The sequence below is a fragment of the Henckelia pumila genome, chromosome 3, assembly GCF_033568475.1.
Source record: "Henckelia pumila isolate YLH828 chromosome 3, ASM3356847v2, whole genome shotgun sequence".
Taxonomy (NCBI): domain Eukaryota; kingdom Viridiplantae; phylum Streptophyta; class Magnoliopsida; order Lamiales; family Gesneriaceae; genus Henckelia; species Henckelia pumila.
The window spans coordinates 15,558,265-15,630,353 of NC_133122.1; the positions used below are offsets into that span (position 1 = coordinate 15,558,265).

At 34.5% G+C, this 72,089-nt stretch overlaps 1 long non-coding RNA gene and 1 pseudogene across 2 annotated transcripts; both read right to left on the bottom strand.

The window, feature by feature from the left end:
* Positions 1-11,215: 11,215 nt before the first annotated feature.
* On the bottom strand, positions 11,216-13,986 carry LOC140893038 (uncharacterized). Of its 2 annotated transcripts, none has more exons than XR_012152985.1 (4): positions 13,726-13,986; positions 13,586-13,635; positions 13,202-13,291; positions 11,216-11,670 (listed from the first exon to the last, which is right to left on the bottom strand). It is a non-coding gene; the product is annotated as an uncharacterized lncRNA (long non-coding RNA). The 2 variants fall into 2 exon arrangements; XR_012152986.1 differs by lacking the exon at positions 11,216-11,670 and adding an exon at positions 12,641-12,776.
* Positions 13,987-47,178: 33,192 nt separating this feature from the next.
* LOC140888132 (uncharacterized) lies at positions 47,179-57,441 on the bottom strand (annotated as a pseudogene).
* Between the last annotated feature and the right edge of the window lie 14,648 nt (positions 57,442-72,089).

Sequence of the window (72,089 nt, forward strand, 5' to 3'; positions counted from 1 at the left end):
GTTAAGTCGATTATTCGACAAATCTTTGATTGAAGAAAGAAACAGCTCAGATTCAATGACTTAAAGTACAACTGAATAGATACTGATTACAAGAAAATAAAAGCAGATTCGAAGTAATAATCTGACAAGAGATTGAAAGATGAAGTGAGATACGTAATGCAGAGTTGGATGATTGAAGTGAGAATCACTTCAGATACTCATTCAGTCTATTAGATTTGATATTCTGGATGAATACGATTTCGAGGACGAAATCATTTCTTAGAGGGGAGGAATTGTAAGGCCCGAAAATATTAAATTATTAATTATGGGATTTGAGAATTAAATTCCATATTATGGGCTAATATTGATTTGAGAAATGAAAGAAATTATAGATTTAATTTTCGAGCCAAAAATATTTAATTTGAGAATTTACGGATTTTGAGAATTAAATTCCGATAATTCTTAAATTAAAAGAATAAATATTAGATTTGAATATTTATGGAATTTGAGATTAAATTCCATATTTCGGAAATTAAAGAAGATGTATTTTGAAGATGAAACCCGATCAGGGGTTGATTTGAAAAGATCGAAGTTTGAAGGGCTAAAGTGCAAAAGGTCGGGATTATTGATTTAATCCGAATTTAATTTATTTTAATCTGAGTATATTTAATTTGAGAATATTTAGAGTTTCGATTTTAATTCTAATATTCTTAAATTATTTTGGATTGAAAATGAATTAAAGCGAAGGTTGAGGACTGAATTGCAATTAAGGAAGACTTGAGGGACTAAATTGCAATTTATGCAATACATATCTGATGTGATTAAGATGAATTAGACTTCATACGTGTATTATGGATATTGAAGTCAGAATTGTGATAGAGGAGCCGAACCCTCTTATTCCTTTTTCGTTTTCGATTTTCAAACGGCCGTAACTTTTGATCCGCTCGTTCGATTTCAATTCCGAAAGATGTTCTGGAATCCTTGCGACGAGGGATTCGATTTGATGTAAGTATTTTGTTATCTTGGCATGTTTTGAAGAACGAAATTTGGCAGAAATCAGATTATGACTTGATGTTTGTATTATTGAATATGTATGCCGTTATATATCGAAGCTGGATTGAAAATGAACTAAGGAATGAACTTGTTGTGATGTTCAGCTTACATTTGATATATTTAGCTGCTGATATGATGAATTGAATGATGAATTCAGCTGATATAAGTGATACGAATGACTGAATTGATTAGAAATGAATTCGATACCGCGTCGGTTCCCGATTTTCAATCGCTATGCCGCCGGTTGATGTTTTGACTTCGTTTTGATAGCCTATAACTGAGTTGAGATAGTTGTTTAGATGTTATGAATGTTATAGCATTTTTATTTCTCGATTTCAGTTGAGTTTCGAAGGCTAACGATTCAAGACTCCGAGTTATATCAAATAAGAAGAAGTTGAAGTTTGAAATGATGTTGATTGAATATGTATTGATGATTTTGATTCAATTCTGAAATGATTGAATAGAATGAGGTTGATATACATGTTTTGATGATATGTTTCAGAGTTTAATAGGAGACTATTGACTCAAGAACCTCAACTTGAAACCAAAGAAGAAGTGATCAAGATTGAAGTGAATGTGATTGAAGATTGATTATGATTGAATGATCAGATTCATATAGGAGTTGTGGTACTTCCTATCCAGATGTGGAACATCGTCAACTCGAGAATGAAGGTATAGTGACTACATCGCGAGTCAGGGACTGTGAAACTCAAGAACGACTATTCTTGAGTTATCCCGAACAAACCACATACTTGTTTAAGTATTTGTTCTTGAGGTAGAACTTATGTATTGTCGATCCATCACAGGTAATGGATCTTTATTGCTTTCGATATGATTGTATATTGAATTAATTCTATGCCAAGGTTGCAGTTAACCTTATTTTCTAGCCCGGAATAGCTACGATAGATGAATATCCATGTCAAGATCGGATACGAATCTTGATGTAAACGAAGTGATAAGAATCAATTCTTGAGATAAACGCGCTATATAAATTGATTCTTGATTTGAAGTTGAGTCGATATATGCGTTATTTTTACTCTATTCTTGAGTTGATATGTTTAGAGTTGATATGAATTTATTTAACGCATTTATATGTCGATTATACTGAGAATGATTTCTCACCGGAGTTTATCCGGCTGTTACTTTGTTTTGTATGTGTGCATTGCAACAGGAGGGGCAGGAGCTTTGTTGAGACAACATTGATAGCTCCGGAGAGAGATGTAGCAAGTGTGGACTCGGGTTTATAAGTTAAAGCTTGATATAGTGATAGCATCAAACATATCAAGAACTTAAGACTTGAAGTTATTTATGCTATGTTGAATAGCTTGTAGTTTTATATCTTTTAGGCTATTTAATTGATGTATTAAATGCATGATTTGATACTTGAAACTTTATACATGTTGATATGCATGTTTTAGAATGTATAAATCATGAATTGAGTTGATATTAAATGCATTTGGATTGATAATCCAAGTTTTGACAGCAAAAGAATGTTCTGATGTTTTTCCGGAAAGGGTGCCCGCTCGATCGGGTGAATGTTACCGATCGAGCGAGGCCTGTTTTTCATGAGCAGGGAATTTGATTTTATTGCTCGCTCGATCGGTAGCTTTTGCCCGATCGAGCGAGGCCAATATATGTGCAGACCCGAGAATTTGATATTTTGCTCGCTCGATCGGCTGACTTTGCCCGATCGAGCGAGACTCTGAGATTTAAAAAAAAAAAAATTCTGCTCTTGATTTATTACTCTTTAATTATTTGATTAATTGTTTAATTAATCATTAGTTGCCCTAATACGAGATTAGCAACCCGAGGTCCCCACAATAGATCTCTTCCTTAATGTTTCCATTAAGAAATGCAGTCTTCACATCCATTTGTCATATCTCATAGTCATACCATGCTACTATGGCAATTAAGATTCTTATGGACTTGAACATTGCAACTGGTGAAAAAGTTTCATCATAGTCAACACATTGTCTTTGTGTATAACCTTTTGCAACCAATCGTGCCTTGTAGGTCAGCACCTTACCATCATGCCCAAGTTTTTTCTTGTAGATCCATTTACACCCTATAGGAACAATTCCATCGGGAGGATCTACTAAAGACCAAACTTGGTTTGCATGCATGGAGTCTATTTCAGACTGCATGGCTTCAAGCCATAAATTCGAATCTTCATCAGAAATTGCCTCCTTGAAGTTTCTTGGATCACATCCAACGATGGTCTCACTTTGATCCCCTTCAAGTAGGAGATTAAGTCGATCAGGAGGTCTAGAAGTCCTTTCGGATCTTCTAAGAGGCGGTGTGTCAATTATTGGTTCCTGAGGTGTGGGGTTGCTATTTTGTATCTCGGGTTCTTCTCGAACTTCTTCGAGTTCCATCATTTTGCCTTTTCTATCAAGTAAGAATTCCTTCTCAAGGAAGGTGGCATTCCTAGAAACAAACACTTTTGTTTCAGTAGGATGATAGAAATAATATCCGATCGAATTCTTCGGATACCCTACAAAATAACATAAAGTGAAACGATTATCCAACTTATCTCCCACTGTCTGCTTCACGTAAGCAGGACATCCCCAAATCCTCAAGTACAAATACTTAGGAGTTTTGCCAGTCCATAATTCATATGGTGTTTTGTTCACTGCTTTAGTGTGGACATTGTTCAACAACAATACCGCCGTTTCAAGTTCATAGCCCCAAAACGAGGGTGGGAGCTCAGTAAAGCTCATCATAGATCGAACCATGTCCAACAGAGTTCGATTACGACGCTCTGCTACACCATTAAGCTGAGGTGTGGCAGGAGGAGTCCACTGAGAAAGAATTCCATTTTCTTTCAGATAGTCCAAAAACTCGGTACTTAAGTATTCACCGCCTCGATCAGATCGAAGTGCTTTAATACTTTTACCTAGCTGGTTTTCTACTTCATTCTTGAATTCTTTGAACCTTTCAAACGATTCAGATTTATATTTTATTAAATATAAATACACATACCTAGAATAATCATTAGTAAAGGTAATGAAGTAGGTGTGACCATATTTAGTACCAATACTAAATGGGCCACAAACATCTGTATGGATCAAATCCAATAGATTTTGACTACGCTCAGGTTTTCCCTTAAAACGTGTTTTAGTCATTTTTCCTTTCAGACAAGACTCACAAGTTGGTAGAGAGTTTATATCTGACGAATCAAACATTCCCTCTTCCACTAGCTTGTTCATCCTTCGTGAGAAAATATGACCTAGCCTAGCATGCCAAAGGTTTGCCGAGTTTTGACTATCGTTTTTCCTTTTAATTGTTGTTGCCGGTTTATCAACATAATTAACTGGTACGTCTTTCAATTTTAAGTTATATAGATCGTTTTCTAGTTGTCCACATCCAATTAAACATTCATTCTTGTAAATATTGCAAATCTCATTCACAAAATTGCGAGAAAAACCATCTCTATCAAACATAGAAACAGAAATAATGTTTTTAACCAAATCTGGCACAAATAAAACATCTCTCAAAATTAACTTAAAATTGTTCTGCAGAATTAAATAAACGTCTCCCACAGCTTTGGCTTCAACTCTAGAATCATTTCCGAGCCTCAACTGGGTCTCACCCATCCTAAGCTTACGACTTCTTGTCATCACCTGCAAGTCATTGCAAATGTGAGATCCACATCCGGTATCCAATATCAAAGAAGTAGTATTAAGTGAAACATTTATTTCAATATAAAACATACCCTTTGCAGTTCGCAACTGCTCGAGATATTCTTTGCAGTTACGTTTCCAATGACCGAGTTTCTTGCAGTGATGGCAAACATCTTCATATTTGTTCACGTTTGAAGCCTTTGTCTTGTTCTTCTTATTTGGTCCAGTTTTCTTGGGTGGGACAGAACGTTTCTTACCCTTTGCACTTGGTCCCTTCTTAGAGTTAGAAGAGGAGCCTACCAAGAGTACCAGTTTATCCTTCTTTAATGTGGCCTCATAAGTGACAAGCATATTGACCATCTCTTCAAGCGTGGCCTCTATCTTGTTCATATTGAAGTTCATCACAAAACCGTAAAACGACGAAGGAAGAGAGAGAAGTAATAAGTCCGCATTCAGTTCGTGCTCCAATGTCAAATCGAGTGTTATCAACTTTTCAATGAGCCCAATCATGTGTACCCCATCCTCACAGACCGAAGTCCCATCTCGCATGCGGCATGTCATGAGCTCTTTGACAGTGGCATACCTCTCGGATCTTGACTGAGCTCCAAAAAGTTCCTTGAGGGTCTTGTGAATGTCAACAGCATTCACTGCATCCTCAAATCGCCTCTGAAGTTCATCAGACATCGAATCCTGCATGTAGCATTTGGCCTTGATATCATGGTCCCACCATTTATCAAGTTTGGCCAACTCTTCCGGACTCACATTAGCCGGGGCTTCCTTCGGAGGAGACTTTTCTAACACGTAGAAAACCTTTTCCGAACTTAGAACAATCTTTAACTTACGGAACCATTCCGTATATTTAGCGCCAGACAGTTTGTTTTGTTCGAGAATAGAGAATAGTGGATTGCGCGAATTCATCATAATGAAATACTGAAAAGAAACATACAATAATCAGTGATTGTTTAATTAATTTACTAAGACATAAAATAAGGCGAGAATAATTTTATGAATTACACTCCCACTATTTTAACGATTTCACCACCCTCTAGTGAAAACGAAAAACTGGTTTCCTTAGTGGGAATCATGGAGTCTATTTGACAAATCATAGTCCCGAATAATATCAGCCAACCATATTTTTCAAAAGGTAGAGCCCAATTGCTTCCAAAACAACCCCCATGTTTTTACCTCATGTCCAATAAGAGCCCAATAATATGACACCGTTTATTGTGACATGTCAAGATGACCCACCAATATTAAGTTGTGATGGACGGTCGTCGTATGGATCCCCCAATAATATGAGCCAATCCCACGGGAGTTCCACCCAACTTACAACATGTGTCAATCCAATGTACAGTTTTCCGACGAACGGGCCCCCCAATAATATGAGACGGACCATGCCCGCGGGTAGCATCTCATACATTGATCGTTGATGGAAGGTAGAAACATTTAAACAATATTTAAATTCTCTTTTGTTAATCTTGATATCAATTTTAAATCATATTTAAAATGAGGGTTTTTTAATTTTGAAAAATTTGTCTCATCATTTAAAAATTTGTATGCTTGCGGGATTCATGCAATTTAGTCTAAACATGCATACAATAATAATATCAAATATTATATAAAGGATGATCGATGCCTAGATCTACTCGACCCGTGGTTGCCAATCACGAGTCTAAGTCCAATCCTAGGTGATATGCAAGTATGCAATGCAATCATATTCCATTGAGCTTTCAATTTACATTTCTTCGGTCTTTATTGTCTGCTGGGCCCATCATTGTCTTCAAATCTTTATCTCCCACTAAGTCTAATAAATTTACAATAAATTTCGATGACAAGTAGGGGATACATATTTAAGGGTGGGAAAACGGGTCATTAACCAGGCCCACTTTTATTACAAATGACAAATCAAATTGGGCCATAAACCAAGCCCATTAATAAAACCCAACATTAATAATAAAAACTAAATGTAAACAACCTAACATACACCTAAAAACTTGGTCATGGCAATCGATCATCCTTTTATTCAATTATTTAATTCAATTAAATGATTGGATAACATGCAGTTCAAAGTGGCAATAATTGTAAATAGATAAAATCATATTTCATACATAAAATCTTATTTTATATATAAAATCATATTTTATCTAGTTTATCCATAAAATCATATATTATATATATAATCTAATTTCATATATAAAATCATATTTTATAATCATTTGTACCAAAATAATTAATTTTAAAAATTTTAATTTATTGGATTAAATTTATAAATTTCCAAAATTCAAAATTTATCCAAAAATTAATTTTCTTAAAATTTTGGTCTCAAACAATTTTGACCCATTGCCTCGTGGACCAACTAAAACAATTTTCAATCGGGCCAAAAAACTGGGCCCGATAACAATTAACGGGCCGAAATTCAAAATTTTAAAAATAAAATTTTTTAATTTTTCTGGGCTGCCCAGGACGATCCCGGGCAGCCCCCCCGACTGTCGAGCTGGGAGCCTAGCCCCGTCGCTGGGCCGCCGAGCGCGGCCCAGCTGAGCGCAGCCTCCCGAATTTTTTTTTTGTTTTATTTTTCTGAAAAATCGAGGCTTTGTACAATCGATAAATTTTAATCGTTTGATCTGAGAGCAACCTGGCTCTGATACCACTGTTGGAACACGTTCTCGGATCAGTCAAATGTGATACTCGTAGCAGCGGAAGTTTAAAAATTTTTATTTTCTGATCTGGAACGATTCCAGATCATGGGTATCAAATCCTAACGATTAAAACAAACAATTAAAATAAAACATAATTAAATTTTACTTCTCAAGTCTCAACTTGAGGTTATGAACTCCAACAGATTACTCTACTCTTCTTGTATATCCCAGGAACTCATTACTCTATCGATCAACTCCTGAATCAGGTCCACAAACAGAATTCTTAATCCCTCTGACAGACTGAACTAGAAAGTCTATCAGATGTTTCTACGAAGAGAATTAACAGATTTGATCTGTTAAATCAGACTGCAAATTTCGAAAACTGCAGTCTGAATTTTCGAACACTGTGGAGGGAGGGGGCGGCCAAACCCTAGAGAGAAAACTCTAGGATTTTCGAAAATTATGAATTGTTATGTCTAATTTTTATACTGCAATAACTTATTTATAACATGGGCTGCTAATAGCTTAGGGCCTATTAGTCATAAGTTCAAGTCTGACAAGCAAAGCCCGCATGTTCAGAAATTAATATAAAATTCATCGTGACTCAAATTGATAAACCAATTTTACCAATGTGTGCAGAAACCTTTTCTGCATATTTTAAAGTCAAGATAAATTTTCTGAATCCGAATTCAGTGATTTCCAAAAATGACATCCCTATGTCATTTTAGGAAATCTCACTCCCTCTACTCTTTAATAAAAAGTCCTACTTCTCATACACTAAATTTAACTCATTAAATTTAATTATCTCAACGGGGATTAGAAAACTATTACTTGTGTAACCCTCAATGGTTCAGGGATACAGTTAGTCGTGGGCACACAACTTCTTGTGACTCGGAACAACAATTTCCGAATTGCCCATCGAATCATGGTAAGAGCGCCTAGCAACATCGCCCCATGATTCCCTAGGTATCACTGATAGTGCCTGCAAGAACCAGTAGGTTTTGGTTTGCATACAGTACGGTCCCTTCATCCATATATCCCGATCAAATCAACAACCATTGGTATATTGAGAGTCGTTCGAGATTCGATAACTATGCAATACATCTTAAAGATCAAATAGTGACATCGCATGTGCAACTAGAAAACCAAGTAACCTAAAGCACATCATGTACTCTGTCCAGAGATTTGTCATACTAATATCTCCTCAGATCGCATAGGATATCCACACTCGCAAGTGTGTGGTGAATCCTTGATAACAAAGCATTGACTCTTATATGTGTCATAACTATACCCAATCTCGACACCTGATGACCCTCATAAAGTCGTTAAACGAGTCAAAGTACAGTACTAGCATATAGAGTCTCCATGATGTTTCAAGTAATAAGGACTAATGATGTACAACAAAAAACCGCGGACTTATCCACTCAATTAGTGAAAACCACTTGGAAAGTTCGAATAGGGTAGTTCGATCATCCATCAAATGAATATCCATTTATATGCTTCGAACATCTGTATGTTTCATACCAATGAAACGTGGTACTTGACATCGCAAATGCTAGTCTCAATCTCGAGCGATCCTTATCCTTATTTGCGGACGGCTTAATTGACTAGGAACTGTTTAGAATATACAGTGATTATATATAAGATGTGTTTCATGACAGTCAATCAAATTTACTATCACATCTTACATGCACTCTAATATACTCAAGGTCTTTATCTAAACATCGTATAGTACATCACAACATAATAATATGATAAAAGATAAAGCAAAAGCCAATATAAAAGTGTAAATTATATTAAACAAAGATTGTTTAATAAAGGCCCTTAGCCACAAGTTGGCTAACAGGGCACCCACTCTTTCAGGTGAATGGTTAAGAATGTACACTGCTGTATGAACTGCCTCGCCTAGAATTTCTTAGGCAAACCTTTTTCTTCAAGCATGCTCCGAGCCATTTGTGAAATGGTTCGATTTTTCCTCTCTGTGGTACCGTTCTGTTGTGGAGTATATTTCAATGTAAGCTACCTTTGAATTTCATTTTCCTTACAATTATTCATGAAAGCATTGTATATAAATTCTCCACCGCGGTCTGTCCTTAGAGTCTTTATCAAAAAACCACTCTGTCGTTCAACAAGAGATTTAAATCGAATGAAAATTGAGAAAGCCTCTGATTTTTCACTCAAAAAATATATCCACATCATCCGAGCAAAATCATCGACAAACAATAAAAAATACCTCTTGTTGCTTACTGAACAAGTCCGAGTAGGACCAAAAGTATATGCATGAACCAAGTCTAATGGAGTTTTGGCACGCCAAGAAGATTTGGGAAATGGGAACCTGTGCACCCTTCACAGATTTTATTTTCTTTCTCAACACTTGGAATTCCAACAACCATATTATTTGACTTTAGCAAATGCAATCCCTTATAACTCAAGTGCCCGTATCTCAAATTCCACAAATAAGAATTATGAGATGTTTCAAGTTTAAGTGCAAAACTTTTATCAGAAGGCATGATAAGACGAAAAAATGTGTTTCTAGCCATGTCAATCTTAGCAATAGTCAAATTTTGATTCTTATCGATAATGGTGCATGCATCGTCACCAAAATGAACCAAATAACCCTTTTGAATGAGTTGACCAACACTTGGCAGATTTTGTGCTAGATTAGGCACGTAAAAAACATCCGAAATATGTTTTTTGTTACCTTGGTTGGTGTGAACCTCGATGGTGCCTTTCCCTTCCACTTTTTGTATTTTGCTATCTCCAAACTTTACCTCGGAGGAAAATTTTCTGTCAAGTTCTACAAATCTGTCAAGCTTACTCGTCATGTGGTTACTACAACCACCGTCAATATACCAAACATCTTGATCTTCATTTTCAGCACTCATGCAAGTGTAGAACATGAGATCTTCGTTTTCTTCCTTTGAAATATTGGCTTGCTCTTTTCCTTGTTTATTTTATGCCAACAATCTCTTTGAGAATGATTATGAATCCGGCATTTGGTACACTTGAAATGACAATCTTTCGAATTGTGATTATCCTTCTTGCATATGATGCAATAAGGACTAGCATAAGAAAATTTATGATCCCCTCTTCTCTGTTCATCTTTTCCTTTATCATTTCTCTCCCACTTTTCTTTGTCGCTTTGATTTTTCGTCTGCCAAGAATTTTTCGGAGATCCAAATTTATTGGGTTTCTTATCATAAAATCCAACTTTGGATTGAAATGCCTGCTCCAAAGCCTGTTTTCAAGATCAATTAATTCTTTCTTCATGTGCTTGAAGAGATCTCATTAATTCAAACATCGACAATTTGGAAAGATCCTTCGATTCTTCGATTGCTGCGACACAGTGATCGAACTTTCGTGGTAAACATCGCAAATTTTTTCGACTACTCGCTTGTCTTGAATCACTACAAAAATTTTTTGGATTTAGCCACGGCCAAAACCGTGGGTAAAACCGTGGTTAAAAATTTTAACCACGGTTTTACCCACGGTTTTTGAAAGCGTGGCTAAATCCACCGTGGTTAACCTCAGCCACGGTTTTAAAAAACCGTGGCTAATTTAACCACGGTTTTAAAAAAAACCGTGGTTAATATAGCCACGGTTTTTTAATAAACCGTGGTTAAGATTACCACGGTTATAAAAAAACCGTGGTTAAAAATAGCCACGGTTTTTTTTAAAACCGTGGTTAAAATTACCACGGTTTTTTAAAAACCGAGGTTAATATAGCCACGGTTTTAAAAAAATCGTGGTTAAAATAGCCACGGTTTTTAAAAAAACCGTCGTTAAAATAACCACGGTTTAAAAAAAAACCGTGGCTAAATTAACCATGGTATAATTTATTTAAAATACCAATATTTTTTACACTAAATAAGTTATCATGCACATTTGAAAACATACATGATACATCACATTTGTCAAATATATTCCATGATAAAAAAAATTGTGGCTAAATTAGCCACGGTATAATTTATTTAAAATACCAATATTTTTTACACCAAATAAATTATCATGCACATTTGAAAACATCATACATGATACATCACATTTGTCAAATATATTCCATGATATTAGTCACGTAAAACAAATCCAAACATAATCCAAAAATTCTATATGTTAAAAAAAGCACATTGATTCACCGTACCTTTATGACTGCAAATCTTTCAGGTTTCACTTCAAAGTTAGCAATAACGAAGTCTAATCATTAGTTACTCCACAACTAAAATCACCTATGACATTAATATATGTTAAAAAAAGAGCATCAAATATTTATAAGTATAGGATCAAACACAAGTGGATGCATTAGACCTTGAGTTGCATAACCAGTATTGTCATCAGATGTTAGCGTCCCAGTCTTTGTCAAAACATAACATATCAACCTGCAGAAGGGAAACATCAAAACATGCTAAAGACTAACACTCTTGAAAAGCAAATGGAACAATTAAAACATCAAGAGAGTTCCTAACTAAAAGACCAGCTTTCAGTTTATTAGTTCAATTAGACAATTAAAACAATCATTTCAAAATACACATCTTCGTCAAAGAGGAGTGTTAACAACTCATCATACAATATCAAACATTAAACTCTCACATTTCCAGCAAATGGGATGCTAAACGGTTCTGTGCTATTCCAAGTCGTGCTAGTGATATTAACAAAGTATTAACAACAATTGAAAGCTCCAAAGGCAATTCAGGTGGGATCACAGAAGTAATAATTAAGGAACAGCTCAGAAGAAAGCTCGTATCTACTCCTTGTTGGATCCTCAAGCCCCTATACAAGAGTTTCATTTGATCATCCAACCTGTGTAATTATCTCAGTTATAATATGTACACACATTATATCCTTGTCAAACAGAATCTGTTTTACCTTCTTAAGTACATATCCAACAGTTATCAAAGCAAATACACTAAGAACAAGATAAGGAGCCCACTTTCACAGCTATTCGTTATAAACACAAGGGCAGTACAAATAATAGATCAGCTCACAACATCCATAATATATCGACAAAAACAAATTAAACTCAAGCGGCTAAAATCTCAATTTTGGGCAGCCTGTTATAGCTCGACTGAACCAGTTGGAAATTGAGTTTAAAAGCTTCAATACTCGAAGCTAACTGATCTGGAACCGAACAGCAACCTAATCGCAGCGACAACTAGCAGGAAAAACCCAAAACGCAACTTAAACGAACTGAAATGAAGAGCTTGAGTTTGAACATGAACTAGATTCCGATTCCTACACTTACTAGCCTTAGAAAGGACTGAAACTTACCAGAAATTAGTCCAAGAAAGCAACCACGAAGGGCTGTTCACAAACCAAGCTCAACAATGCAGGACCAGGTTCTGAACGTGGCTTGATTCGGGCATAAACGAGCATCAAATTCAGCGATTCATGGATTAAATTGAAGTCACGGATGTAAGGAAGAAAACCCAACAAACGGATCGAAATTTGGACTCCGAACGAAGAAGTTACGAGCGAATTACCGGAACTGCTCCAAGGGTGACGGGAATGAGAACTATATAAGATTCATTGTATTGGGAAAAAAAACACGATTCTAGTGCATAACAATAAAATATATTTAGAAAATGAGATTTTATAAGTTAAGCTTCATTAGTTATATAAAGTGGAAAGTAGATAGCAGGTGCTCTAGCAAGCAAAAAAAATCAGCAACAAAGATAGGAACTTTAGAGGGTCTTGAAATAAACAACTTCATTCCTTTTAGCTTCATCCTAAGTTAGCTTCTTTAATCATCCTAGTTAGTAGTTTTGCTCATTACTTTGAAGGCGTCAGTGATGATAAATTGCATCAAAGCATCTTTAACCAATCAGAAAATAGGAGGGAACAGAAGGTACACAAGCAACGGTAGCTGAATCATTCAGGGACGATTTAACCTGTTCAAGTCTCAAAACTTACCTTTTGGAAATGATTGGAAATGCCCAATTTGGTTAGTAGAATCGTCAAGGTGAGCAGCTTTTCCCAAAAAGTGTGAACCCCAGTGGCAGACTGTATAATCAAACATTATTATATTAAATAAACTATGCTGGAAAATTGCATGCAAACCAGCCATAAGCACGCATACACACACACCTGATCAATTTTCAGTTGGTCGCCATCAAGCAAACGAGAATCAGCAGGAATTTTAACTCCTAATTTAATATTTATAATGTCACCAAGCTCAACAGGTTTCTTTTATAATTAACTAAACATATTTAAATACCCAATTCTCAATTAACTCAATCAAAAGATTCAGAAAATCCTAGATAAATAAATACGCTAATTAAATTCAAAATAAATTACCGAAAATTTGAAAATTCGATCGACACTTCCAATCGGCTCAAATATGGCACCTACAACCAACAAATAATCTCATATGAATTATATAAATTCGAATGAACCAAAAATCCCCATATTTCCAAACCCTAATTTAATAATTATACCTTCTACGCTATGAAAACATGCTGCAAACGACTAAAAAACCTCGACCCAAGGCTGAACGACGGTCGGCGACGGTAGGAGCGGCGGAACGGCGGCGGCTGGGGAAAATGGGTTCCATGGAGCGAGCTCAAAACTTAGGAAAATATGTAGTGACAGATAGCCCTCGACAAGAGGATTCCAGATAGGCTCTCGGTTTCGAAAATGGGCGCCGTACGGCGGAGCTAGCGTCGGCAAAAAAGGCGAAGAAAAGAAAAGAAAGAAAAGGAAGGGAGTGTTTGGTAGAGCTTCTATAAAATGCTTCTTAGCTTCTAATTGCATAAAAGTGCTTTTGAGTGTTTGTAAATGTTAAATTCTGTTTTAGCTTCTACAACTTTTACCCAAAAACAAGAAGCAAAAATTTGATTTTTTTTTTCTTCTGTTTTTTTGTTTTAGGTATAAAATTACAAGTTGACATTTATACACTTAAGAAAATATCGCACAAAATCCATTGACATTCGACGTCACTTTATTCGAGATTTGGTAGAAAAATGTGTGATCCGAATGAAATTTGTTGAAACTAATAACCAACTGGAAGTTATATTCACAAAAATTTTAGATTTCGAGAGATTCTTTAATCATAGGAAGTCTCTCAGCATGTGTGCATTAAAACCATTTACTGATGTTGTCCTCGGTGTTACAACATCATAGACAACACTGTTGTTTTTTTTTCATGCATATTTAGGATTTTAGGAATTTTTCATGCACTTTGTAATGTGTAGTGTTTTAATCTGTGTTACAATGATTCGACTAATGTCAAGTTTTTCAGTAAAATTTTTATTGAAACACACTGGCCATTGCAAATCGAACTCTGACTAAACAACTAAGTAGATGAGGGATGTCCGTGTATTACATGTTCTTGTCCCATGTGAAAGGTGGTTTCGCAAATTCAATGTTCAAATTTTTACTAATACTGTAATTGAATGCGTGCAATTAAGCTGTAATACTGCCATCGATTATAATTTCATTATTATTATTATTATTATTATTAGTATTATTATTATTATTATTATATATAGAGTTTCTTTCAAGTGCCCACCTACCATGCCCACCAATGATGTGGTACTATTCTATTGGATGTGATAAAGATGTGATAAATTGTAGGTCCAATAGAATAGTGCCACATCATTGATGGGCATGGTAAGTGGGCACTTGAAAGAAACTCTATATATATATATATATATGCTTTAGGAATATTTAAGAAATATTTCTTTGCTTCATTATTTGGAAAAATAAGTTAATGTGAAAACTATAATTTATTATACGTACACGGAAAAACAAAGTAGTCATGTTTAATAATTTTAATTGGATTTGCATTTCAACATAATCGGTTAAATTCCTTTTAAAAAATATTCTTATACACTATGTATTAAGTTTGGTATGACAGTTACAAACTTACAGAGATAATTTAGTGTCATAGTGAATGTTTTCAGTCCCCAAAATACCTATTGTTCGGCTCGATAAATACGCACTTTATGTCAAAAAAAATTTAAAAAAAGTAATTAGTAAAAATCAGGAAATTTTAAATTTTAATTTTACAAATTTAATTTCTAATTCTTTTTTTTAGTTGAATTTCTAATTCTTTGGCAATAGAACTTTATAAAAGCATGCGATATGTGCGTAAATACACCAGTAATATAATAATGAAGTGGAGTTTTTTTTTTTTTTTTTTGAAACAATAATGAAGTGGAGTTAACCAAATTTATTTGATTTTAATCTTTAATCATTCACGAAAATAGAGTCGAACCTGAAGCCTGAAGATCAAGATGAAGTTAACATTCAGTCCAAGAGGAGTTTAGAGGAGTAAAGTGGATTGGGCTTTTTCAAGTAGTGGGCTTCGATGGTTTTCGAATTAGTAGATCATTTAAACATTAACTGGGCCCAAGCATGCAATTTCAGCCTCCGATAATAATAGTTAATTAATCCAGATTGTGAAACATAATTTGATGAGTTGGTATCTCGAAAATAATACAAATTCTCACGAATTTATTGAATGAGAACTTTCAAATTTATGAGGTATAATACATACTTCTCAAATAAAATTATATATGTAATCCGAACGATTTTATTAAGATCGCGAGTATGTTTTCGAGTCTTGAAACTCATATAAATTTCGTTAAAAAAAAATCTATGATTTCGACTAAACACTAAGAATTTTTTTAAAAAAAAATTGATTTGAGTGGTGAATTTATTTGATTATTTGAATTTAATCGTTTATATGTTAGCCAAAAGGCTAAAAAACTTTATTGGATCTTTAATTTGTCTATCCTTTCTGAAGCACAAAACGTTCAAAAACCCTAAAAGCATGAATTCCACAAAGGAGGAGCAACCGACGAATCATGCTGAATAATATAATATAATAATCAATGAAAAAGCAAGAATATCATAAAATTACAAATTACATGCATGATCATCGTGTCCTCAAATAATTGGATTAGTGTTGAATTTTTAATCAATGCTTTACTTTTTGGGTTAAATTTAATATGTACTTTCACTTTAAAAGGATAGGTAAAAGCGATCTTAATGTTGGCATTCTATGAATCACACAATTGTCACCTAATTTCATATATATCAAAATCCATAATATATGACTGAAAAACTACGTACTTAATTTCACTCGAACAGTTTTACTAATAACTAAAATATATCGAAATTTTATCTTTTATTTTTGGGAAAAAAAAGGAGAAAGAATTACTCTTTTCCTAGCAATCACAGTCAAAATTATGCAAATGTGTTCAAAGTTCATGCATGTCAATTTTATTTATTTTTTAATTTTTGTGAGAATCCATGCACAATATTTTAATGTGTATCTCCTTTGTAAATGAAAACAAAGTTAGTGCTTGTGTTGTTTTTTGGTATCTTTTTTATGAGATAAAATTATGTAATGAGTAGGCAACATGTAGGATAACATCTTTAAGGTCACCATCCATTTCTTTTAGGGATGGAATTGATAGTGCCCTCTTCTTTAATTATTAGATGTCATACCATTTCCTCGTCCTTCTCTAAGAAAATATAATATATCTGATATCTTGAATATATATATATATATATATATATATATATATATATATATAGTGCTTTTATGATGTACAACAACTATGCCCAACTCCGTGCCCACCATGTACAATAGTTGAGTTGACTTATACATGGTGGGCACGGAGTTGGGCATAGTTGTTGTACACCATAAAAGAACTATATATATATATATATATATATAAATTCGCCCAAAAGGATTATTAATTATTTACAATCAAGTAGTGTAAATTTTTTTTTTTAGTACAAGTACATCGGATATCAAATTACATCACTAAATAAAGTAAAATTACCCGCACAACCGGCGGGACGGGACTTAAGCATGGACTCGAGACGTGCTTGTTTCAAGCAAGGAAAGTAACTAAATCAACCTAAATAAATTAGGAAACTAACCCGCAGTCAGCGGAAATCAAACCTGAGACATCATGGTCTCAGGGCCTCAGTCTTGGCATATTTGTTAAGGTAATGCATTAAGGTAATGCAGATTTGCATTTATTCATGACAATAAATGATTGAGTAGGTTTAATGTGAAATGATTTCACGAAATTATATTCGTGAGACAGGTCAATTCAACTCATAATTACAATGAAAAGTAACAGTACTATAAAAAAAATAGTATTTTTTCATGGACTATATCAAATAACATATTTGTGTCACAACATTGACCCATAAAACCATCTCACAAAAATTTATGTTCTTATATTATTACTAATGTCTAATGTCTAATGACTAATGAATGGTATACACTAAAAGTATCTAAATACATAGTTAATTAATTCAAATTAGAAGGTATAGAAAGTGGCATCAACGAGGTTTCCTATAACATATCATACAAATATTTATCATATATATAAATTTTTTAGGTATTTTTATTCTATTCGAGCAACAGTTCTCTATTATTTTATGCTATGATTTTTTAACTCATTTAACATCAAAATTTTTAATTTGATACCATAGATTCTGAGCTCAAAATTCAAATCATACAGCCCTCCTCTCTCGATTAAAAGGGGGAAAAATCTCCATTATTTATAGGAGAAGGAGGCTCTTTTTGCCTACTTATCGTGCCAAACTTTGGCATTTCTAGGATGGAGAGAGGCCACGTTTCTACTATGTAGAAAGAGCGCCCGATTTCAACACTATCCCCCACGACTTTACCAATCAATTTTCTTACCTTTCTTTTGCTTGACCACAATAATATCTCGAGCAAAGATAAATATTTACGATTGTGGATTTTAAGTTAATTAAATTTATGAATTTTTTTTTCTTTTTCACCTGTACATATATACACATATATATATATATATATATATATTTAAAGTAGTGTTTGAGAGAATTTCTAAGGACTTCTTAACTTTTCTTTCTAACAAATACTCCAATTCTCAGTTTTTCGTAAACAAATTTTGAAATTTTGTGAAATTTAATTAAAAAAAAACTAAGAAGTATTTCTTGAAAGCTCTTTCAAATACTGCTTAAGTATGCGGAGGTAAAGAGCTGAATCATTTATTAGCCTTCAATAGTATCACAAGCATTAAAAAATAAAAACCTTTAATGACAGATCCGACTTGAGTTTGTCATGTTCATGGACATTCCAGAATTCACTGCGAATTCAATATAATCTACCTTCAAGTATTTAGACTAGCTTGTCTATTAATAAATCCATGTATGTTTAATTATTTGACAAATTCAATAATATATATATGTAATTACAATTTTGTCAATGATTGGAAATGTGATATATATCCTATATTCCTATGCATTAACTTCTGATCACATCATGGAAAAATTAACTTCAAACGTTTGAAATTAGGAGTCGTTTGTAGGTCCAATGTTACGTTCACCGGTCAAATATATATTATCTAAAAGATGAGTGCGAAGTAATTAAAAATAATTTAGAGCTTATAAGTTATCGAGTCTTATTTTTTTTAAAAAAAAGTTGTTCAAATATTCGGATAAATTTATTTTAAATAATTTAAATATATTGATGTGCTGGTATTATAAGAATAAAATATTTGTATTGTCAAAATCATCAAAAATAATATAATGCTATGAAGGTAATTTATATGTATGTGTGTGTGTATATATATATATATATATATATATATACATATATATATATATGTGTGTGTGTATGTGTGTGTGTGGAAATAATTTTAGACTTTATCATAAATATTAAATCTATTTTGAAAAAAATAATATTATTGACATGGTGGGAGATTTAAGTTTGTTTGGTTAAATCTTGTCAAAAATGGGTGGATCGGAGGATATGGTAAGGATTTATATATAGAAATATACAAAAATATTTTAGAGAATTAAAACGTTTAAATAAGAATTTTGTTAGAAAAAGTAGAATCACCTCAAATTTTTTAATAACTACTTATTTTAACATGCTATAATTTGGAAAAAAAATTTCACACAAATTTTAAGAGCTTATAGCCAAACACCCTCGCATACATGAGCATCTTATACTAACTACATAGAATCATGGTATAATTTAGATTTGCCATAAACATACTTCATCTTATCAAAATAACTACATTTTTTATTATATTATAATAGATTTTTTCTTTGTATTTCATTTTTTTTCCTAATACCATTTCATTTAAAAAATTATTAACATTTATTTTAATTTTTTTAAAAAAACACTTCATCGTTCACTACAAAAAATACCAAGAATAATGACGGCATTTTCCGTCGTTATTCTGTCGCTAAATCAAATTAACGACAGAATAAGGACGGAATTATTGGTGTCCCAAAAAACCTTGTCGCCAAGGTGTATACTGACACCAATCTATTTCTGTCGAAAATTAACGACAGAATTTAGAATTTTGTCGCTAAGAGGGTGCGACGAAAAGCAGTAGTCTGTCGCTAATATTTAGCGACGGAATATTAAATCTGTCATTAAACTTTAGGGACGGATCGGATTGGTTTTTGTCATTAAATGTTAACGACGGAATTTTTAGTGTTGTCCCTAATTTAAGGACAAATTTTATTTTTTGTCCTAAAAAATAACGACAAACTTTAGAATTTTGTCCTAATATATAACGACGAAATTTATATTTCTGTACTTATAGTTAACGACATAATAGATAATTCCGTCGCTATTTCGAATACCTACCCTACCCCATTTCCCAATAATATCGCCCCCATTCAAAAAAAAAATCTAAATCCAAATTCATACGCTCCTCATCACATCAATTAAACAATCCATAAATACAAACAATAGTCAAGGTATTCATTCAATCACTAAACATATTAAAACTCTGCATTCATTCTCTAATATATCCACAAAAGTTTCATTCTAGATATTGATTCGGTCATGACAATATAAATCGTCAATTTCAATTTCGCAAAAAACACACAAAAAATAACTTGATATATATATCAAACCGACCATTTTTGGTGATTACGTGGACAACGCATCATTTCACCACTCATAACTTCCGGGTGCATTTTAGCAAAATTAACGAACTCTTCAACACCATTAAAGAATTCGTTACGCACGTACCCATTGTCTAGCCTATTGTACATCCAATCTCTTGAATCGTTCATAGTTTATTTAAAATTCCTAGCACAACTGCAAAACAATATCGACTTTATATAGATAATTTAGATATTTGTAAAATATCAACATTATAAAATCAAAAGTTATTAATTCAAAATTTAATGTTAAAAAAAATTCAAAATTTCAAATTTATATTAAACTAAACATCTATACTCAATATGTTCCATAAATTGCAAAACGAGTAATGCATAATATCAATTTAGAAAAATTAAATATATCACAAGATATTTACATCTGATAATTTGCATCAAGGGAATTGAGTTTTTTTAAGCATTAAATATTAATATATTTGATGATATTCTCGTCCTTAATTAGGAGACAAATGGTCGGCACCCCCAAATTAAATAAAAATATTTGTTCCAATCAAAACAAAAAAACTTCGATTTAATTAAGACTCACTCAAGAATATTATATATTTTTAAATTAATTGTGTACTTTTTTGATATTTTAGATGAAAACTCTGGCCTCATCATATTATTGTCTTTGTAAGTTGATTATTTTAAGGAACCCGATGAATTTTGAGCTTCTGAAAGATATAAAATACATAGTATATTGTATGACATAAATAAAAATAGTTTTTTTTTCCCCAAAAAGCAAACAATATGCAAGATTTGAACAGCAAAATTTTTTGATAAATTAAGACAGGATCCAAAAGAGCTGCAGTACCTTGCTTCCATTAAATTATTGTAGTTTGTTTATAAAATGAAAAATTACCCATGCATCAGTGTATTTCATATGCCATAAAAAGGCCAAAACAGAGGAAAAAAATGCTGGAGATGTTATTCTATGTAGTTCTCCTAAGTAATCATTTCATTATAACACTTACATGAAACATGAAATAAAAAGCATGAGATATAAGATTTAAGTCTTTAAAAAAATAAAAAAGCAAAAACAGAACAACTGAGAAAAAACTAAGGCCCTTTGATTTCAACTTGCAAAAAAATATCAAGTTTGAACATTGAAAGACTGAGTCTTATTCATTCCCCAATTTCATGTCCTTAAATACAGTATAGTTGCTCTAAATTCTGCCTAAAATGACACAACTTTTTAGTATAGTCCACTATTTCGGGTTATCTGTGATAATCCCACCTGGCCCTCCCCTCCCTCAAGTATCACAATTCACAATACTACTGCTCAAATCCATAACTATCACGTTATGACGTTAACTCAAAAGCGGTTGTAAACAACGGTAAAAACAGCCATTAAACAACGGATTTCAATAACGTACAATTTCAAATTCCAAAATTAAATGATGTCTATCGACCCAACTAGTAACTACGAACGTTGCAAAAAATCCAGAAACATATAGAATAATAAAAAAACAATCAAAAGGTTACAAACCTCGTGTACTGAATGAGTCACAAAGGCAACCTCTCGTACTGCCTTTGATAGGAAGCGAAAGCTGCAGCAATAACCTATTGAGGAAACCGTAGAAAAATCAAGTTTTAGAATCAAGGAACAAAAGGATTAATTGTAGGGAAAAAAGGGATCTCGAAGATTTAGGCACAAAATCATAGAATTGTACAAGACAAAATGACAAAAATTAAAGCAATTAAACGAATTTACCTGAAAATCGAAAAGGGGCAAAAGAACACAAGCGAGAAAGGAGAGAAGCTAGATCGGCCAGGAGTGAAATTATCGGCGCCAAGTATTTAGAGGGAGGTTTTAATTAGGGGAATAGTAAAATCTAATTACGACATATATATATAATTCTGTCACTAAACAACGAAAAAATATTATATTTGTCAGTAATTAACGACAAATGTCTTCTTCTGTTACTAAAATTAAAGATTTGCGACAAATATTTTATTTTTGTCCGTAATTAACGACGATATTTAATAAATCTGTTGTTAAAATAAAGATCAGAATATAAAATTTCAAAAGTTTATAAATTTAACGACTAATTTTATATTTGTCTCTGATTAACGATAAATTTAAATATTCTGTCCTTAATTCGCGACAACATTTTATAAATCTGTCGTTACAATAAATATTAGAATATAAATTTTAAAATATTATAAATTTAACGACAAATGCAATATTTGTCATTGTTTAACGACAGATTTAACATATCTGTCATTAAGTAACGACAATTGTAAAAATTTCGTCACTAAAATTATCTAACGACAAAATAGTATATATCGTCGCTAAATTGCGACAGAAATTTTATTTCCGTCTTTATTTGTAATTGTTTTTGTAGTGGTTTTTTTTTTCCACAAAACATATATCTACATCTCATGTACCACGATCATCGATCTGCTAATATATAATTATAATTCATGCTCTTTTAACGCCTTGATATGATATGTAACAATGAGCAATAACAATATGAGTGCTACATGTACACGAAATGATACACGTTCCATTTAAAATTACATAACTATCATTAATGTATTTTTAATAGAATTTGTTTTTAAAATAAAATAAAATGAAGGAATAATTTTGTAATTTCAAATGCAATTTGTAAGTTGTAACATTTTCGTGTACATATAGAATTTCCTAACAATATATTATAGTATATATATATATATATATATATATATATATATATATACATATTACTATTTAATTTGTTAATGGTGATTTTTTTACCATTTTTTCTTTTTATACCCTCAAATTCCATCAGACTGAACAAACTCTTTCAAATTCTATTTCTTTTTTTTTTTCTTCCAATTTTTCTCTCTCAACTGCTCAAGTTCATAACAACAAATTTTTTTTAAAAAAATAGATTTGGAAAAAAATAAAATAATTAAATTCAGACCATCTGAAAACCTGCAAATCTTCTGAGTTATTTTTTTATTATGTAACACAAACAAGACGTTTGCATCGTCCATGCATTAGTATTATATTACTGAAATATCAATTTTTTTCTCAAAATACGTCTTTCTTGTTGAAAAATATATTATTATTAATATTATGTTGAATATTGAATGTTGAATGTTGAATATTAAATTGTAAAATATGAAAAATTAGTGTGTGATGATGTAGATGATGATGTATTTATTTTTGGACTAATCTCAAATGTGGATCTATAAATAGGTCTTCATTTGTGATGAAAAATACAATTGAGTTGAGAGAAAAATATTATAAAGTGTGAGTTTGATATATTTTGAGTTTTGGAGTTTTTACTTTTTACCATAAATTTTTACTTTTTCACAACACGTTATCAGCACGATCGCTCGAAGGTTCTCTATAATTTTCGACGCTCCAAAATACAAGAAGAAGTCAAAAATATTCAACAAGTAAGAATTTTTATTTTACTGTTTATATATTTTTATTGTGTATATATTAATATATAATATCATGTTATGAAAAAAAAAATAAGTTTTTTTTCAAAACTTGTTATAAATCCTGGGAGGATGTTAAGACGACATCCCACACTCCCGGTAAGGGATACGAAAAGTATAAAAGACTTTAAGGTTCTTAAACAATATAATTATATTTGTATAATTTTATGTTATTATATAAAAGGTTGTCTATGACATCGATCTTATAATAATGTGATATGATATACTATATCTGACTTTATACTAACTATATTGGTATAATTTCACAATATTATATAAAAGGCTGTCTACGACACTGACCTTATAATAATGTGATATGATATACATAATTATTTAATTATGATTATCATTATATGCATTGCATCATTATCACGAATTTTTATTCAACATATACTCGATTTTTTTTTTTACCCTCAACGGTCACAAACGGCTAGTTTTTTGCCTATAAATATGTTCACTCAAACTTATTTTCAATCACACCAAAATTCACTATTTCTCTCAAAATATTTTTACTCGATTTTTCGAAGATAGAGATGATGGCATTTATAAGGCTATTTTTCATAACGATTATGATCATCATGCTCACGAGTGTTGTACTCACCAGCGATTTTCCACCACATACTTTTTATCTATTTGTATACGCACTTGTAATTTTTATTTTTTCATTATTTTGTATTGTCATATTAATGGAAATTAACTAATAAAATGCATTTTTATTTTTCTAGTACCACCATGTCAAACTTGGCAAAGCTTGAATTCGTTGCACTCGATATCACTGGAAAAAATTATATGTCATGGACTCTTGATGTTGAGATGCATCTTGAGTCATTGGGTCTAATTGATACCATCAAAGAAATAAATATATCAACCTCACAAGATAAAGCAAAGGCAATGATTTTCTTACGCCGACATCTTGATGAAGGGTTGAAATGTGAGTATCTCACAGAAAAAGACCCAATGATTTTATGAAAAGGGTTGAAAGAAAGATTTGAGCATATAAGGGAAGTGATAATCCTGACCGCCCGTGATGAATAGAATACGTTGAGATTCCAAGACTTTAAAAAAGTCAGTGATTATAATTCTGCGATGTATCGAATAGTTTCGTAATTAAAATTCTGTGGACTTGAAGTCACAGAGATGAAAATGCTTGAGAAAACATTTTTCACTTTTCACGCATCAAATATAACTCTACAACAATAGTATAGAGTGCGTGGTTTTACGAGATATTCTGAACTCATTACATGTCTTCTTGTGGCGGAAAAGAACAACGAATTGTTAATAAAAAATCATCAATCCCGACCCACTGGATCAACGGCATTTCCTGAAGCAAATGTCGTAATGAAAAATGAAAATCAAAATCAAAGGCATAGACCAGATTTTGGTCGTGGATGAGATCGAGGACGTGGGCGTGGACGTGAACATGGACGTAAAAATGATCGCGATCGTGGTCGCGGCCGTGGATATGAAAATAATCGAGATAGTTACTTCAATAAATCATCTCAAAAGAACGTCACGAACCACCCACCAAAAAGGCAGCATGAAAATAAGAGTGAAAATGAAAATCACTCAAAAAGAACTGAGAGTGTTTGTTATAGATGTGGCACTCCAGGACATTGGTAACATATTTGTCGAACCCTTGAGCACCTATGTAAGCTCTATAAAGAATCGACAAAGGAAAAAGGAAAAAGAGACCAATTTTGTTGAAAATAGTGACCATTTAATTGGTTCAACTAGTTTCAATGCTGCAGATTTTTTGAATGATTTCGAAGACATTGATTAAATATTGGTGGAACTAGATTGTAACAAATTTGTATTTTTCATGCATTCTTGTATTATAAAGCATGTTATATTTTGCATTTGTATTGTACTTAATTTTTCTTTATTGCATTTTTGTGAAGTTTGATATGAAAAATGCTATGAGCAAACATGGAAATAATATCATGGAAATTTGCATACCGGATAGTGGTACAACGCACACTATTCTGCGAGATGAAAGATATTTCTTGGAAATAAAACCAACAAAAACAATTGTGAATACAATATCAGGTCCTGTAGACTTGATTGAAGGTTGTGGTAAAGCACAATTTTTGTTACCAAATGGTACAAAATTTCTGATAAATGATGTTTTATATTCACCACAATCGAAAAGAAATTTGTTGAGTTTTAATGACATATATTCTCATGGATATGATACTGAGACGATAACTGATGGAAATCAGAAATATATGTGTCTTACCACATATAAATCAGAAATAAATATGTGGTTGAAAAATTATCAATGCTCCCTACTGGATTGCATTATACACATATAAGGCGGATCGAATCAAATATGGTGGTTAATAGTTCTTCAATATTAATCAATTGGCATGATCGATTGGGACATCCTGGTTCAATAATGATGCGAAAAATTATTGAAAATACGCATGATCATCCATTGAAAAACCAGAAGATCTTTCAGAATAATAAGTTTCAATGTAAATCATGTTCTCTTGGAAAACTTATTATAAGACCATCGCCAACTAAAATCAAAACAAAATCAACCATATTTCTTGAACGTATTCAGGGTGATATTTGTGGGCCAATTCATCGACCATGTGGACTATTTCGATATTTTATGGTATTGATTGATGCCTCCAGCAGATGGCCACATGTATGCTTATTGTCAACTCGGAATGTGGCATTTGCAAAACTAATGGCTCAAATAATAAAATTGCGGAATCAATTTCCCGATTATACAATCTAGAAAATAAGACTTGATAATGCTGGAGAATTTACTTTCCAAACTTTCAATGAATATTGTATGTCAATGAAAATTACTGTTGAACATCATGTTTGTAGCACCAAGAACTTCTAAAATTTGAAAATCATGCCTAAAATTATTTTTAGTATTTATATTTTAATTTCTTGAAGTTAATTGTTTAAGTTTTAGTTAAAGATAGAATTGTTCGATTTATTTGGATTAAATGCCTTGAATTGTTTGGTCTAGTAAGTTTCTGTCCCGGCAGGCGACGACGGTGGGCTTCGGTGGTTTATTTTCAAGATTTTTAATTTTAAGATTTTAAGTTAGAGGTAAAAGGGGGGTTTTGGCCAAAAATGCAAATTTTGAATTTTTAGGGGTCAAAAAGCAATTTTATCATTTTCTTGGGTTATTTCCTAAATTTTTCATAAAATAGGATTTTATTAAATCCGGGTTAGTGGAATTTCAATCAAAATGTTGTGAGTTGAAATTTTAAATTTAGAAGTTTGAAAATAGCAAAAAGTTTGAGGTAAAATGTTTTAATAGTACAAGTAGTACTTTTGCTAGTACAAGTAAAATTTTAAAACACTACACACAATACACTACACTTTTAATTTACACTATCATTAAAACATTTCAATTAAAAAATCAAGACACAAACCCTAGCCCCTTCTAAACCCTAGTAGCCGCCCACCCCCCTTCTCCCTTGAAGCTCCCTCTCGGCCAAGTGCCTTCCGCCGCCCCAAGCCGCCGCTGCCACCGTCCACCGCCGTCCCCACTGCCGGAGGAGCTCCACAAGGAGCTTAGCTTGGAGTTTGACCTAGAGTTCTTCCCTCCATCTCCCCTTATTTTCGAAATTTTTGGGTAAAAGGTTGAAAGGCAAGTGTAACTATTTCTTTGGGCTAACATTCAAGCAATATCTACCCCCACCCTTAAGGCTTCTTGCAATAATTTCGAAAATGCATGATGTTGTGATGTTAGGGTTTCGAATTTGGGCATTTAAGGGGCTGATTTTTGCTAAATGTGTTATGGGGTTGAGTTTATGTGATTTAATGTTGAGTATATGTGTAATGACATGGATTTATATGGATGTTCTTGCCAAAATTCGAATTTTCAGAATGTATAAGGACCTAAATTTCAAAATTTTGCATGTGTAGGGGCTGAAATTTAATTGATGTTGAAGTATTTAATGGTCTTGCATTGGTCTTGATTGATTGTTCAACATTTTGGAGTTTTGATGGTTAATTCTTGATGTTCTTGATATGTGTTGTGAAAGTGTGGATTGAGTGTAGCCCAAGTGTTTGGGAAAAGTCCTAAGAGAGGTTATTTGAGGTGTTTGGGTGTTTGGTGTGGAGATAAGTTGAGGAAAGTGGGCTAAGTGTTTGAATTGTTGGAATTGGAGGTGTGTGAGTGTGCAGGGCAGCACTGTTCACGGGGCAGGGCAGGGTCGTGCTGAGGTCTGGGCAGGGTTAGGCTATTCCATGGTAAAGTTCATGACGTTGTGGTCGCGTCGATATAAAATGGGCTCGATTCGGATAAGAATTGAGTGAGTTATGGATTTTTCAAAATTGGGTGCAAGTGCAGATTTTTCCTTTGAATAGGGGCTGTCCGATTTTTGTGTTTTGTAAATTTGCTCTTTTGATCTTTTGATGATACCACCTATTCCTTGGGATGATTTGGAGTGTTTGTTGAGTGTCGGTTCAAGTGGGACGGGTTTTGGATAAGGCATGACAAAGTTAAGGGCTTTTCGGTTTACTTGCTCGAGTTAAGTCAAGTTTGAGGATTTTGTTGGGTAAGTTGTCTTCTTTGGACTTAGGGGCAGCCACTCATCCACCTTAAACTCACATTTTCGAGTCGAGTCTCATGTCTTAAAGATTGCTTATTCGTGTGTATTTGACGTGTTCTTGAGTTTAATAAAGAAAAAGGAAGTTTACTTGTTTGCATGCCATTTAATGTATGAGTTGAGTCTTTATAAATGAAAAGGGAAAAGAAAGCAAATATTTTTTAATGAAGTGATCTGTTTGTGACAAGAGGGGTGTTGCTAGGCCGGGGGATGCCTCGGTCTACTCACCAAGAGGTTATAGAGGTTAGGCAAGGAGCAAGAGACATCTTGTTTACCCTTGCCACAGAGGGGCAATGTGGGATCGGGAGGCATCTCGGTCTCCTTGCCATAGAGGGGTTAAGTTCGCCGGGAGAAATCTCGTCGTCTTGCCGGCATAGTGCACTGCAGCCATGATCATGATCGAAACAGAGGGTCACAAATCAGGGATCGGATTTCTAAGAGGAAAAAGTAAAGAAAAGTTTAAAAGTTAAAGTTTCACAATTTTAGTTGACTCGTTTTGCATTGATGTCAGTCTTTCAGTTATGCATGAGTCTAAGTTGAATGTTATGAAAGTTAAAGTTTATCATAGTGTGAGTTCATTAATGCATGATTTCTATATCTTTCTAGTTTCATGCATATTACAGTTTAAGTTGAGTTTTTGCATCACGTATTTTAAACCCTTGTTATTATCCTAGTTATGCTTGTTGAGTCTTTAGACTCACTATGCTTGAATGTTTGCAGGTGAGGATTTTGTGGAGGAGACGGAGGGGCGTGATCTACTGGGATGAGGCCATCGGTAGTGCAAGGCCCAGTGACCGTTGCTTCCTTTTAGTTTATGTTTTTCCGCACAGTTATCGAATTTGTAATAATGAAGTATTATTTGAGATCTTGTAGTATTTATGGCCAGGATGTGCATTCCCTGTGCTACAGCTTATGTTTTGAAGTACGTTTTCCGCTTTTGCTAGTTTATGATTATCGTTGGAATTAATTTTAAATGCTTTAGTTTACTTTATGCTGTAACCGGGAGGTGGTTACTAGGATTGCATGTTTATGTTTAACGCACTTAAGTTTTGAAGTCAATTTTCTTTCCTTATTTAAATTGCTATTTGAGTCTTGATGGCTTATTTGTTTTACAAATAGGTCATGGCAAAATTTTTAAAAATCCGTAATTTTCCTTTATTTTTTTAATTATAGTCTAGTAGCGAGTAGTTAGGGTCGTTTCAATGTTGCTCATGTTCATACACAGAATGGATTAGCTGAATCATTGATTAAACGTCTACAACTGATTGCTAGACCAATGATTATGAGAACAAAACTCCCTATTTCTATATGGGGACATGCAATTTTACATGCAGCGGCATTAATTCGCATCAGACCAAGTGCATATCATAAATTCTCCCCATTGCAGCTTGCATTTGGTAAAGAACCAAATATTTCTCATCTGAGAATTTTTGGATGTATGGTGTATGTGCCTATTGCACCATCTCAACGATCAAAAATGGGTCCTAAAAGAAAAATCGATATTTATATCGGTTATGATAGCCCATCAATCATTCGATATCTTGATCCTCAGACAGGCGATGTGTTTACAGCACGTTTTGCTGATTGTCATTTTAATGAAGAAATCTTCCCAATGTTAGGGGGAGAAAAGAAACACATCGAAAAAGAAATCACATGGTATGTACCATCATTGTTACATTTGGATCCAAGGACCAAACAATGTGAGAAAGATGTACAACAAATTGTGCACTTGCAAAGAATTGCAAATCAAATGCCAGATGCATTTGCAGACACAAAAGGGGTAAAAAAATCATATATACATGTTGTAAATGCCCCTGCTCGAATTGAAATTCCAAAGAAACAAATTGAAGACACTAATGATGTCATAAAACGCTTGAAGCGTAGAAGGCCAGTCGGTTTCAAGGATAAAAATCCTCGAAAAAAAAAAGGCATAGAGAAACACGATGATCATAAAATAGAAAATGGTGTTCCAGAAAAAACACCTGATGATGAAAATGTTCTGTCAGAACCACAAACTGATGAGAATCGTGAAATCTCTATTAATTATATTAATACTGGAAAAATATGGAACCGAAGAGATATAGAAGATATTGATGAGATATTTTCTTATAATGTGGCATGTGACATCATAAATGAAAATGAGGATCATGAACCAAAATCCTTTGGTGAATGTAAAACTCGTCATGATTGGGCAAAATGGAAATATGTCATCCAGGTTGAATTAGATTCGCTAAATAAACGCAATGTTTTTGGACCTATAGTCCTCACACCTGAAGGTGTAAAACCTGTTGGATACAAATGGGTTTTTATTCGAAAGCGAAATGAGAAAAATGAAATATAAGATATAAAGCTAGACTTGTTGCACAAGGTTTTTCTCAAAGTCCTGGAATTGATTATGAAGAAACGTATTGTAACGCCCCACTGTATCAAAACGGATCTTTTTAGCGTGCTTATGTCCTCACTCACACGCATCCTGAAAAACTTCCCAAGAGGTCACCCATCCTATAATTGCCCAAAGTCAAGCACGCTTAACTTTGGAGTTCTTATGTGATGAGCTTCCGAAAAGAAGATGCACCTTCTTGATATGAATAGTACATATAAAATCTTTTAAGCCCTCCTCAACCATGTAGTCCCATACCTATACAGTCTCAGAATCCCTCTCATTTCGGCACGGGATCGGTTCATTCATGTCTCCCTCCGCCTAGAAGCCTACCAGGAGCCGCTCATTGTCCGTGCAACCTCTTGGCACCGGCGATCACTCCCTGCCTCTTCAGCCCCGGGCGTCACATGCCCACCAGCTTCCGCTTGGTTCGTACCCGAACCATACCGTACTAAGAGAGGTCGGATTTGATACCATTTGTAACGCCCCACTGTATCAAGACGGGTCTTTTCAGCGTGCTTATGTCCTCACTCACACGCACCCTGGAAAACATCCCAGGGGGTCACCCATCCTATAATTGCCCCAAGTCAAGCACGCTTAACTTTGGAGTTCTTATGTGATGAGCTTCCGAAAAGAAGATGCACCTTCTTGATATGAATAGTACATATGAAATCTTTTAAGCCCTCCTTAACCATGTAGTCCCATACCTACACAGTCTCAGAATCCCTCTCATTCCGGCACGGGATCGGTTCATTCATGTCTCCCTCCGCCTAGAAGCCTACCAGGAGCCGCTCATTGTCCGTGCAACCTCTTGGCACCGGCGATCACTCCCTGTCTCTTCAGCCCCGGACGTCACACGTATTCTCCTGTTATGGATGCAATTACGTTTCGATATTTGATTAGTTTGGCAGTGTCTGAAAATTTGGAAATGTGTCTGATGGATGTTGTTACGGCTTACTTATACGGATCAATTGATAGTGATATATACATGAAAATCCCAGAAAGATTTAAGATGCCTGAGGCACAAAGTTCAAAACCCAGAGAATTTTATTCTGTAAAATTGCAAAGATCATTATATGGGTTGAAGCAATCCGGCCGAATGTGGTATAATCGGCTAAGTGAGCACTTGATGAAAAAGGGATATGTAAATGATCTAATATGCCCTTGTGTTTTCATCAAGAAAACAACATTCAGATGTGTAATTATTGTTGTATATGTTGATGATTTAAACATCATTGGAACGAATAAAGAAATTCAAGATGTTATGATGTACTTGAAGGAAGAATTCGAAATGAAGGATCTTGGAAAAACCAAGTACTGTCTGGGTTTGCAAATAGAACAAAAAAAATGTGGAATTTTTGTTCACCAGACAAATTATACAGAAAAGATTCTTAAACGTTTTAATATGGATAAATCAAATCCATTAAGTACTCCAATGGTTGTAAGATCATTAAACATAGAAAAGGATCCATTCCGTCCATGTGAAGATGATGAAGTTATTCTTGGTCCAGAAGTACCATATCTAAGTGCCATTGGTGCCCTTATGTATCTTGCAAATTGCACTAGACCAGATATATCTTTTGCTGTAAATTTATTGGCAAGATTCAGTTCATATCCAACAAAGAGGCACTGGAATGGAATTAAACATATATTTCGTTATCTACGAGGAACGACAGATTTGGGACTTTTGTACTCAAAAGACACCAATCAAAGTATCATTGGTTATGCCGATGCTGGATATTTATCTGATCCACATAAGGCACGTTCCCAAACCGGATATGTATTTACTCGTGGAGGCACCTCAATTTCTTGGCGTTCACAGAAACAAACACTCGTAACAACTTCATCAAATCACGCTGAGATTATTGCGCTACATGAAGCAAGACGTGAATGTGTTTGGCTAAAATCAATGACACAACATATCCAAACTTCTTGTGGATTATCAGTAGACAAGAAGCCTGTGACGTTGTATGAAGACAATGTTGCATGTATTGCTCAAATGAAAGAAGGATACATCAAAAGTGACAGAACAAAACATATACCCCCAAAGTACCAAGAATAATGACGGCATTTTCCGTCGTTATTCTGTCGCTAAATCAAATTAACGACAGAATAAGGACGGAATTATTGGTGTCCCAAAAAACCTTGTCGCCAAGGTGTATACTGACACCAATCTATTTCTGTCGAAAATTAACGACAGAATTTAGAATTTTGTCGCTAAGAGGGTGCGACGGAAAGCAGTAGTCTGTCGCTAATATTTAGCGACGGAATATTAAATCTGTCATTAAACTTTAGGGACGGATCGGATTGGTTTTTGTCATTAAATGTTAACGACGGAATTTTTAGTGTTGTCCCTAATTTAAGGACAGATTTTATTTTTTGTCCTAAAAAATAACGACAAACTTTAGAATTTTGTCCTAATATATAACGACGAAATTTATATTTCTGTACTTATAGTTAACGACATAATAGATAATTCCGTCGCTATTTCGAATACCTACCCTACCCCATTTCCCAATAATATCGCCCCCATTCAAAAAAAAAATCTAAATCCAAATTCATACGCTCCTCATCACATCAATTAAACAATCCATAAATACAAACAATAGTCAAGGTATTCATTCAATCACTAAACATATTAAAACTCTGCATTCATTCTCTAATATATCCACAAAAGTTTCATTCTAGATATTGATTCGGTCATGACAATATAAATCGTCAATTTCAATTTCGCAAAAAACACACAAAAAATAACTTGATATATATATCAAACCGACCATTTTTGGTGATTACGTGGACAACGCATCATTTCACCACTCATAACTTCCGGGTGCATTTTAGCAAAATTAACGAACTCTTCAACACCATTAAAGAATTCGTTACGCACGTACCCATTGTCTAGCCTATTGTACATCCAATCTCTTGAATCGTTCATAGTTTATTTAAAATTCCTAGCACAACTGCAAAACAATATCGACTTTATATAGATAATTTAGATATTTGTAAAATATCAACATTATAAAATCAAAAGTTATTAATTCAAAATTTAATGTTAAAAAAAATTCAAAATTTCAAATTTATATTAAACTAAACATCTATACTCAATATGTTCCATAAATTGCAAAACGAGTAATGCATAATATCAATTTAGAAAAATTAAATATATCACAAGATATTTACATCTGATAATTTGCATCAAGGGAATTGAGTTTTTTTAAGCATTAAATATTAATATATTTGATGATATTCTCGTCCTTAATTAGGAGACACATGGTCGGCACCCCCAAATTAAATAAAAATATTTGTTCCAATCAAAACAAAAAAACTTCGATTTAATTAAGACTCACTCAAGAATATTATATATTTTTAAATTAATTGTGTACTTTTTTGATATTTTAGATGAAAACTCTGGCCTCATCATATTATTGTCTTTGTAAGTTGATTATTTTAAGGAACCCGATGAATTTTGAGCTTCTGAAAGATATAAAATACATAGTATATTGTATGACATAAATAAAAATAGTTTTTTTTTCCCCAAAAAGCAAACAATATGCAAGATTTGAACAGCAAAATTTTTTGATAAATTAAGACAGGATCCAAAAGAGCTGCAGTACCTTGCTTCCATTAAATTATTGTAGTTTGTTTATAAAATGAAAAATTACCCATGCATCAGTGTATTTCATATGCCATAAAAAGGCCAAAACAGAGGAAAAAAATGCTGGAGATGTTATTCTATGTAGTTCTCCTAAGTAATCATTTCATTATAACACTTACATGAAACATGAAATAAAAAGCATGAGATATAAGATTTAAGTCTTTAAAAAAATAAAAAAGCAAAAACAGAACAACTGAGAAAAAACTAAGGCCCTTTGATTTCAACTTGCAAAAAAATATCAAGTTTGAACATTGAAAGACTGAGTCTTATTCATTCCCCAATTTCATGTCCTTAAATACAGTATAGTTGCTCTAAATTCTGCCTAAAATGACACAACTTTTTAGTATAGTCCACTATTTCGGGTTATCTGTGATAATCCCACCTGGCCCTCCCCTCCCTCAAGTATCACAATTCACAATACTACTGCTCAAATCCATAACTATCACGTTATGACGTTAACTCAAAAGCGGTTGTAAACAACGGTAAAAACAGCCATTAAACAACGGATTTCAATAACGTACAATTTCAAATTCCAAAATTAAATGATGTCTATCGACCCAACTAGTAACTACGAACGTTGCAAAAAATCCAGAAACATATAGAATAATAAAAAAACAATCAAAAGGTTACAAACCTCGTGTACTGAATGAGTCACAAAGGCAACCTCTCGTACTGCCTTTGATAGGAAGCGAAAGCTGCAGCAATAACCTATTGAGGAAACCGTAGAAAAATCAAGTTTTAGAATCAAGGAACAAAAGGATTAATTGTAGGGAAAAAAGGGATCTCGAAGATTTAGGCACAAAATCATAGAATTGTACAAGACAAAATGACAAAAATTAAAGCAATTAAACGAATTTACCTGAAAATCGAAAAGGGGCAAAAGAACACAAGCGAGAAAGGAGAGAAGCTAGATCGGCCAGGAGTGAAATTATCGGCGCCAAGTATTTAGAGGGAGGTTTTAATTAGGGGAATAGTAAAATCTAATTACGACATATATATATAATTCTGTCACTAAACACCGAAAAAATATTATATTTGTCAGTAATTAACGACAAATGTCTTCTTCTGTTACTAAAATTAAAGATTTGCGACAAATATTTTATTTTTGTCCGTAATTAACGACGATATTTAATAAATCTGTTGTTAAAATAAAGATCAGAATATAAAATTTCAAAAGTTTATAAATTTAACGACTAATTTTATATTTGTCTCTGATTAACGATAAATTTAAATATTCTGTCCTTAATTCGCGACAACATTTTATAAATCTGTCGTTACAATAAATATTAGAATATAAATTTTAAAATATTATAAATTTAACGACAAATGCAATATTTGTCATTGTTTAACGACAGATTTAACATATCTGTCATTAAGTAACGACAATTGTAAAAATTTCGTCACTAAAATTATCTAACGACAAAATAGTATATATCGTCGCTAAATTGCGACAGAAATTTTATTTCCGTCTTTATTTGTAATTGTTTTTGTAGTGGTTTTTTTTTTCCACAAAACATATATCTACATCTCATGTACCACGATCATCGATCTGCTAATATATAATTATAATTCATGCTCTTTTAACGCCTTGATATGATATGTAACAATGAGCAATAACAATATGAGTGCTACATGTACACGAAATGATACACGTTCCATTTAAAATTACATAACTATCATTAATGTATTTTTAATAGAATTTGTTTTTAAAATAAAATAAAATGAAGGAATAATTTTGTAATTTCAAATGCAATTTGTAAGTTGTAACATTTTCGTGTACATATAGAATTTCCTAACAATATATTATAGTATATATATATATATATATATATATATATATATATACATATTACTATTTAATTTGTTAATGGTGATTTTTTTACCATTTTTTCTTTTTATACCCTCAAATTCCATCAGACTGAACAAACTCTTTCAAATTCTATTTCTTTTTTTTTTTCTTCCAATTTTTCTCTCTCAACTGCTCAAGTTCATAACAACAAATTTTTTTTAAAAAAATAGATTTGGAAAAAAATAAAATAATTAAATTCAGACCATCTGAGAACCTGCAAATCTTCTGAGTTATTTTTTTATTATGTAACACAAACAAGACGTTTGCATCGTCCATGCATTAGTATTATATTACTGAAATATCAATTTTTTTCTCAAAATACGTCTTTCTTGTTGAAAAATATATTATTATTATTAATATTATGTTGAATATTGAATGTTGAATGTTGAATATTAAATTGTAAAATATGAAAAATTAGTGTGTGATGATGTAGATGATGATGTATTTATTTTTGGACTAATCTCAAATGTGGATCTATAAATAGGTCTTCATTTGTGATGAAAAATACAATTGAGTTGAGAGAAAAATATTATAAAGTGTGAGTTTGATATATTTTGAGTTTTGGAGTTTTTACTTTTTACCATAAATTTTTACTTTTTCACAACACGTTATCAGCACGATCGCTCGAAGGTTCTCTATAATTTTCGACGCTCCAAAATACAAGAAGAAGTCAAAAATATTCAACAAGTAAGAATTTTTATTTTACTGTTTATATATTTTTATTGTGTATATATTAATATATAATATCATGTTATGAAAAAAAAAATAAGTTTTTTTTCAAAACTTGTTATAAATCCTGGGAGGATGTTAAGACGACATCCCACACTCCCGGTAAGGGATACGAAAAGTATAAAAGACTTTAAGGTTCTTAAACAATATAATTATATTTGTATAATTTTATGTTATTATATAAAAGGTTGTCTATGACATCGATCTTATAATAATGTGATATGATATACTATATCTGACTTTATACTAACTATATTGGTATAATTTCACAATATTATATAAAAGGCTGTCTACGACACTGACCTTATAATAATGTGATATGATATACATAATTATTTAATTATGATTATCATTATATGCATTGCATCATTATCACGAATTTTTATTCAACATATACTCGATTTTTTTTTTACCCTCAACGGTCACAAACGGCTAGTTTTTTGCCTATAAATATGTTCACTCAAACTTATTTTCAATCACACCAAAATTCACTATTTCTCTCAAAATATTTTTACTCGATTTTTCGAAGATAGAGATGATGGCATTTATAAGGCTATTTTTCATAACGATTATGATCATCATGCTCACGAGTGTTGTACTCACCAGCGATTTTCCACCACATACTTTTTATCTATTTGTATACGCACTTGTAATTTTTATTTTTTCATTATTTTGTATTGTCATATTAATGGAAATTAACTAATAAAATGCATTTTTATTTTTCTAGTACCACCATGTCAAACTTGGCAAAGCTTGAATTCGTTGCACTCGATATCACTGGAAAAAATTATATGTCATGGACTCTTGATGTTGAGATGCATCTTGAGTCATTGGGTCTAATTGATACCATCAAAGAAATAAATATATCAACCTCACAAGATAAAGCAAAGGCAATGATTTTCTTACGCCGACATCTTGATGAAGGGTTGAAATGTGAGTATCTCACAGAAAAAGACCCAATGATTTTATGAAAAGGGTTGAAAGAAAGATTTGAGCATATAAGGGAAGTGATAATCCTGACCGCCCGTGATGAATAGAATACGTTGAGATTCCAAGACTTTAAAAAAGTCAGTGATTATAATTCTGCGATGTATCGAATAGTTTCGTAATTAAAATTCTGTGGACTTGAAGTCACAGAGATGAAAATGCTTGAGAAAACATTTTTCACTTTTCACGCATCAAATATAACTCTACAACAATAGTATAGAGTGCGTGATTTTACGAGATATTCTGAACTCATTACATGTCTTCTTGTGGCGGAAAAGAACAACGAATTGTTAATAAAAAATCATCAATCCCGACCCACTGGATCAACGGCATTTCCTGAAGCAAATGTCGTAATGAAAAATGAAAATCAAAATCAAAGGCATAGACCAGATTTTGGTCGTGGATGAGATCGAGGACGTGGGCGTGGACGTGAACATGGACGTAAAAATGATCGCGATCGTGGTCGCGGCCGTGGATATGAAAATAATCGAGATAGTTACTTCAATAAATCATCTCAAAAGAACGTCACGAACCACCCACCAAAAAGGCAGCATGAAAATAAGAGTGAAAATGAAAATCACTCAAAAAGAACTGAGAGTGTTTGTTATAGATGTGGCACTCCAGGACATTGGTAACATATTTGTCGAACCCTTGAGCACCTATGTAAGCTCTATAAAGAATCGACAAAGGAAAAAGGAAAAGAGACCAATTTTGTTGAAAATAGTGACCATTTAATTGGTTCAACTAGTTTCAATGCTGCAGATTTTTTGAATGATTTCGAAGACATTGATTAAATATTGGTGGAACTAGATTGTAACAAATTTGTATTTTTCATGCATTCTTGTATTATAAAGCATGTTATATTTTGCATTTGTATTGTACTTAATTTTTCTTTATTGCATTTTTGTGAAGTTTGATATGAAAAATGCTATGAGCAAACATGGAAATAATATCATGGAAATTTGCATACCGGATAGTGGTACAACGCACACTATTCTGCGAGATGAAAGATATTTCTTGGAAATAAAACCAACAAAAACAATTGTGAATACAATATCAGGTCCTGTAGACTTGATTGAAGGTTGTGGTAAAGCACAATTTTTGTTACCAAATGGTACAAAATTTCTGATAAATGATGTTTTATTCACCACAATCGAAAAGAAATTTGTTGAGTTTTAATGACATATATTCTCATGGATATGATACTGAGACGATAACTGATGGAAATCAGAAATATATGTGTCTTACCACATATAAATCAGAAATAAATATGTGGTTGAAAAATTATCAATGCTCCCTACTGGATTGCATTATACACATATAAGGCGGATCGAATCAAATATGGTGGTTAATAGTTCTTCAATATTAATCAATTGGCATGATCGATTGGGACATCCTGGTTCAATAATGATGCGAAAAATTATTGAAAATACGCATGATCATCCATTGAAAGACCAGAAGATCTTTCAGAATAATAAGTTTCAATGTAAATCATGTTCTCTTGGAAAACTTATTATAAGACCATCGCCAACTAAAATCAAAACAAAATCAACCATATTTCTTGAACGTATTCAGGGTGATATTTGTGGGCCAATTCATCGACCATGTGGACTATTTCGATATTTTATGGTATTGATTGATGCCTCCAGCAGATGGCCACATGTATGCTTATTGTCAACTCGGAATGTGGCATTTGCAAAACTAATGGCTCAAATAATAAAATTGCGGAATCAATTTCCCGATTATACAATCTAGAAAATAAGACTTGATAATGCTGGAGAATTTACTTTCCAAACTTTCAATGAATATTGTATGTCAATGAAAATTACTGTTGAACATCATGTTTGTAGCACCAAGAACTTCTAAAATTTGAAAATCATGCCTAAAATTATTTTTAGTATTTATATTTTAATTTCTTGAAGTTAATTGTTTAAGTTTTAGTTAAAGATAGAATTGTTCGATTTATTTGGATTAAATGCCTTGAATTGTTTGGTCTAGTAAGTTTCTGTCCCGGCAGGCGACGACGGTGGGCTTCGGTGGTTTATTTTCAAGATTTTTAATTTTAAGATTTTAAGTTAGAGGTAAAAGGGGGTTTTGGCCAAAAATGCAAATTTTGAATTTTTAGGGGTCAAAAAGCAATTTTATCATTTTCTTGGGTTATTTCCTAAATTTTTCATAAAATAGGATTTTATTAAATCCGGGTTAGTGGAATTTCAATCAAAATGTTGTGAGTTGAAATTTTAAATTTAGAAGTTTGAAAATAGCAAAAAGTTTGAGGTAAAATGTTTTAATAGTACAAGTAGTACTTTTGCTAGTACAAGTAAAATTTTAAAACACTACACACAATACACTACACTTTTAATTTACACTATCATTAAAACATTTCAATTAAAAAATCAAGACACAAACCCTAGCCCCTTCTAAACCCTAGTAGCCGCCCACCCCCCTTCTCCCTTGAAGCTCCCTCTCGGCCAAGTGCCTTCCGCCGCCCCAAGCCGCCGCTGCCACCGTCCACCGCCGTCCCCACTGCCGGAGGAGCTCCACAAGGAGCTTAGCTTGGAGTTTGACCTAGAGTTCTTCCCTCCATCTCCCCTTATTTTCGAAATTTTTGGGTAAAAGGTTGAAAGGCAAGTGTAACTATTTCTTTGGGCTAACATTCAAGCAATATCTACCCCCACCCTTAAGGCTTCTTGCAATAATTTCGAAAATGCATGATGTTGTGATGTTAGGGTTTCGAATTTGGGCATTTAAGGGGCTGATTTTTGCTAAATGTGTTATGGGGTTGAGTTTATGTGATTTAATGTTGAGTATATGTGTAATGACATGGATTTATATGGATGTTCTTGCCAAAATTCGAATTTTCAGAATGTATAAGGACCTAAATTTCAAAATTTTGCATGTGTAGGGGCTGAAATTTAATTGATGTTGAAGTATTTAATGGTCTTGCATTGGTCTTGATTGATTGTTCAACATTTTGGAGTTTTGATGGTTAATTCTTGATGTTCTTGATATGTGTTGTGAAAGTGTGGATTGAGTGTAGCCCAAGTGTTTGGGAAAAGTCCTAAGAGAGGTTATTTGAGGTGTTTGGGTGTTTGGTGTGGAGATAAGTTGAGGAAAGTGGGCTAAGTGTTTAAATTGTTGGAATTGGAGGTGTGTGAGTGTGCAGGGCAGCACTGTTCACGGGGCAGGGCAGGGTCGTGGCTGAGGTCTGGGCAGGGTTAGGCTATTCCATGGTAAAGTTCATGACGTTGTGGTCGCGTCGATATAAAATGGGCTCGATTCGGATAAGAATTGAGTGAGTTATGGATTTTTCAAAATTGGGTGCAAGTGCAGATTTTTCCTTTGAATAGGGGCTGTCCGATTTTTGTGTTTTGTAAATTTGCTCTTTTGATCTTTTGATGATACCACCTATTCCTTGGGATGATTTGGAGTGTTTGTTGAGTGTCGGTTCAAGTGGGACGGGTTTTGGATAAGGCATGACAAAGTTAAGGGCTTTTCGGTTTACTTGCTCGAGTTAAGTCAAGTTTGAGGATTTTGTTGGGTAAGTTGTCTTCTTTGGACTTAGGGGCAGCCACTCATCCACCTTAAACTCACATTTTCGAGTCGAGTCTCATGTCTTAAAGATTGCTTATTCGTGTGTATTTGACGTGTTCTTGAGTTTAATAAAGAAAAAGGAAGTTTACTTGTTTGCATGCCATTTAATGTATGAGTTGAGTCTTTATAAATGAAAAGGGAAAAGAAAGCAAATATTTTTGAATGAAGTGATCTGTTTGTGACAAGAGGGGTGTTGCTAGGCCGGGGGATGCCTCGGTCTACTCACCAAGAGGTTATAGAGGTTAGGCAAGGAGCAAGAGACATCTTGTTTACCCTTGCCACAGAGGGGCAATGTGGGATCGGGAGGCATCTCGGTCTCCTTGCCATAGAGGGGTTAAGTTCGCCGGGAGAAATCTCGTCGTCTTGCCGGCATAGTGCACTGCAGCCATGATCATGATCGAAACAGAGGGTCACAAATCAGGGATCGGATTTCTAAGAGGAAAAAGTAAAGAAAAGTTTAAAAGTTAAAGTTTCACAATTTTAGTTGACTCGTTTTGCATTGATGTCAGTCTTTCAGTTATGCATGAGTCTAAGTTGAATGTTATGAAAGTTAAAGTTTATCATAGTGTGAGTTCATTAATGCATGATTTCTATATCTTTCTAGTTTCATGCATATTACAGTTTAAGTTGAGTTTTTGCATCACGTATTTTAAACCCTTGTTATTATCCTAGTTATGCTTGTTGAGTCTTTAGACTCACTATGCTTGAATGTTTGCAGGTGAGGATTTTGTGGAGGAGACGGAGGGGCGTGATCTACTGGGATGAGGCCATCGGTAGTGCAAGGCCCAGTGACCGTTGCTTCCTTTTAGTTTATGTTTTTCCGCACAGTTATCGAATTTGTAATAATGAAGTATTATTTGAGATCTTGTAGTATTTATGGCCAGGATGTGCATTCCCTGTGCTACAGCTTATGTTTTGAAGTACGTTTTCCGCTTTTGCTAGTTTATGATTATCGTTGGAATTAATTTTAAATGCTTTAGTTTACTTTATGCTGTAACCGGGAGGTGGTTACTAGGATTGCATGTTTATGTTTAACGCACTTAAGTTTTGAAGTCAATTTTCTTTCCTTATTTAAATTGCTATTTGAGTCTTGATGGCTTATTTGTTTTACAAATAGGTCATGGCAAAATTTTTAAAAATCCGTAATTTTCCTTTATTTTTTTAATTATAGTCTAGTAGCGAGTAGTTAGGGTCGTTTCAATGTTGCTCATGTTCATACACAGAATGGATTAGCTGAATCATTGATTAAACGTCTACAACTGATTGCTAGACCAATGATTATGAGAACAAAACTCCCTATTTCTATATGGGGACATGCAATTTTACATGCAGCGGCATTAATTCGCATCAGACCAAGTGCATATCATAAATTCTCCCCATTGCAGCTTGCATTTGGTAAAGAACCAAATATTTCTCATCTGAGAATTTTTGGATGTATGGTGTATGTGCCTATTGCACCATCTCAACGATCAAAAATGGGTCCTAAAAGAAAAATCGATATTTATATCGGTTATGATAGCCCATCAATCATTCGATATCTTGATCCTCAGACAGGCGATGTGTTTACAGCACGTTTTGCTGATTGTCATTTTAATGAAGAAATCTTCCCAATGTTAGGGGGAGAAAAGAAACACATCGAAAAAGAAATCACATGGTATGTACCATCATTGTTACATTTGGATCCAAGGACCAAACAATGTGAGAAAGATGTACAACAAATTGTGCACTTGCAAAGAATTGCAAATCAAATGCCAGATGCATTTGCAGACACAAAAGGGGTAAAAAAATCATATATACATGTTGTAAATGCCCCTGCTCGAATTGAAATTCCAAAGAAACAAATTGAAGACACTAATGATGTCATAAAACGCTTGAAGCGTAGAAGGCCAGTCGGTTTCAAGGATAAAAATCCTCGAAAAAAAAAAGGCATAGAGAAACACGATGATCATAAAATAGAAAATGGTGTTCCAGAAAAAACACCTGATGATGAAAATGTTCTGTCAGAACCACAAACTGATGAGAATCGTGAAATCTCTATTAATTATATTAATACTGGAAAAATATGGAACCGAAGAGATATAGAAGATATTGATGAGATATTTTCTTATAATGTGGCATGTGACATCATAAATGAAAATGAGGATCATGAACCAAAATCCTTTGGTGAATGTAAAACTCGTCATGATTGGGCAAAATGGAAATATGTCATCCAGGTTGAATTAGATTCGCTAAATAAACGCAATGTTTTTGGACCTATAGTCCTCACACCTGAAGGTGTAAAACCTGTTGGATACAAATGGGTTTTTATTCGAAAGCGAAATGAGAAAAATGAAATATAAGATATAAAGCTAGACTTGTTGCACAAGGTTTTTCTCAAAGTCCTGGAATTGATTATGAAGAAACGTATTGTAACGCCCCACTGTATCAAAACGGATCTTTTTAGCGTGCTTATGTCCTCACTCACACGCATCCTGAAAAACTTCCCAAGAGGTCACCCATCCTATAATTGCCCAAAGTCAAGCACGCTTAACTTTGGAGTTCTTATGTGATGAGCTTCCGAAAAGAAGATGCACCTTCTTGATATGAATAGTACATATAAAATCTTTTAAGCCCTCCTCAACCATGTAGTCCCATACCTATACAGTCTCAGAATCCCTCTCATTTCGGCACGGGATCGGTTCATTCATGTCTCCCTCCGCCTAGAAGCCTACCAGGAGCCGCTCATTGTCCGTGCAACCTCTTGGCACCGGCGATCACTCCCTGCCTCTTCAGCCCCGGGCGTCACATGCCCACCAGCTTCCGCTTGGTTCGTACCCGAACCATACCGTACTAAGAGAGGTCGGATTTGATACCATTTGTAACGCCCCACTGTATCAAGACGGGTCTTTTCAGCGTGCTTATGTCCTCACTCACACGCACCCTGGAAAACATCCCAGGGGGTCACCCATCCTATAATTGCCCCAAGTCAAGCACGCTTAACTTTGGAGTTCTTATGTGATGAGCTTCCGAAAAGAAGATGCACCTTCTTGATATGAATAGTACATATGAAATCTTTTAAGCCCTCCTTAACCATGTAGTCCCATACCTACACAGTCTCAGAATCCCTCTCATTCCGGCACGGGATCGGTTCATTCATGTCTCCCTCCGCCTAGAAGCCTACCAGGAGCCGCTCATTGTCCGTGCAACCTCTTGGCACCGGCGATCACTCCCTGTCTCTTCAGCCCCGGACGTCACACGTATTCTCCTGTTATGGATGCAATTACGTTTCGATATTTGATTAGTTTGGCAGTGTCTGAAAATTTGGAAATGTGTCTGATGGATGTTGTTACGGCTTACTTATACGGATCAATTGATAGTGATATATACATGAAAATCCCAGAAAGATTTAAGATGCCTGAGGCACAAAGTTCAAAACCCAGAGAATTTTATTCTGTAAAATTGCAAAGATCATTATATGGGTTGAAGCAATCCGGCCGAATGTGGTATAATCGGCTAAGTGAGCACTTGATGAAAAAGGGATATGTAAATGATCTAATATGCCCTTGTGTTTTCATCAAGAAAACAACATTCGGATGTGTAATTATTGTTGTATATGTTGATGATTTAAACATCATTGGAACGAATAAAGAAATTCAAGATGTTATGATGTACTTGAAGGAAGAATTCGAAATGAAGGATCTTGGAAAAACCAAGTACTGTCTGGGTTTGCAAATAGAACAAAAAAATTGTGGAATTTTTGTTCACCAGACAAATTATACAGAAAAGATTCTTAAACGTTTTAATATGGATAAATCAAATCCATTAAGTACTCCAATGGTTGTAAGATCATTAAACATAGAAAAGGATCCATTCCGTCCATGTGAAGATGATGAAGTTATTCTTGGTCCAGAAGTACCATATCTAAGTGCCATTGGTGCCCTTATGTATCTTGCAAATTGCACTAGACCAGATATATCTTTTGCTGTAAATTTATTGGCAAGATTCAGTTCATATCCAACAAAGAGGCACTGGAATGGAATTAAACATATATTTCGTTATCTACGAGGAACGACAGATTTGGGACTTTTGTACTCAAAAGACACCAATCAAAGTATCATTGGTTATGCCGATGCTGGATATTTATCTGATCCACATAAGGCACGTTCCCAAACCGGATATGTATTTACTCGTGGAGGCACCTCAATTTCTTGGCGTTCACAGAAACAAACACTCGTAACAACTTCATCAAATCACGCTGAGATTATTGCGCTACATGAAGCAAGACGTGAATGTGTTTGGCTAAAATCAATGACACAACATATCCAAACTTCTTGTGGATTATCAGTAGACAAGAAGCCTGTGACGTTGTATGAAGACAATGTTGCATGTATTGCTCAAATGAAAGAAGGATACATCAAAAGTGACAGAACAAAACATATACCCCCAAAGTTCTTTGCCTACACTCAAGAGCTTGAGAAGAATAAAGATATTGATATCTGTTATATTCATTCAAGTGAGAACTCATCAGATCTCTTCACAAAGGCACTTCCCACGACGAAATTCAGAAAGCATATATACAACATTGGGATGCGCAATCTGCGGAATATGTGAAGAATCACTCATGTTAACGTGATGGGAGTTTACGTGGCTGCACTCTTTTTTTCTTACTATGGTTTTTATCCCACTGAGTTTTTTCTAGTAAGGTTTTTAACGAGGCAATATAAAACACGTAATGAAGACAGTCATCATATCACGATCATCATCACAAGGGGGAGTGTTGAAAAATATATTATTATTATTAATATTATGTTGAATATTGAATGTTGAATGTTGAATATTGAGTTGTAAAATGTGAAAAATTAGTGTGTGATGATGTAGATGATGATATATTTATTTTTGGACTAATCTCAAATGTGGATCTATAAATAGGTCTTCATTTGTGATGAAAAATATAATTGAGTTGAGAGAAAAATATTATAAAGTGTGAGTTTGATATATTTTGAGTTTTGGAGTTTTTACTTTTTACCATAAATTTTTACTTTTTCACAATATTTCTCACAATTATTATTTTTAATAAAATACAATTCAATAAAATAAAACATAAATTACATGAGAAAACACTTAAACTTCAGCATATTCTATCTATAGTACAAATTCGCGCTCATTTAAATTTTGTAAGAACAGAACTTAGGCCATCTCCGACCACAAATACCATTTTGGTGCAACTTTTGCACTAAAATAGTGCAATTTCTGCACCAAACACAATATCCATCTCCAACCCATTTACACCAAATCTTACACCAAAAGGAATATTCTCGAAATATTCCTTTTATTTCATATATATATTAATTAATTTTATTCAACATATTTTTACAAACTATATAATTAATTTTGTGATTATAAAAAAATATTTTATCGTTAATAAATATTTTTACATATTATATAAATAATATTTTAATTAATTAAAAAATATTTTATTGTTAATACATATAAATATTAAATTTAAAGTTTATGGTTTAATTATTATTATATAAATTAATGTATTGATAATACAAATTAATATATGATAATTATTAAAATTGATAAATATGTGTACGACTTCAAACATAAGACAACCACAGAATGGATACAACTTCAAAAATAAGACGAATACAAAACGGATACAACATCAAACATAACACATACAAATCACAAACATAATACAAAATATAATTTTAAACATAAATGCTTAGACCGTTAGTACAACTTCAAACATTTGAACTACTATATTCATCCCACAAATGCTCAATTAAAGCATTCCGCGGTGCGTAGTGAGCATCTTTGTCTTTTATTTTTTTTATATCGATTGAGAAATTCTTGAAACTTCATATTCTCATCGACAATAATTTCGACTTCTGGAGCATGTGTTTCTCGCGCATCTTGAATGGGTGCACTGAGATCGCGTTCATCTTCGATAATCATGTTGTTCATTATGATACATGATGTTATTATGTCATGTAAATGACGTTTCTTCCAACCACGTGCTGGTGACGCCACGATAGCAAATCGTGATTGAAGGACTCCAAATGCACGTTCAACGTCTTTTCTGCAGGATTCTTGCTTCATTGAGAAATATTTCTTTTTTTGTCCGCGTGGATCATGAATGTTGTAAGGCCCGAAAATATTAAATTATTAATTATGGGATTTGAGAATTAAATTCCATATTATGGGCTAATATTGATTTGAGAATTATGGAAATGATAGATTTAATTTTTGAGCCGAAAATATTTAATTTGAGAATTTACGGATTTTGCGAATTAAATTCCGAAAATTCTTAAATTAATAGAATAAATATTCGATTTGAATATTTATGGGATTTAAGATTATATTCCATGTTTCGGGAATTAATGAAGATTAATTTGGAGGATACAACCGGATCAGGGACTGATTTGAAAATATCGAAGTTGCAAGGGCTAAAGTGCAAACGGTCGAGATTATTTAATTAATTCAAATTTAATTTATTTTAATCCAAGTATATTTAATTTGGGAATATTTAGAGTTTTGATTTTAATCTAATATTCTTAAATTATTTTGGATTGAAATTGAATTAAAACGAAGGCCGAGGACTGAATTGCAATTAATGAAGACTTGAGGGACTAAATTAAAATTATTTGAATACATATCCAACTTTAAGTTATATTATTCAAACTGAATACGTGTATGTTATATATTGAAGTCGGAAATCCTGAAGTAGAGCCGAGATCCTCTTTATTTTCTTTGGAATTGGATTTTTAAAACGTCGATAACTTTTGATCCGCTTGTCCGACTTCGATTCCGAAAGATGTTCTGGAATCCTTGCGACGAGGCCTTCGATTTGATGTAAGTATTTTGTTCTCTCGTCATGTTTCGAAGAACGAAATATGGCAGAGATCAGATTATGACTTGATGTTTGTGTTTTTGAGTTCGTATGTCGTTCGATATCGCAGTCGGATTGGAAATGAATTAAGAAAAGAACTTGTCATGGTTTCAGCATGTTTTTGACTTGTTAACATGTGATTATAGCTGCTGATAGGATGAATTGAATGATGAATTCAGCTGATATAAGTGATACGAATTATTGAGTTGATTAGAAATGAATTCGATACCGAGTCGGTTCCCGATTTTTAATCGCTATGCCGCCGGTTGATGTTTTGACTTCGTTTTGATAGCCTATAACTGAGTTGAGATAGTTGTTTAGATGTTATGAATGTTATGGCATTTTTATTTCTCGATTTCAGTTGAGTTTCGAAGGCTAACGATTCAAGACTCCGAGTTATATCGAATAAGAAGAAGTTTAAGTTTGAAATGATGTTGATTGAATCTATATTGATGATTTTGATTCGATTCTGAAATGATTGAATAGAATGAGGTTTGATATACATGTTTTGATGATATATTTCAGAGTTTAATAGGAGACTATTGACTGAAGAACCTCAAATTGAAACCAAAGAAGAAGTGATCAAGATTGAAGTGAATGTTATTGAAGATTGATTATGATTGAATGAGCAGATTTGCTATGAGTTGTGGTACTTTCTATCCAGATGTGTAATATCGTCAACTCAAGAATGAAAGGTATAATGACGACATCGCGAGTCAGGGACTGTGAAACTCAAGAACGACTATTCTTGAGTTATCCCGAACAAACCACATACTTGTTTAAGTATTTGTTCTTGAGGTAAAACTTATGTTATTGTCGATCCATCACAGGTAGTGGATCTTTATTGCATTTGATATGATTGTATATTGAATTGATTATATGCCAAGGTTGCGGTTAACCTTATTTTCTAGCCCGGAATGGCTACGATAGATGGATATCCATGTCAAGATCGGTTACAAATCTTGATGGCAATGAAGTGATAAGAATCAATTCTTGAGATAAGCGCGCTATATAAATTGAGTCTTGATTTGAAGTTGAGTCGATATATGCGTTATTTTTACTCTATTATTGAGTTGATATGTTTAGAGTTGATATGAATTTATTTAACGCATTTATATGTCGATTATACTGAGAATGATTTCTCACCGGAGTTTATCCGGCTGTTGCTTTATTTTGTATGTGTGCATTGCAACAGGTGGGGCAGGAGCTTTGTTTAGACGACATTGATAGCTCGGGACAGAGAAGTAGCAAGTGTGGACTCGGGTTTATAAGTTAAAGCTTGATATAGTGATAGCATCAAACATAGCAAGAACTTAAGACTTGAAGTTGTTTATGCTATGTTGAATAGCTTGTAGTTTTATATCTTTTAAGCTATTCATTTGATGTAATACATGCATGATTTGATGATAGGAACTTGATATATGAATGTATGCATGTTCTCAGAATTTATAATATGTTTAGACTCGAATTTTGTTGGTTGATTCATGCCATTGTTCAAAGCTTGACAGCAGAAAATGTCTTCTGATGTTTTCTGGATATGGTTCCCGCTCGATCGGGTAAAGTTCACCGATCGAGCGAGGCCCTGAAATTGAAGGCAGAAAATCGTGCATTTTGGGCTCGCTCGATCGGTAGGTTTTGACCGATCGAGCGAGTCCAAAAGTGTGCAGAAGCCGATCGAGCGAGGCTTTAAGATTTAAAAAAAAAAAATCTACTCTTGATTTATTATTCTTTAATTGTTTGATTAATTGTTTAATTAATCATTAGCTGCCCTTAAACAAGATTAGCAACCCGAGGTCCCCACAACAGGTGGTATCAAAGCGTAGGTTCTGGACTGAGATAGAAGCTGAGCGGGGTAGAGTGAGTCATATGCATTTATAGTATTGCATGATTATGCAGTATTTGATTCGATGATTTAATAAATTGCATGTACTCTTGATCTACCTTTGAAATTGAATTGATTAATTTACTGATTTGTAAATTTTTAAATTCTTATCGATGTTATTATAAGAATTTCCCCGGGTGATGTAAGCACCCAGAATCGAAGAGAACAGTGTTCTTTGGGTGACGTAAGCACCCCAGACTGACAGTATAGTATGGCCAGATTGAACAGAATTGTATGGTCAGATTGAATAGAACTGTATTATTGCTCAGTTGAATGAAATATCTCTGATTGTACAGAACAGAATATCAGCGAATGAATAGATGTCTTGCAGGTAGAAGTTGTTTCGAAAAACTGAAGTTCAGATATCTGGAAGATACCGATGACTGATGTATCAGATTGACTGTCTACCAACTTCGAAACCTAGCAATCAGCTGATGAATTTTGATGAAGAAATGATGAAAGAACAGAGGTATATTAATTTGTTGGTAAGTGCTTAGAACATGATTTTTGTTTATAGTTCTTTGCTACAACAGATAGAAATGATGAGAAGGAAAAAAAAACATATACCTTTTAGAAGCTGAATATTTTGAGTATTGAAGAATTTCTTGTTAGATTTCAAGCCTATTATAATTTTTTGAATTGTAAATGATCAGAAGCTCAAGATTGAGTTGTTTAATTATGGCTTGAATTCGAAGAATATGTCTGAATAAATGTTGATGAATGAAGTATGTTATGAAAGACATAGTCTTGTTTAATAGAACTGAAGCTGAATGATGAAGCAAAAGGACTGAAATTGTAAAGATGCTACGGTGTGTGAGAAAAACACATATTTAGCTACAATTTCTATTCTAGAAGTATACAGAGAATCAGAATGAAATTGCACTTGAGAATGAAATGTCAGGTAACAGATTTATTTTGTTTTGACCTGTCTATTATTGGTGCAATAGATTCATGATAGCTGAAAGCTTATTATATGATCACCTCTGTATCAGAAAAGAGATTGTGTGAATTGAACTGAAGAATGGAACTATTGTTTCGATGAACTGAAACAGAAGATGATTTTGTTCGTATTGAAATATCTGTTTATGTTGCATGATAGATGATGATGCAATAATCGAATACAGATTAGAAGAAGAATTGATGATAAAAAGCGATTAAATTAGATCAGTAAGAACATAATGTGCAATTGAATATGATGATATAGAATCTCGAATTAAGATTCTGTGATTTCGGTTTTCTATATGATGTTTGATTACAGAAATATTCTGAAATAAATATATTCAATGCACTAGATATGTTCATGATCTAAACCAGAATTGAAAGATATGCCGATGAGTAGAGATTGCAGAGATATATTTCAGTAAGATTCTTGACTTTAGTTTAAGTTGTGAACTGAAATTTATCAGAGAATTGATGAGTTTATGAATTGAATACTGCTTTTGAGGTTTACAAAATAGATGATGATATGAAAATCAGTTACATATGAGTCTTTTATTTGATTTTACTAAAGTTATTACATCATAAATCATGATTTTTGAAATTCTTGATATTGATTTCGAGGTTTTAGTACCGACCTCAATCAATTTTGATTGACTCTTATTTTATTTTATAGAGTATGGTTTGATCTACTCGTCTTGAGTTGAGATGCTAGTGAGTTGTTTTCACTTAGCATATTGTCATTCATATTATTGTTCTGTGGATGATCTTGACTTAAGTGAATTTCTCTGATTATGAATTTCAAGAGTTACTGATTGGTTGATGTATACATTCAGTATATTATAATATTTTTGGACTCGTAACTGATAGAATTTCCAATTGAGATTTGGGAAATAGAATGAAGAGAAGTGATGAATGCGTGATTGATTGATCTTTTGAATTTATGTGCTTGAAGTATCGCGATAGATACTAAAACAGTCAGAATTGCTGTAATCCAAATTAAGTGAGAATTGATTTTAAAGGATTAAAGCACATTGAGATGAGATCAAGTTATTAGAATTCAATTGAGAAATAGAAATGAAGAATGAAACAGGCATTCGATCGATTGATTATAATAGTTCAGTGATAGTTTAGAAACTCCAGAATTGTTACGAGATTGTGATTTGAAAGAATATTTTGCAAAACTACCATGATGAAACAGTATAGATGATGTAAACAGGTGGTAGTTATGAACAGATTGATGGAAATTACTGGATACAATAATTTGTCTGTATGATCAACTCACTGAATTGTGATTAGATTCGTTGTAAGACGAACAGTAAGCCAAGAAATAATGTTTCAAATTGAAACATTGGGTTTACTATTACATTGTAATACAGATGATCCGAAGACATTGAGTACGTTTTGAGGTAAAAGTACAACATGTTATCCTTGAATTGGAAGAATAATCAGAAAAGATGAATTGAATTTCGAGAATGAAATTTTATTTGATATGATACCGATTATCAACAGTTCTGAATACGTTAAAATCTGTGAATACAACATAAACTCTGATTACGAAATAATCCGAATAGACTAATCAGATTTGTGGAATATACTGTATGAAATGTGAATAACAGCTATCGATTCAGATCTGTGAAGAAGAAAGAGAAATGATGAAATTACAGGAATGATTAAAATCTATTTTCAGAATTAAGACTTTAGATTTATTCGACAGAATGTGGCATTAATTGATTGACTAATGTTCTGAGAGTTGGTTATATGTGATTGTATTATACCATTTTTCGATTGATGGATTATCTGAGTCGATTTTCCAGATGTTGAGAATAATCTCAGAACTTTAATACCTGATTCGGTATTACTTGTCTTGATGTATTGCCACTTGATGATTATAATTCCTGTAACAGCTAATGTATCGATTTTGAGATAATGTTATGATGATATGATGAAAGAAAATCCGATTTTCTTTGTGTTGAAATGATACTATTGAAGTAAATGATATCAGATCAGACATGATTTGTTGTCAGCAGATCAGATTTGATTTGAAGAACACAAGGATGATGAATATGAATCTGTATGGAATGAAAACAGAGAAGAAGAAACAGAATTAGTATTGAATGATAAATATAACTTTTGAAGCTGAAACTGAATAGTTAAGCAGAAAAGTATTCTTCAAACATCATTCAATTCAGAAATGAAACAGAGCAGAGTTGTTTTACAGATTCAGAATGTGAAGTTGAATACTAATCTTGAAGCGATGGACTGAATAACAGTGTAGACTTGATTTATGTTCTATACTCTGTATAGAATGATATAGAGAAAGAATCAAGTCGTCTCAAAGGATGAATTTCACTGAATGAAATGTCAGACAGACTTGATGATTTCATTGAACGAATGTATTCTTTTCAGCTGGATAAGTTCAGTATCTAAGTGAAAGAAGTATCAGTAGATTCTTCGTATGTACTTTATTCAGATGAGATAGATATTGACGAGATTCTGAGTTAAGTCGATTATTCGACAAATCCTTGATTGAAGAAAGAAACAACTCAGATTCAATGACTTAAAGTACAACTGAATAGATACAGATTACAAGAGAATAGAAGCAGATTTGAAGTAATAATCTGACAAGAGATTGAAAGATGAAGTGAGATACGAAATTCAGAGTGGATGATTGAAGTGAGAATCACTTCAGATAATCATTCAGTCAATTAGATTTGATATTCTGGATGAATACGATTTCGAGGACGAAATCATTTCTTATAGGGGAGGAATTGTAAGGCCAGAAAATATTAAATTATTAATTATGGGATTTGAGAATTAAATTCCATATTATGGGCTAATATTGATTTGAGAATTTATGAAAATGATAGATTTAATTTTCGAGCCGAAAATATTTAATTTGAGAATTTACGGATTTTGCGAATTAAATTCCGAAAATTCTTAAATTAATAGAATAAATATTCGATTTGAATATTTATGGGATTTAAGATTATATTCCATGTTTCGGGAATTAATGAAGATTAATTTGGAGGATACAACCGGATCAGGGACTGATTTGAAAATATCGAAGTTGCAAGAGCTAAAGTGCAAACGATCGAGATTATTTAATTAATTCAAATTTAATTTATTTTAATCCAAGTATATTTAATTTGGGAATATTTAGAGTTTTGATTTTAATTCTAATATTCTTAAATTATTTTGGATTGAAATTGAATTAAAACGAAGGCCGAGGACTGAATTGCAATTAATGAAGACTTGAGGGACTAAATTAAAATTATTTGAATACATATCCAACTTTAAGTTATATTATTCAAACTGAATACGTGTATGTTATATATTGAAGTCGGAAATCCTGAAGCAGAGCCGAGATCCTCTTTATTTTCTTTGGAATTGGATTTTTCAAACGTCGATAACTTTTGATCCGCTCGTCCGATTTCGATTCCGAAAGATATTCTGGAATTCTTGCGACGAGGCCTTCGATTTGATGTAAGTATTTTGTTCTCTAGGCATTTTTTGAAGAACGAAATATGGCGGAGATCAGATTATGACTTGATGTTTGTGTTTTTGAGTTCGTATGTCGTTCGATATCGCAGTCGGATTGGAAATGAATTAAGAAACGAACTTGTCATGATTTCAGCATGTTTTTGACTTGTTAACATGTGATTATACTTGCTGATAGGATGAATTGAATGATGAATTCAGCTGATATAAGTGATACGAATTATTGAGTTGATTAGAAATGAATTCGATACCGAGTCGGTTCCCGATTTTTAATCGCTACGCCACCGGTTGATGTTTTGACTTCGTTTTGATAGCCTATAACTGAGTTGAGATAGTTGTTTAGATGTTATGAATGTTATGGCATTTTTATTTCTCGATTTCAGTTGAGTTTCGAAGGCTAACGATTCAAGACTCCGAGTTATATCGAATAAGAAGAAGTTGAAGTTTGAAATGATGTTGATTGAATCTATATTGATGAATTTGATTCGATTCTGAAATGATTGAATAGAATGATGTTTTATATACATGTTTTGATGATATGTTTCAGAGTTTAATAGGAGACTATTGACTCAAGAACCTCAACTTGAAACCAAAGAAGAAGTGATCAAGATTGAAGTGAATGTGATTGAAGATTGATTATGATTGAATGAGCAGATTTGCTATGAGTTTTGGTACTTCCTATCCAGATGTGGAACATCGTCAATCGAGAATGAAAGGTATAATGACGACATCGCGAGTCAGGGATTGTGAAACTCAAGAACGACTATTCTTGAGTTATCCCGAACAAACCACATACTTGTTTAAGTATTTGTTCTTGAGGTAGAACTTATGTTATTGTCGATCCATCACAGGTAGTGGATCTTTATTGCTTTTGATATGATTGTATATTGAATTGATTCTATGCCAAGGTTGCGGTTAACCTTATTTTCTAGCCCGAAATGGCTACGATAGATGGATATCCATGTCAAGATCGGTTACGAATCTTGATGGCAATGAAGTGATAAGAATCAATTCTTGAGATAAGCGCGCTATATAAATTGAGTCTTGATTTGAAGTTGAGTCGATATATGCGTTATTTTTACTCTATTCTTGAGTTGATATGTTTAGTATGAATTTATTTAACGCATTTATATGTCGATTATACTGAGAATGATTTCTCACCGGAGTTTATCCGGCTGTTGCTTTGTTTTGTATGTGTGCATTGCAACAAGTGGGGCAGGAGCTTTGTTGAGACAACATTGATAGCTCGGGAGAGAGAAGTAGCAAGTGTGGACTCGGGTTTATAAGTTAAAGCTTGATATAGTGATAGCATCAAACATAGCAAGAACTTAAGACTTGAAGTTGTTTGTGCTATGTTGAATAGCTTGTAGTTTCATATCTTTTAAGCTATTCATTTGATGTAATACATGCATGATTTGATGATAGGAACTTGATATATGAATGTATGCATGTTCTCAGAATTTATAATATGTTTAGACTCAAATTTTGTTGGTTGATTCATGCCATTGTTCAAAGCTTGACAGCAGAAAATGTCTTCTGATGTTTTCTGGAAATGGTGCCCGCTCGATCGGGTGAAGTTCACCAATCGAGCGAGGCCCTGAAATTGAAGGAAAAAAATCGAGCATTTTGGGCTCGCTCGATCGGTAGGTTTTGACCGATCGAGCGAGACCAAAAGTGTGCAGAACCCAGAGAATGATTTAATTGCTCGCTCGATCGGCTGGCTTTGCCCGATCGAGCGAGGCTCTGAAATTTAAAAAAAAAAAAAAAATTCTGCTCTTGGTTTATTATTCTTTAATTGTTTGATTAATTGTTTAATTAATCATTAGCTTCCCTAAAACAAGATTAGCAACCCGAGGTCCCCACAAATGCTTTGCACAATCGTTGACCATTTTGGATAAATACTATCAGCTAAGTAATATCCCATATCATATTATTTTCCTCCAACTTTGTAATAAGCAGTAGGAGCAATACCTTGTGCAAGTTTGGAGAATAAACCAGACGACTCCAACACATTTATATCATTATTTTTTCCGGGCATTCCAAAATATGCATGTCACATCCAAAGATTGTAATCAGCTACTGCTTCTAAAATGATTGTCGGAGAACCACTACGACCTGTATATTGGCCTGCCCAAGCCGTTGGGAAATTTTTCCACTTCCAGTGCATACAGTCGAGACTTCCCAACATTCCTGGGAATCCTCGTTGTTCACCTATGTAGAGTAGTCAGGCAACATCATCAGAAGTAGGTGATCTTAAATATCGTTCTGCAAAAACTTCCACTATAGCACGACAAAACCGTTGCATACACACAATTGCAGTAGATTCTCCAATTTTGATATATTCATCAGTAGCATCCGCGGGTAAAACATATGCTAGCATGCGCAAAGCGGCTGTTGTTTTTTGCAGAGTTGATAGACCGAGCCGCCCCACACCATCAGCTCGTTGAATGAAATAAGAATCATGATTCTTTACCTCATTTATGATACGAATGAACAAGTTTCGAGACATTCGAAATCGTCTTCGTAACATTGTTTCATTATATCTTGGAATTTCAGCAAAGTAATCGTTGAATAAATTACGATTGGTGACTTCTCGATCACGATGGATGACTACATGACCTGGAATCGAACCTTTGTGTGTGGCTTCTTGATCATTTTGAATGATGTGCGCAGCAACCAACTCTTGCTCTTGAGTTATCACATCTAAGACTGCTTTTCTTTTATTTGTAAAACTCTCAACAGCATTCAACCACTCATTTTGTGTTTCATCTTCTTTGTCCGACAACGAAGATGAGCTAGTGGAAGATAATTGTAATTCGGATTGAGAATTCATTTTATGTATAATGAGAATGTGAAATGAGTGGTGTGAGAAAATAATATGATTACATCACATTATATAATAGTTGTGAAGAATGTAACCGTTGGAGAGATCTAAATCACAACCGTTGGATTGATTCTACACGGATCAAGATCCTAACCTTTGAATGTGTTTTTTCAGATCTAAATCATAACCGTAGGATTGATTCTACATGGATCAAGATCCTAACCGTTGAATGTGTGTTTTCAAATCTAAAGCACAACCGTTGGATTGATTCTACACGGATCAAGATCCTAACCATTGAATGTGTGTTTTCAGATCTAAATCACAATCGTTGGATTGATTCTACACGGATCAAGATCCTAACCATTGAATGTGTGTTTTCAGATCTAAATCACAACCGTTGGATTGATTCTACACGGATCAAGATCTTGACCGTTGAATGTGTGTTTTCAGATCTAAATCACAACCGTTGGATTGATTCTACACGGATCAAGATCTTGACCGTTGAATATGAAAATGCTTGTGTAACACCCGGTATTTTTAAATACGTAAATCTGCATGCATAATTAGGGAATTTAATTATTTAAATTTTAGATTTATGGGTTAAATAATTATGTGAATTATTTGTGCATGATTTAATTTATTTTTAAGCATTTAACCCATAATTAGTGATTTTTAGGATTTTTAGTATTTTAATTATTTTATCGCGTTGACGGGACCGTGGACGGACGAGATGACAACTTTCTATCAAATTTATTTCATGAGCCTTTTAAGAGCCCAAAAATATTATTTTAAGTTTCATTTCCTCAAAATTTTTAGTATTTAATTTTATATAATTTTAGGAGCCCGTTTTATTCAAAATAAGTCAAAATATTGACTTTTTAGTATCTTTAAAATTCCCTAAAATTTATATTTCGAGATTTATTTAAGTTATCAGATTTTAAATTTTTATTTGGAGTTTTAAGTTGTATATTTTATATTTAAAACTTTTATTTATATTTAATTATCCTATATTTTAATTAAAATAAAACCTAAACCTAATCTACCCAAAACCCCTCACCCGATCACTCTCACACAGCCGACACCCCGCCCCATCTTCTTCAGCCACTCTCACGTTCCAGCAGCCTTCAAGGTAGCCTCCATAGCCTCGGTTCTTGAGGTTTTCAAGTTAAATCATCGTTCCGTCGTCCCGGACTTGTCGCCTACACGTTTTTCTCTTCAATTTCGGTGAAAGGCATGATTTTTCTTCCCTATTTTCGTACCTATCAGATATTAAAGTTTGTGCATTGTGTAGGCATCGAAATTTCAAAGTTTTTCAGAAAACAATTTGATCTAGGTTGAAGACGCACGGTTCTTTGATGTTTTCATGGTTCATGTTCATATTTTTCCTCCATGGTTGCGCCTAGGCTGCTGGTCTAGGTTCAGAGGGAGTGTGGGGGTTTCCTGGACTCGAATGGCTCGAGTGGTTCGAGCCAAACGAGCCCAGGAAACCACAGTGGTTCGATCGGGCTCCTTGTTGTTGCAGATTAGGGTTCTGTGGAAGTGGCTTCGGGTTCGGTGCTTGGAGCAGCATGGGGTCAGGGCTAGGGTCAGGTTTGGACCGCCCAGACGTGGGCTACGTCTGGGCGGCGGGCTCCGGCCAGGGGCGGCCGGAGCAGGCCGGCAGCAGCCATTCCGCGATCGAGAGCTGCTGAGAGGGGGGGTTACGGGTTTCGGGTTAGGGTGGGTTCCCGGGTTGGGTTGGGGCCTGGGTCGGGTCTGGTAGGTCTTGGGTCGGGTCATGTGGTCCGGGTCCGGGTTAGGTGGGCCGAGCTCGGGTATTTTAATTTTAAGTGAATTAATAAGTTAATGGGTTTTTATTTGGGCTATTAGATTTAATTAATGAATGGGCCACATTTAAATAATTACTTGGGCTTAATTAATTTAATTAAGTGAGTCCAATAATTTTTATGGGCTTTAGGGCCCATGAAAATTATTGGGCCAGTCTTTGGGCTTTTGGGCCCATTGGGCCAGATTAATTATTTAATGGGCTTAAGAAAATTAATTGGGCTTTAATTGATTTATTGGGCTTAGAAATGTGTTAATGGGCTTAAGAATATTAATGGGCCAGTTTCAGTGTTAATAGGCCAGAATTTAAGAAAAACGGGCTTGAGTGTTAGAGCCAGCAGTTCAGTACAACCCATGAGAAATTGCATGTGTCCTAAATATATATTTAATTATTTTTATGCATGGAAGTTATTTTTAATATTTATATGTTAGTATGAAATTAAATTAAATATATATGAAGGACACACATTTTATTTAAGTACATGCATTCATGAAATAATTTTATGCATGATTTAATGTTTAAGGTTGAGCAAAATAAAATATTTTATGTTGGAAGTTGAAGTAGTGTGACAATTTGAGATTTGAGGGGGATTCGTCCCCATATGTGAACTATTGAAGGGCAGTTTACTGCCAATTTAAGAGGTGATTCGTCACCACCACGTACGTTGGTTTCCACGCTGATCAGTATTTAATGTATGATTTAAGGTTACACTACGGATACAACCATGCGATGTTAGAAAATAATTTGCTCAACAATATTTATGTATTATGATATTTGAGTAATTTAAGTTAAGTTATGATATGATATTTTTTTAAGCATGCTCATTCATGTATATGTTATGTATTAGTATTAAAGTGATTTAAATTATTTTAAATCCTTGTTATGTTAGCATGTTGGGCTTTTAGGCTCACTACACTGGTATGGTGCAGGTGAGTACATAGAGGACGTAGTACCCACCGGAGGCGAGGACGTATGAGCAGACTGGCAGTGATCCCCGTGACCGTGATAGATGTCTGAGTCACATTGCATGTTTTGAATACTTCAGCATGTTATACATTTTAATTATTTTCAGTGGTTGTGGTTTGGAATATTTTATTTAAATATTTTCAGTGCATGCAAACTTTAATCATTTTATTTATGCAGTATTTTAATTCAAAATTTGACTCAAATATTTATTTTGTTAAAGAATGCATTTTTATTTGAGTTATTTATTTATTTATTTATTTTTAAATCTTTTTATTCTGTGCATATATGTATGGGCATATATGTACATATTTTATTTAGTAAGTATAAAAAAAAAATTTTCCGCACAATTATTTATTAATTATAGAGTTAGGGTCGTTTCTGTTGGTATCAAAGCACGGTCCTTGAAGGGGTCATTACTGTTATGCGAGCTCAGAAATCCACGCTATCGGTCTGTAAGTTTTAAGTGTTTATAGTACGATTTATTTTTAAGGATTTAAGTTAGCATTAATTTCAAACAACTTAGTTATGCATGGCGATTTACGTAAAGAAATATGTGGTGGTGCAGAATGCCTCTCAGACCGATGAACAGACGTGGGGGATCTCCACCTACACCTCCACCTCCACCTCCGCAGAACCCACTAGCAGCATTGGGCAGGCCAATGCGACCTTGATGGCGGGGATTACTGCTCTGCTAGAGCAGCAGGCTTCACGTCCTAGGATGTCCCATGAAGAGGACGTAGCTGAGAGGTTCCAGAAGAAGGGACCCAAGGAGTTTGCTGGTACCACCGATCCTTTGGTGGCTGAGGGATGGATTCGCTCTTTGGAGTCTATCTTTGCGTATATGGGGATCACAAATGCCGACAGGGTGAACTGTGCGACGTATATGCTGAGAGGAGACGCAGCTCTTTGGTGGGAAGGTGCTGCCAGGGGAGTTCACCTTCCTACACTGACATGGACAGAGTTTAGGCGTATCTTCTACGCCAAGTATTTCACTGAGGATGTGCGCAGCCGCATGATCCGGGAGTTCATGAGTCTCCGGCAGGGGGACAGGTCAGTGGTGGAGTATGTGCGACAGTTCGAGAGGGGCTGTCACTTTGTGCCCTTGATTTCAGATAGTCCGCAGGAGAAGTTGAGGCAGTTTGTGGAGGGCCTGAAGGCAGATATCAGGCATGAAGTTCGCATGGCGGATGTCCCTACTTATGAGACTGCAGTCAGTAGAGCCTTGCGTTCCGAGGAGGGTCGGAGAGAGATCCAGAGGGAGCAGCAGGGGAAGAGGCAGTTTCAGGCTGGGTATCAGCGACCACCTTCGCAGCCTCCTGCGAAGAAGCAGTTTACAGGGCCGGCTAAGGGCCCGAATCCACAGCAGAGGCCGCAGCAGCAGAGGGATGGGGCCCCTAATGCTATAGGTTTTCCTACTTGCCCGAAGTGTCAGAAGATGCATTCGGGACCTTGTCTGTTGGGAGCAGGAGTTTGTTACCACTGTAGAGAGCCAGGGCATCAGATAGCTAACTGCCCAAGGAAGAAGAACACTGCTCGTAGAGTGTTCGTCATGCAGGCAGAGGAGGCAGACCCAGACACCTCCTTGATCACCAATATATCTTATCCCTAGTATTTTATAATTCTTCATTTGGTTAAGAATTTTGTTTTCTGTGAAATTGTTGTTATTTGGGTTATCTATCTGCATGTTAAAATAAGAAGCATGTTTCTACTTGTGATTAGAATTAAGGGTTATGGGTGACTCGTTGGGGAAAAGTTTAGTAGTGGTATGAAATTGTTGGGAATTTTCTGCGTGCAGAGAGAATTCTAGTTGGAGGCAACTCCACGTTTGCGTTGCTAGATTCTGGGGCTACGCATTCGTTTATCTCCCTGGAGTTTATCAGGCGGATAGGCATCACACCTGAGATTATTGACAGTGGGTATGATGTTACTATGCCGTCAGGGCAGATTATTTCTACCTCGAAGGTTATTCGAGAACTGGAGTTGGAGCTTCAGGGACACTCCATTCGAGCAGATGTGGTGGTTTTGCCATTGAGTGGTTTTGATTTGATTTTGGGTATGGACTGGTTGACAGTCAATGGAGCTTCGATTGATTTTGTCGGAGGTCAGTGTCAGTGAAACCGTCAAGAGGCAACCCGTTTACTTTCCATGCATCTCAGAGCAGTGATTTTCCTCAGGTGATATCTCTTATTCAGGCGAGGAAGTTGTTGAGACGGGGTTTCCAGGGGTTTCTAGCGAGTATTGTCACGGCCTCAGAACCATCCAGCAGATCATTATCAGAGATAGAGGTGGTTCGTGACTTTCCGGACGTCTTTCCGGAGGATGTTGCAGGAATTCCACCAGTGAGAGATGTGGAGTTCGGCATCGATTTAGTGCCAGATACCGTGCCTATCTCTAAGGCACCGTACAAACTTGCTCCTACCGAGATGAAAGAGTTGAAGGAGCAGATTCAGGAGTTGTTAGAGAAGGGCTTTGTTCGTCCTAGCTTTTCTCCGTGGGGAGCTCCGGTGTTATTTGTGAAGAAGAAGGATGGCAGTATGAGATTGTGCATCGATTATCGAGAGCTCAATAGGGTCACAGTGAAGAATAAGTATCCACTGCCGAGGATAGAGGATTTATTTGATCAGTTGCAGGGAGCTTCGGTGTTCTCCAAGATCGACCTGCGATCTGGTTACCATCAGCTGCGAGTTAGAGAGACAGATGTGTCCAAGACTGCTTTCCGGACACGGTATGGGCATTACGAGTTCCTAGTGATGCCATTTGGGATGACCAATGCTCCAGCGGTTTTCATGGATCTCATGAACCGAGTCTTTCAGCCGTATCTAGATCAGTTCATCATAGTCTTCATTGATGATATCTTGATCTACTCTAGGAGCATTGAGGAGCATAGACAGCATCTACAGACAGCCTTGCAGACTTTAAGGGAGCATCGTTTGTATGCCAAGTTCAGCAAGTGCGAGTTTTGGCTCGAGCAGGTGGCATTTCTGGGCCACATTATTTCGAGAGATGGGATTGCAGTGGATCAGTCGAAGGTTGAGGCAGTGCAGAATTGGGGTATTCCGAAGAATGCTTCGGAGATTCGCAGTTTCTTGGGTTTGGCAGGGTATTATAGGAAGTTCATCAAGGATTTTTCCTCCATTGCAGTACCCTTGACTTCCTTAACCAAGAAGAATGCGAAGTTTGTCTGGAGTTCAGACTATCAGAGGAGCTTCGATCAGTTGAAGGAAGCACTCACTACTGCACCGGTGTTAGCGGTGACAGTACCACATGAGGAGTTAGTGGTGTACACCGGCGCGTCTAAGCTGGGTTTAGGTGCAGTACTTATGCAGTGTGGTAAGGTTATTGCGTATGCGTCGAGACAGCTGAAGATTCATGAGCAGAATTACCCGATGCATGACTTGGAGTTAGCAGCAGTGGTTTTCGCTTTGAAAATCTGGAGGCACTATCTGTATGGAGAGAAGTGCAAGATTTTCACAGACCACAAGAGTCTCAAGTACTTCTTCACTCAGAAGGAGTTGAACATGAGACAGCGCCGATGGTTAGAGTTGGTGAAGGACTACGACTGTGACATTAGCTACCATCCGGGTAAAGCTAATGTAGTAGCAGACGCTTTGAGTCGGAAGTCGTCAGTGGTATCATGTTTGACCGTACAGTTACCACTACAGAGCGAGATTCAGAGATTTGACTTGGAGTGTTATCCGAGTGGTCATGCACCGAGCTTGTCAGTATTGACGGTGCAGCCAGTTCTGCGAGATCGGATCAGGGATGGACAGTCTACTGATGAGGAGTTGCAGCGATGGAGACAGAGAGATGAGGCTAGGGGTAATCTCTTGTATACAGTGGTGGATGACATTGTTCAGTACCGTGGTAGGATGTGGGTACCGAACGTCGATCAGTTGAGAGCTGAGATTTTAGCAGAGGCCCACACATCTCCGTACTCCATTCACCCCGGAAGTACGAAGATGTACAGAGATTTGCAGCTATTGTATTGGTGGCCCGGGATGAAGAGAGACATCGGGAGAATGGTGTCAGAGTGCTTGACTTGTCAGCAAGTCAAGGCAGAGCATCAGCGTCCAGCAGGACTTCTTAGACCTCTTCCTATTCCGGAATGGAAATGGGAGAATATTACGATTGACTTTGTGGTTGGCTTACCGAGGAGTGCTAGAGGTTGCACAGCGATTTGGGTGATTGTGGATAGACTCACCAAGTCAGCTCATTTCTTGCCGGTGAGGACTACTTACTCATTGACACAGTATGCAGAGCTTTACATCAAGGAGATTGTTAGGTTGCATGGCATACCAGTGTCGATTGTGTCAGACAGAGATCCGAGATTCACATCCGCGTTTTGGAAGAGTCTGCACACAGCTTTGGGGACTAAACTTTTATTCAGCATAGCATTCCATTCCCAGACAGATGGTCAGTCTGAGAGAGTGATCCAGGTTCTCGAGGATCTTCTGAGAGCTTGTGTCATTGATTTTCAGGGCTCTTGGGAGACTAGACTGCCATTAGTGGAGTTTACCTATAACAACAGTTTTCAGTCGTCTATAGGTATGGCTCCTTATGCAGCATTGTACGGGAGGAGATGCAGATCTCCTGTGCATTGGGATGAGGTTGGCGAGCGGATTTTACTGGGTCCTGAGATTGTGCAGCAGACAGCTGACGTTGTGACTCAGATTCGGGATCGTATGAGGACAGCTCAGAGTCGTCAGAAGAGTTATGCAGATACTCGACGACGAGATTTGGAGTTTGCAGTAGGTGATCACGTGTTTCTGAGAGTGTCACCTATGAAGGGAGTGGAACGATTTGGCCGGAGAGGAAAGCTTAATCCGAGGTATATAGGGTCATTTGAGATCTTGGAGAGAGTTGGCACGTTGGCCTACCGTTTAGCTTTACCGCCAGGACTTGCAGCAGTGCACAACGTTTTCCATGTATCCATGCTTCGGAGATATGTCTCTAACCCGTCGCATGTGTTGGATTTCGAGCCCTTGCAGTTTCCACCAGATCTAGTGTATGAGGAGAGGCCAGCGCGGATCTTGGCTAGGGAGGAGCGGAGGCTTAGGACGCGAGTCATTCCGATGGTCAGAGTCCAGTGGCTGAATCACTTAGAGGAGGAAGCTACTTGGGAGACCGAGGCAGAGATGAGGACTCGTTTCCCGGAGTTGTTCGGGTAAGTGCTTTAATTTCGAGGACGAAATTCAATTTAAGGGGGGGAGAATTGTAACACCCGGTATTTTTAAATACGTAAATCTGCATGCATAATTAGGGAATTTAATTATTTAAATTTTATATTTATGGGTTAAATAATTATGTGAATTATTTGTGCATGATTTAATTTATTTTTAAGCATTTAACCCATAATTAGTGATTTTTAGGATTTTTAGTATTTTAATTATTTTATCGCGTTGACGGGACCGTGGACGGACGAGATGACAACTTTCTATCAAATTTATTTCATGAGCCTTTTAAGAGCCCAAAAATATTATTTTGAGTTTCATTTCCTCAAAATTTTTAGTATTTAATTTTATATAATTTTAGGAGCCCGTTTTATTCAAAATAAGTCAAAATATTGACTTTTTAGTATCTTTAAAATTCCCTAAAATTTATATTTCGAGATTTATTTAAGTTATCAGATTTTAACTTTTTATTTGGAGTTTTAAGTTGTATATTTTATATTTAAAACTTTTATTTATATTTAATTATCCTATATTTTAATTAAAATAAAACCTAAACCTAATCTACCCAAAACCCCTCACCCGATCACTCTCACACAGCCGACACCCCGCCCCATCTTCTTCAGCCACTCTCACGTTCCAGCAGCCTTCAAGGTAGCCTCCATAGCCTAGGTTCTTGAGGTTTTCAAGTTAAATCATCGTCCCGTCGTCCCGGACTCGTCGCCTACACGTTTTTCTCTTCAATTTCGGTGAAAGGCATGATTTTTCTTCCCTATTTTCGTACCTATCAGATATTAAAGTGTGTGCATTGTGTAGGCATCGAAATTTCAAAGTTTTTCAGAAAAAAATTTGATCTAGGTTGAAGACGCACGGTTCTTTGATGTTTTCATGGTTCATGTTCATATTTTTCCTCCATGGTTGCGCTTAGGCTGCTGGTCTAGGTTCAGAGGGAGTGTGGGGGTTTCCTGGACTCGAATGGCTCGAGTGGTTCGAGCCAAACGAGCCCAGGAAACCACAGTGGTTCGATCGGGCTCCTTGTTGTTGCAGATTAGGGTTCTGTGGAAGTGGCTTCGGGTTCGGTGCTTGGAGCAGCATGGGGTCAGGGCTAGGGTCAGGTTTGGACCGCCCAGACGTGGGCTACGTCTGGGCGGCGGGCTCTGGCCAGGGGCGGCCGGAGCAGGCCGGTAGCAGCCATGAAATGGCTGCTGCCCGCGGCCGAGAGCTGTTGAGAGGGGGGGGGTTACGGGTTTCGGGTTAGGGTGGGTTTCCGGGTTGGGTTGGGGCCTGGGTCGGGTCTGGTAGGTCTTGGGTCGGGTCATGTGGTCCGGGTCCGGGTTAGGTGGGCCGGACTCGGGTATTTTAATTTTAAGTGAATTAATAAGTTAATGGGTTTTTATTTGGGCTATTAGATTTAATTAATGAATGGGCCACATTTAAATAATTACTTGGGCTTAATTAATTTAATTAAGTGAGTCCAATAATTTTTATGGGCTTTAGGGCCCATGGAAATTATTGGGCCAATCTTTGGGATTTTGGGCCCATTGGGCCAGATTAATTATTTAATGGGCTTAAGAAAATTAATTGGGCTTTAATTGATTTATTGGGCTTAAAAATGTGTTAATGGGCTTAAGAATATTAATGGGCCAGTCTCAGTGTTAATGGGCCAGAATTTAAGAAAAACGGGCTTGAGTGTTAGGGCCAGCAGTTCAGTACAACCCATGAGAAATTGCATGTGTCCTAAATATATATTTAATTATTTTTATGCATGGAAGTTATTTTTAATATTTATATGTTAGTATGAAATTAAATTAAATATATATGAAGGACACACATTTTACTTAAGTACATGCATTCATGAAATAATTTTATGCATGATTTAATGTTTAAGGTTGAGCAAAATAAAATATTTTATGTTGGAAGTCGAAGTAGTGTGACAATTTGAGATTTGAGGGGGATTCGTCCCCATATGTGAACTATTGAAGGGCAGTTTACTGCCAATTTAAGAGGTGATTCGTCACCGCCACGTACGTTGGTTTCCACGCTGATCAGTATTTAATGTATGATTTAAGGTTACACTACGGATACAACCATGCGATGTTAGAAAATAATTTGCTCAACAATATTTATGTATTATGATATTTGAGTAATTTAAGTTAAGTTATGATATGATATTTTTTTAAGCATGCTCATTCATGTATATGTTATGTATTAGTATTAAAGTGATTTAAATTATTTTAAATCCTTGTTATGTTAGCATGTTGGGCTTCTAGGCTCACTACACTGGTATGGTGCAGGTGAGTACGTAGAGGACGTAGTACCCACCGGAGGCGAGGACGTATGAGCAGACTGGCAGTGATCCCCGTGACCGTGATAGATGTCTGAGTCACATTGCATGTTTTGAATACTTCAGCATGTTATACATTTTAATTATTTTCAGTGGTTGTGGTTTGGAATATTTTATTTAAATATTTTCAGTGCATGCAAATTTTAATCATTTTATTTATGCAGTATTTTAATTCAATATTTGACTCAGATATTTATTTTATTAAAGAATGCATTTTTATTTGAGTTATTTATTTATTTATTTATTTTTAAATCTTTTTATTCTGTGCATATATGTATGGGCATATATGTACATATTTTATTTAGTAAGTATAAAAAAAAAATTTCCTCACAATTATTTATTAATTATAGAGTTAGGGTCGTTTCAGCTTGAGCTGCACAATAACGCATTAAAATTAGAAAATCAGAAAAATAAAATTGAAGCTCGAAAACAACAATTGGCGTTGGCTGCACTTCAAGAGGAAAATAAAGTTCTGTACATGGATTTGAGCACAATTGGCGATCCAGAATTGCGTGAAATTGTGCGAACTGAACGAGCAAAAATTATGCAAAAAAGAAAACAATCATCTGAACAACAAGATCGTGACATGTTTGGAAAATATTTGGGTGATATTGGAGGATCTGGATCCTATTTACCACCGTATTGATTATATGTTTCGATGTTGTCGTTTTAATTGTAGTTTGAATTATGTGTTTTAATTTGCATGTGTGTTTTCATCATGGATTTCAATTACGTTTTTAGTTTAATTATGTATTTCAGTTTGTATTTGTATTTTAATTGTCAACTAGTTGTATTCCTTTATGTATCCGAATTTTATATTTGTAGTCCAATTTATATTTATAGTTTAAATCTTTGCATTTGCATTACAAAATACAATTATTTATAAAATAATTATTTAATAATTAATTAAATGTTAAAAATTAAATTAAAAATAAATTATTTATTGATTACATTAAATGATTATATATTAATTTTTTTAATAATATTTAGTTATTATAATAATACCAAAAATATTTAAATAATATTTAAGTATTTTTAAAAATAAATAAAAGGTAATAAAAAAAATAGCGCAGCATTTAGCGCCCCCATTGAAGCTCCTTTGAAGCGCAGCAAAGCACCATTTTAGCGCAGCGTTGGAGCTGCTCTTATAAGTTATATCTGGCACTAAATGCTAGCTATACTAAGCCAATTAGGAGAACTGAGTTAACTTCAATTCAGGCGAAAGATTTGTATCTGCAAAGAACTTTACACCTCAGTACCCTATCATGCACATAAAAACCAGGCATAACCATGATTTTAACCCGACTTGGACCCTGTGATCTTTGCCTGTCCGCAAAGATATCCTCCATGTAATGAGGTTCAAACGGCATATTTTCGTAGACCCTGAGAATACCCAATGGAGGATTGAATGAAAACGCGAGCAAATGGAGCAACCAAACACACTTAGCAGCAACGAAAAAAGCTTGTAGAAGCTGCTCGGGCCACGGTGTAGTCCACCCTAGAGTTGCAATTATGCCACTCATTTTATCGTCGCAGAACTACCAACTATTATGTACCACAATCAAAATAATGTTGCATTAGTGAAATTGCACAGAGACATTTAATTTCGTACAAAGAAAAATGTCCTTACAGTTCACATCTGTTTTCGTTAGTTATGTCAATATAAAAATGTTCCATGTTCCCAAACACTGTCTCTTTATTATTTTTCAATAATATTATTAATAAAACCATGAAATTAAGAAAAATTATAATAAAAAATATTGAGAAATGGACGGCTGTAGACTTGCGATGTTTTCACCAAAAAGTTATTGTATAGTTGGGGGGGGGGGGGGGGGGGGGGGGGGGGGGGGGGGGGGGGGGGGGGGGGGGGGGGGGGGGGGGGGGGGTGTTATACGTCGTGGACTAAAACACGAGTCATTACTTTAATTTTTGGTCCCCTACTCCTTTAATTTGGCGTTAAAAGATAAATAATCCTTTGGTGTAAAAATAAGATATTAAATTATTATACTTTTTAAAAATTCAATTTATGTTTATTTAAAAAAAAAAAAACCTTATTGAAGTTATCCTAACATTGAATTCAAAAATTAAAATTGAAACATTTGATGATGGGACAGGGTTGGCTATTGCACATTAAAATTCTTTTGGCCCTACTTAGCATATTTATACATTTAAATTAAATTAAATTAAATATATGTATTAATATCTTTCAATTGCCCGATAAAATTATTACTCCGTTATTATTATTTTATTCGTTGGACTCAATCGAAGTTTGCACGTCAACTATTTAATTAAGTAAGATTTTATATTTTCAATTGTATAGTTTTATAAATTTTCACCTCCGTACGTCCCTTAAGTAAGATTTTAATTTAAGATAATATATAGTTGTTTATAGATATGCTTTCTAACAAATTTTGTAGGTAAAAAATTCCTGGTTACTCATGTATCTTGTTTTATCTGATATTTAGTTCAAGTTTTATAACTTATGGGGTCATAGATCATTATATTATATATATATATATATATATATATAGTTTTGTTATGGTGCCCACCAACCATGCCCATATTTGAGTCCATCATGTACAAGTCATGAGTTACCCATACAATAGGTGAGTTGATTTGTAAATGATGGACACAAAGTTGGGCATAATTGATGGACAGCATAGCAAAACTATATATATATATTTATTTATGTTATACATGATTGATCATTCTATCTTACGAATAAAACGATACCGCAATATATTAAAAATTGAGATTATTACAGTTTATAAGTAAAATGTTTTTGGAATTTTTTAACAAAATCTCGAACTTTTCATATTTATATTAATCTGAAATTTTAAATTAAGTCTCTACAAAGTGTATGTATATAATAATGTCATTTATTTAAATATGAAAATCAATAGATTAAGGGTGAATTGGTGTTCAGTCCCTAAACCAAAAATCAAATTAAGAATCAGTACCTTGTCAGAAAAAAGTTGTTTGCACTATCTGGGCCCACATTATTTTTCTCGGATAAAATTGAGTGCAAAACACTGAAAATATGGTACAATTATATGATATTTGAGCACTAATTACAAAAAATAAGATTTTGAGTATAAAATCTAAACATCTTTATTAATGTAAACTTGCAACATATGTTTGAGTACTCAAAAATCATATATTTGTATCAGATCTAACATATTTGGTACTCAAATATCATATATGTGTATCATATTTTTAATGTTTTGTATTGATTTACATCCAAATAAGATAAATGTTTTATTAATATCACTATTTTTTTAGTACTCGAAAATCATATATTAGTACTAGATTTGAAACAGTTGATACTCAAATATCATATATTTGTACCATATTTTTCATGTTTTGTATCGAATTTTATCCGAAACAAAACATGTGGACCCAGAAAATTTAAACAAAGTTTTTTTCTAACCGGTGCTGATCACTAATTTTTGTTTATGTTTAGGGACTGAATTATAATTAACTTAGAGATTAATCATCTGCTCAACGACGTCGTTTAACCAATCGACACGTGTTTGCCGACAGCGACAGCTCATCAAACAATAAATAAAAAGCAGTTGCAAATGGTCACACGTCTACCATCCCATTGGCCACCCTCATGACTTCTCACTTCCCCGTTTTCTTTGGGCTTGGGCCCACGTATGGCCCAATGATTCATAATAGGTCCAAAAACGTGATTGGACTTATGGGCCCCATTCAGACCGGCGAATCTTATGTCTTTTTCCGGGCTGAAGGCGATGTAAGGTGGACGCGTGTACAGTTTCTAAGGCCCCGCGCAAAAAGCTAAAGGCCAATATGGAACTGAAACAGGCGTCTGATACCAACGCGCCGCCGTGGGTGGTAGCTTCCGCCCATATAGTTATAGTGCTCCGTGGCTTTCGGCTTTTGCCTTCCAACTTTTGGATGACCCTCTGCCTCCGCAATTAGTCGGGATTCAATTGGTCAAGGGGGACCAAAGAAATTTTTGTCATCAATTTATCTTGGGAATTTCTTTTTTTTTTTTTGTCATATATATTTATTTATGTGCGGATTTAATATATACTCCGTCCATCTCAATTATAAAGATCAAGTTTTTTTTTGTTTATTTCAAATGTATAAGATTACATAATATTTAGTAATATTTTTTTAATTATTTTACCAATATACCCCTATTGGCTATTACTACATCTTGAAAACTATGCGACCTTTTTTTTAATACATTAAATAGAAATAAAATAAAATATATATACATAAATTGTTTTTCCAACTATTTTCCTTAATCTAATACCGATATGTCACCAATATGTCGTTAATTTTGTGTAGTGTCAGATCAATATTATGAATTTAAAAAACAAAA